Source organism: Triplophysa dalaica, chromosome 15 (genome assembly GCF_015846415.1).
Source record: "Triplophysa dalaica isolate WHDGS20190420 chromosome 15, ASM1584641v1, whole genome shotgun sequence".
Classification (NCBI taxonomy): Eukaryota; Metazoa; Chordata; class Actinopteri; order Cypriniformes; family Nemacheilidae; genus Triplophysa; species Triplophysa dalaica.
Window position 1 is genome coordinate 21394378 of NC_079556.1, and position 72089 is coordinate 21466466.

A 72089-nucleotide genomic window follows, 5' to 3' on the forward strand; every position below is an offset into this window, starting at 1 on the left:
TAATTTTAAAAGAGTAATATCCTCTCAAATGGAACACTGCTAATCGTAAGTGTGATTTTCCAAATGATGTCAAGTTCCAAACGTGAAAATTGTACATTGAACTTTTTTTTATCCAACATAACCTCAGATGTAAAATAGTGCGTAAGTATTCGATTTGGATCCTCTTTTACTTTCAAACTTTTTTCAGTGTCTTTTAAAAAGTTTTATTTCTCTTGTTAGAATCTTACGTTTTCATCGAATTCATTGCAAACGTTTGCACCACATGCAAATGTTTTGGAATGGAAAATAATTCCTTATATAGTAACTTAAGTCCCTTAAAATAGTTGCGCCTTGCACAATGCATTGTCCCATTTCTTGTAATGAAATAAAGAAGAGTTTGTTTGCTTGTTTGTTTGTGCCCAGCAGAAGACACAATGGGGTAAGTGAGGTATGTGGTTATTTTTAGCTTTGTAAAGCTTTGTGTGTGTGTGTTTCATTCTGTGGTGAAATGACCTGATATCACTGCATCAATCTTCAGCTGTTTTCGAGTGATTCTTGACAAATTCTTGAATATTCCGGTATGCAAAGAGATGTGTGTGAAGACTATTGGGCATTTTTTCTTCATATGCGCGTGTGTGCTTTTTCAGATGAATCCTGCAGAATACATCAGATTTCATCTTTTTTTTGCATGCGAGGATGAGTTGCGTGCCACACCGACCTAGCGTGCACAGATCCCGGTCACCGGGCCCCGACCTCCCCTGGGAGGAGGAGGAGATTAAAATGAGACGAAGAAAAGAAAAAAAAATACGGCGAGAAATGGCTTCCAGATGACCCCGATTTGAGTTGGGTTAGCTCATTTGTATTTGGCAGGAGGACTTTGACAGACACACAGACACACACACACACACACGTTAACATACAATGTATGAATTAGCTTTACATTTTCATATGCATAGAGAGTGTAAATAGTATATGTTCAATATCATCAACATGGAATATGGAAATGGATTGAACAATATTAAAGTAAAAAGAAAGACAAAAGAGAAAAAAAACAATTAAATTATACTTCAGTTACATCATATAAATTAATGTGCATACAAACTGAAATCGTTTTGGTTGCTTTTGTATTGAATGAAGGTTAAGTAGAGTCCAGATACATCTTAAACTCTTTAGGGAAGACCAGAACCATTGGTTTGTTACTGGAACCATCTCAATCATTTAAGAGATTGCTTTTTTTAAACATTATTCTGCTTCACATTGTTGGACTAGTAAAAACAACACAATCTGTATGAATTTGTTTAATAGTACAATTGTATGGGCTATGTTGCGGTACAGTGATGGTTACAGGTTTATTTAATCATACATTTTTGTACATTTACACTATTCACCTCAACAATAGATACAACTTCCTGTTAGAGCAAACTGAAAGAAACAGATGTGCCCCACATCCAACAACACGTATACCCAGGTCAAAAAAAGAGAAGAAAATACACAATTTTATTACACTTTAATAAGTGCACTAAACTATTTCATGCATATGTACTTTGTCTTTAGTACTTTTATTCAGTGCTTGATTTTTTTGTAAAAAAGGAACAAAATAAGTGTTTTAGTGCAATTGTCGAGGTTGTGTATTATGTTTACAGATGTCTCATTAATTTCTGCATTGTGTGTATTTTCTTATAGTCTTAACAATTGCACTATTAAAGCATAGAATGCATATATTTTAATTGTAAATATATAAAATTTTCAATTCTAAACGTTAAAAAACCTGTGTGTAAGTTTTTCTAGGATGTTTTTTTCAATTTAAAAAATATTTGATATCAAAATTACCCTTATTCTATCACAACTTTCAGTCATTTTATGATATTCTTTTTGGTCATTCTGGATATTCTGAGTTGTAAAAGCGCTATACAAATGTATATGTTGTTTAAAGTTCTAATTCTTCTTTTAGTTTTATTAAAATTGTTGTTTGCTGTACTGTAAATGTAGATAAAACAATTGTGATATGTCCCAATGTATAATTTAAGTAAACATATGTCATATCAATATGATTGGTAATAACAATTTTTTAGACATCACTGAGATTAAATAGACACCAAATTAAGTGATAGTTCACCCTCTGTTATCATTTCCTCACTCTCATGTTATTTCAAACGTGTATGACTTTTTTCAAAATATCTTCTTTTGTGTTCTGAACAAGAAAGAAAGTGACAAGAGCGATGACAGAATTTGAATTTTTGGAAGAACTATCCCTTCTCTGCGTCTCAGATATGAGAAAGAGAGAAAGAGGTGGAAATGTCTCCATTAGAGTTTCAAAAGAGATCTAACAATCTGATACTGAAATGAAACGCAATTGAGAACTCCATCGAATCTCCTGAGACATAAAAGAGCAATAATTAAGCAAGAGTTTTTTCTCCGTGTGTGTCATGAGAAGCTTCATTAAATTCATATAATGCTCTGAGGATGAATCACACACAGACTCATGGGAATTGTGGTTTCAGAAGGGATGAGACAGTAAATATGTGTGTGAGTGTGTGTGTGGTCTCTGGAGTGGTGTTTTGTGTTTAATGATGAATATCACACTGACAAACCACAGTCATTCACAAGGAAACGTGTTAACCGTCTTTATTCCACACTTCAGTTTTCCAAATTCTTTCATTCTGATCTTTATTAAAGGCTTGAAAGTGTGCAGTAACCTCAGTGAATTCTGACCGCCGGCTTCCTCTGTTCCAAATCTTGTTTACAGGCTATAAATGTGGTGCGTTTAGTAGTCATGATGTGGCCGGGACAGTAACAGCTTGTAAGAATGAAGGATTTTCTTCTTTTAAATCAAGAAACATAAATTGTTCCCTATTTGAAAGATCTAAACATTCATATGGTTTCATCATGCTGCTTTCAGGACCTTCTCCATCACTCGAGTCTCTGAAGCTTTACATATATATGTACGGATAGTTTGTTTTGTTAAGTAGACTTAATTCAAAATCAAGTGTATTTTTATACTCTTTATGACGCAAGTGTGTTGATAATGTACTAGTAGTATGCTTGTACAGTTGTATAATTACAATACAAAAAAAACATGTTAACAGGTTTGACTGTTACAAAGTGTGTTATTTCAATGCCGCGTGGGACTAAACTAAATTGGACTTTTAGTTGACAGTATAGGACTTTTAAGTACACTAAGTGTGAAAGTGTTCAAATTTGAGTACACAACTAGATTACAACAATGTTTTTCATTTTGTATTGTAAACTAGCCTTATGTTAGCCTACAGATGAATATTTTACGAATTCAGTACTTTGAGCACATTTTAAGTTGCTGAAAGTACATTATAAGTATATTCAAACTAAACCGCTTTTTTATTCTGCAAGTATACTTGTAAGTTTCTATAAGTTATTATTAACTATATACAGGTATATAATAATATTAATTGTTACTTTAGAAACTTGAACATGTCAGTTTATAAAACAGTGTGCACAACTATTTACAGAAGTATTTAATAATCTACTCTCTCTCTCTCTCTCTCTCTCTCTCTCTTTTTTTCTCTCTCTCTCTCTCTCTCTCTCTCTCTCTTTTTTTCTCTCTCTCTCTCTCTCTCTCTCTCACTCTCTCTCTCTCTCTCTCTCTCTCTCACTCACTCTATATATATGTATGAAGAGTTTGGTTGCAAAATAAGATATCTCAAAAATAGATTTTTCATGTTTCTATTATGTTTTCTTGTGTTAGTTACTTGTATTTATTGAGTTATTATGGCATAAATAAAACAACTGCAGTTTGATTGATATTAATTGTAATGCACAATGAAAAACTTGAATAAAATAGTTTGCATCTCATTTTGGAACCAAACTTTTCATATATACTTGTAAGTTTCTTGTTAGTTTAGTATACTTGTAAGCTTGATTAAAGGAACTTAACATCATAGTCATTGTTTACTATATTATGTAACATGTGATTTCAACAAACATTGTGCTGATTTCAATTCTCTCATGTGTGTTTCTGTCATGTATTTCCCGAGAGAGTCAGACATTATTATGTTTTAATTGAATGGCTCTCTGGGACACTTGACATAATGAACACTTGTTTCCTCCGGCCTGAAGCTTTCTGTAATGTTGCCCAACATGTGCTTCTTTCTCTTCTCCTGTTTATAACATCACTCACATCATTCTGTCATTAAAATTATTATTTGCTCAATCTGTTTTTCTATGCTATGTTTGCTCTGGAACAACAGCGTTGGTTTAGAAGACTCAGAGAACATTTTAATCTGGTGAATAGATTTAGCACTTACTGTATGTCTTTAACAGATCGGCATTTACATGCTTCACTGAAATTTACCCCAAAATGGAAATTCTGTCATCATTTACTCACCCTCAGATTGACTCCCAAACTATTTATTCTCTCCTGCTATGTCAGTAAAGAAGAGAAGAGATCTGTTTCGTTACTAACATTCTTCAAAATATCTTCCTTTGGGTTTAGCAGAAAAAAGAACGAATAGAACTGTATACAGGTTTTGACCAATCTGAGGGTGAGTAAATGATGACAGAATGTTTATTTTTGGGTGAACTATGAAATGAAGATGATTTGATCCACATTTTAACTTTCCTTGAAGAGCATCACTTGGATTTTATTTGTGCTTTTGTGTCTATTGTTTTGTTGTGTCTTTAGACTGCTTTTGATAGCAAACCAATGTTTTACTGGAATATTCTGTCTCTGTTGCGGGAAAAGTTAGTTTGATGTAGAGCAGTTCCAAACTTTTCATAATAAAGACCAATAGCATTCCAAACTGAGTTCATGTATTTATCACATCCCACAATCCACTTTGATAAAAGAGTGCTCATTTGGTTTTAGTGTAAAAACTATATGTAATATTGATAGAGAGTGTTGTAGTCTGTGTGAGGCCAGACAAAATTGGATCATTTTGTTTTGTTTTGAGGAGTAAGTCGCTGTAATAAGTTTGGGAAACACTGAAGTAGAGGAAAATGTTGCTCTCTTTGGAGTTTTCAGCTTTGAAAACGAAGGAGTGGATTATACCATAAAATACTACAAAACAGTTAAAGTGTTTTCTTTATAAGACCGCACCCTCCCTCACCGGTGTTTCTTTTTTTGTCACTTTTTCCATTTTTCTCTGCTGTCGGAGGAAAACTTTCCACGTTTTTGTTGAATGCTGCGGTTGGAGTGATCAGGGTCGGTGAGTGCTCATCCTAAACTCATCCAGGGCTCGGTCAGCTCCAGAACGCACGTGATGGATAACATTTTTTCTTTGAGGAAAAGTCATGCAGTCTATATTTTATGTTCTCTTACCTAAAGTGCAGCATTCATTGTAATATTATTATTATTATGTTGTACAGGATTATTAAAGTTGTGTTCTATTAGAGATGATGTGATAGAGGGCTGTCCTGCTTCTGTTTTGGTTGCGTGACCATGTTCTGCCCGTCTCTCACCTCCTGGCCGTGGCTGCAGATCCCCCTCCGGGCGGCATTCGCACCCTAGTTAGGCGACACAAGGCTTGTTTTGGCCTGCTGCCTGTGTGAAGCTGGCAACTCGGGGGAACTGAACCCAATGCTGCGAAGAGAGAAGATACGCCTGAGTTTTGATACATCCCCGTAAGCAGAGGTCATACAGAGGTCATCTGAGATCACTGTTTCATATATATGATATTTACATAGGACCCTTACTCAGTCCATATTTAATCTAAATTCACTAAAAGCTTTTATTTTCCCCAGACCTTTTGCTTTTGGAAAATGATTCTTATACGACGTTATATTTTGCAAATGATAAATGAGAGAGTTTAAAAAATTTGTTATATTAACAATTCTTGAAATTCTTGATATTTTACAAAACTTCTAAAAAGCCAGAACTACTTGTTTCAGTTTTATAAACGTGTTTTATCTAAATATTCAAACTCAGGTAACACACACTGTAAAAAAATCAGAAAAAATACATCCTGTACAATGAAGGTATATAAGGATATATATACATAAAAAAATCTAATTTTTCTTGTAAATTTGTTGTCTTTTTCTGTCATTGTATAGTTTTTGATCGTATTTCAAAAATAAGCGGTAAAAAATAATCTGGTTAAAAAAACTAAAGTTTTATGGCAGCTGTGGCAAAAAAATCCTTTTAAATTTAAGTTCCCCAGTTTTTCTTGCATATGTAGATCCCATTACAGTGCATATAACATGTTGTTAGTATACTTCTAGCCAGAACATGATGCATAAAGAGATATGCTCACTCTTGAATACCACTCCAGGTTTAGTGTGCGTAAGGTCAGTGCACATTGATTTTTTTTATTGAACATATTGAACAGAAAATATTTTGGCGTGCGAAGGTGACAAGTGTGGGTATTTGGACCAGCTTTTGATGGAAATCTATTTAGAAGTATAATGATATATTCTTAGCATACTTGGCTTGTAGTTGTGTTTAAGCACTTGAGCAGAATATTAAATCTTTTTTCACATAGTTTTACATACAGTCTATAAATGTACATGTTTAAGTGTATATGATAACAAGTCAGCTTTAAGGTGATAGTAAATAAAATACACTAGTATCCCTAAGATGCATATAAAAAAGTGGGCCTGTTTACTACTAGTACACAAATATTAGTATATAAGTAAACTTGGAATAAACTAAAACTTCATTGTACATTATACTTCATTACGAAAATGAACTTAAAGTAAACTTATTTTTTTCCAAGGGTTGGTTGGCCATCTTATAAAGGAAGTGAATTGGTGATGGTTGCCTAGTATTTAGCTGTTGTGTTGTGGATATACTGTAAGATTCAATGGAAAGTTGTTTAAGGGCTCAGAAGATGAAAACGTTATGATTGATTAATTGTCTGTGTTTTATGACCTAAATCCTTCACGGGTTGGGTTGCACGTCAAATAATTGCAGGAGTTCTTTGCCAAACGCTGAAACAGAAGGTCAGTTTTTGTGTACTGTAATGGATGATATGAAAATAAAAGAGCAGTTAGCTGTGATTGTCTAAAAACACTCATTATTAACAAGATGTCACCAGCCTAATTTCTCTTTTCCATCTTTGTTTGGATTGAGTTTTTAGACTTTCAGCTGTCTTTAAACAGCATGTGTTGGAGTTTTGGCTTTTCAGTCTGAATCTCCTCCAGTGGAAAATGGGCCAGTGAGTGATATTTACTGGTCGTGGTGGTTTCGTGGTATGATGGAAGAATACATATTAATTACAGGAAGGTCGGTGTGGTGACTCAGAAGTACATTAGATTATCTCAACTGGAAAGGATCCGTTTGCTACAACATTTCACCTTTCAGAGAGTCTCAAGTGACTCCTTACCCTTTTAAAACAACCAATAGTGTTTAGATTTTATTTGTCACACACACAGTTATCAGTATACGACTTGTAGGGAAATGAAATTGAATGAAGATGAAGTGCAGAGTGATGTCATAAAAATTGTTGATCTACATATTCAACTATATTTGAATGTTTCATCTTCTGAATTGTGTCAATGTTACAGAATACACTAGTTTATAAATATCTAGAAGTCATACTCGCACAATGCAAGATATTTTATTTCATGTGTGTGTTTATACTGTATATATATATATATATATATATATATATGTGTGCGTGTGTGTGTGTGTATACAGTATGTACAGTATATATATATGTGTGTGTGCATGTGTTTGTGTGTATACAGTATGAACAGTATATATATATATATGTGTGTGTGTGTGTTTATACTGTATGTACAGTATATATATATATATGTGTGTGCGCGTGTGTGTGTGAATACAGTATGAACAGTATATATATATATATATATATGTGTGTGTGTGTGTGTGTTTATACTGTATTAACAGTATATATATATGTGTGTGTGCGCGTGTGTGTGTGAATACAGTATGAACAGTATATATATATATATATATGTGTGTGTGTGTGTGTGTGTGTTTATACTGTATTAACAGTATATATATATGTGTGTGTGCGCGTGTGTGTGTGAATACAGTATGAACAGTATATATATATATATATATATATGTGTGTGTGTGTGTGTGTGTGTGTGTTTATACTGTATTAACAGTATATATATATGTGTGTGTGCGCGTGTGTGTGTGAATACAGTATGAACAGTATATATATATATATATATGTATGTGTGTGTGTGTGTTTATACTGTATGTACAATATATATGTATATATATATGTGTGCGTGTGTGTGTATGCAGTATGAACAGTATATATATATATATGTGTGTGTGTGTGTGTGTGTTTATACTGTATGTACAATATATATATATATATATATATATATATGTGCGTGTGTGTGTATGCAGTATGAACAGTATATATATATATATATGTGTGTGTGTGTGTGTGTGTGTGTTTATACTGTATGTACAGTATATATATATATATGTGTGTGTGTGTGTGTGTGTGTTTATACTGTATGTACAATATATATATATATATATATATATATGTGTGCGTGTGTGTGTATGCAGTATGAACAGTATATATATATATATATATATGTGTGTGTGTGTGTGTGTGTGTGTGTGTTTATACTGTATGTACAATATATATATATATATATATACACATGTCTGTGTACGTATATATACTGCATATATTTGTGTGTGTGTATACTGTATGTATATATGCTGTATATATATGTGTGTGTGTGTGTGTGTATACTGTATGAATATGAATTTTAAATGTTCTAATGATTTTGAGTTTGAAGAGATTAGCTGTCAGTATGATTTGTTAAATAGAATGTGTATAGTGTAATTAAATCCTTCAAACTGGACAGACCCTGGAAACCAGACCCTAAGAGCAATAAATCACTGGATTCATGTCACTTCGATGAAATGTCTGGCGCTTTGTGTGGACTAACCTTTGACCCCACCTGGTTTCCTCTCAGTTCTTGAGCAGTCCACATGTAGCAAAGTCATCTCATTATTAGTCGCTCATACGTTTTGATTTTAATTTCTTATTTTGCTCAGATGTTTCTTTTACATATCAGTAGATTGGATGGAGTTCTAAGAGATGTTTCTCTTAATGATGTTTTATTAACAAAGTTCGGGAGGAAGCTAAGCATATAATAAGCCCGCCAGTATATCATCAGCAATCAAATATAGCTCGAGCATGTGACTTCATCACAATCATCTCTGCTGGTACAACATCAGCAATCACAGCATTTATCCTATCAGCTCAAGCAAGCTCCATCATAAATAGAAAAGCAGTCTTAGCTGATGCTTCTCACAAGTTCAACATTCCTCCTCCACCCCTGCTCCTCTCATTTTCCTCTTAGTCCCGCAGGACCACCGGTGTGTTGTGGGCTCGAGCCGGTTCCGAGCCAGGCGCACTTGCCCTAACCAGGGTAGAGTGCTTCGGGTTCGGATAGACCCGGTGAGCTCGGAGCCCACTCCTAGCACAGCACGCCAAATATGCCTAACCTTCACATCCATGCCTTACCAATTCACCCTACAACCTAGCTGCTTATCTGCAAGGGTGAACTCGTGAAACATTGTTCATGAGAAATAAAGAGACACAAATGAGAGTGCAATTGTTGAAACGCATGAAGAATCTGGAGGTGTGAAATGAATGGATTCTAGAGGTCAATTCATCTGGATTTGAGTAAATGAGATCTTCAATAATATTGACTTTTGATTGAAGACGCATCAACAATGTCTCACACTGAGCTCAGTTTGGTCATCTCTCCTCAAACTCTAATGACAGAGACATTTGTGAGATTTCTGACTCTGTTTCTCAGGAGAAATATATAAGACGAGTGTATTTGAGGATGACATTAGGAGGAATAAACAAAAACATGATTTTCAAATGAAAAGCTCCTTTATTCAAATTTCAATCCAACAAAAATGCTCAAGGGCACAAACCTGAGTTTTATCCTAAGACAGTGATGTCAGAGTGAAATGGTGCACGCAGAGCCGTCGGCGAGCGCAGATAATGCGGTTTGTCTGACCGCGCTTCCAATAGAGCCACATTATTGTTTTGCTCCGATACCCCACGGGCCCAGCCGAACCACATCCGAAACACAAGCGTACGATACAAATGAGAATTGTTCTTAAACTCTCCGATTTTCAGTTCATGTTTCCTCTCAGGAACGAGCGGGTGGTCTTATAATGAGACCTCTGAATGCAAGCACAAACCATTATTAGAGTTGATAAAAAAATCTCACGATTTTCCAGACAGACGCAGGATTATTTATGTAAGATGTGTAGTTCACTGTGTGAAGATGATGGTGTATGAGCACGTATGTACAGACATAACACACAGCAGAAGCACACGGGATAAACCAGAAACAGATCCGTAACCCTGAACCTCCAAGAAACGTTATATTCTCGCACACAGAAAGAAAAACCGTGTGGATTTGACAGATAGCGTGTACATGGACATCAGTCGTGTAAATGTATATGGTTAGTCACGTCTCTTAAGTTTTTCGATATCTTTCAACTCACCTTTATACATAGTTCATAGAGTTTTTTTGAATAGTCATGCGGTGTGATGAACCTTTAAAATCCAAAAATATTTTGTACGGTTTCTGAATTATTATACGATGATAAAAGATTGTGTGCAAAAAGTTTTTTTTTGTTTTCTGTGACCGGAGCAAATGCAAACATCATGTGAGTAAATTGTGGATGTTTTGGTTAGTTTGTGTCTACTGTAGTGAGAAGAACGCAGCAGGAGATCAGAAAGTTCGTGCTCTCCGTCTGAACACTTTTGCAGGTTCCTGGCCTCTCCTACACACACCTGTGGAACACACACAAACACACACAAACACAAACACACATACACACACACACACACACACACACACATCAGGATACTCAAGAGATGATTGAATGAGTGCGAGGATCATCAGATCTTCTTACTCTGTAAAGATGTGTCCGTTTGGTTGTCTTTTGCTTCGACCTTTGACCTTTGACCCTAAACCAGCACTTATATCTTGAGGTCATCGACTGATGTCACAGACAGACAGACACACACAGTGAGCTTTTTATCGTTTCATCTGGTAGTGCTTCTGTGATACTTTTATCTTTAGCAACTTTCACAGTTTTGCTTTGTTGCAACTTTATAGAAAAGACGTTTTAGCGAGACAGACATAAGAAAATTTAAATCAGCTAAAGAAAAAAGTATTGAAATAAAAACAGGAAGATTACAGAATATTTGCTATGAAAATAAACTTTTTGCACATATTTCGTAAGATGTATATTAGCATTAGACACCAAATCATTGTCTATCAGATTGGAACCAAACTGCACTGTTAAACACCTCAAAACTTTGCCTTATTTTCTTGTTACATCAAATTAGATTTTGAAGTCATTTCTAAACTAAAGTTTTAAAGTTTATTTTTTCCACTGTGTTATATTCATAGTTATGAAAGCAAGTGCTTTTTATTTCAATAAGGAAATTCTAAATATTGACGATTTCAAGAAATGTATTAATTTATTTATTTCTGTTGCCTTCACTATGTATGTTATATTTGATGCTAGAGTTTTTAGCACATAGGATCCAGTCGGCCAGAGACGTCTGTCTGATGCGTTCATACATAGACCCACATTTAAAAACATCTCCGAATAAACACAAAATTGTCAGAGGAGCCTTTAAATGAGAACACATCACCTCTATGTTCACTCTCTTTTGTTTAAACGACCCCTCATACGAGCTCCATGTCATTAGGTCTCTATAAAATAAATGATAGCTTTCCAGATGCCTGTGTGGTGCGCTTCATTTCCGCACACACACACACACACAGAGCGTCTCCTCCTCTGCCCCTCCGTGAGATCTACAGTCACGCAAACGCTGCCCCGAGCGCAGACCTCTGCTTTAACTGCAGGAGAGCCAGACATTCGACAGACCCATGAGCTCCACACAATCACTCATTTCAAGGACATATAAGGAAAAAACACAACAACACCAGACCTGAACTAAAAAAAGTTTATCCATGACATCATATTCATTCATTTCAAACTACTGCTGCTGTTTACTGAGATGAGCGTCGCACTATTGATGTTTAAAATGTCTGTGATCTAATTTACGTTCTGTGTTAAACTTCAATGCTTGAGAACGAAAATTCACGTCTCAATTGTTCCTCCTAGACATCAATGAGATGAAATCAAGAGCAAATAGAATTCTCAGATGTTTCTTTTAAGAATGTATGGCACATCATAAATGTGTCTGTCATTAGAGTTTGAGAAGAGATGTCGACAATGTGTCAAACTGAGCTCAGATTTTTGTATCGTCTGCAATCAAAAGTCAATATTAGTGAAGATCTCAATATTGACTCAACATTTCTCATCACATTTATTCAAATCCAGATTATTTCACCTCTACAATCTATACAATAATGCATTTTACATCAATTTTTACAATTACACATTTCTTCTAAGCAATTTTTGGAGAAACATCCGAGACTTAGTCGATACTTAAATGAAACACACCTGAAAACTCCATCAAATCTCTAATGATCAGATGTTTGTCAACGTTCTTTTTCCTGTGGAATACTAGATTGCATTAACAGAATGTGCGAAGATTCTTCTGTTTAATCAATTTTATATATGTATTATAAAAGATATACATACTGTACAGAATACAATTCCACACATAGCCCCAGAACGGGTACATGGACTCTTCTAATGAGCGCTGAAGGAATTTGGATGTGTCTGCCAGCATGCACTGAAACACCATTTGGCCGTCCACCAGACCACAGATTCACGCTGGAGTTAGTGGCGTACAGGAGAACGCTGATCTATCAGTCCTGGAACGTTTCATTTAATCACAAAGTGCTGCGTGGTGTTCATTCTTCAGTCGCGTGTTGTACGTTCATCTGCCAAAGTGTGGAAAGCTCAGATCTCACGCTGAAGGTTTGAGAAAAGTGCGCAAGACACGTCTAATTCTATGTATTCTCATTGGGACGGCACAATCCTGGCACTCGTCTGGACGTAAGAAATTCCAGATTTGGTACACATTAATCTTCAGTTTCAGAAGGTTTTTGCTGAGTTGAGGCTTTTCAAATAAAGTGTAAATATACTGAGTATAATAATAATGGTCATAAATTATGAAATGTTTGTTATGAGAACTTAATTAATAATCATTTTTAAATCCTTTTGGTAATAGATCTGCTTGGAACATGAAAACTCATAAATTTGTCTTTACTTACTTGGCAATCACTTTGATTGCCAACAAAACACAGACTTGTGACTCAGTTTCACTCACCGCCTGCGGTTCATGACCGGCATCTTTTAGTGCTGGGACTGTTCCATCTATTGTGCAGCCACAGGCAATCGGTTTGCGCAAGCGTTAGGTCGCGTTTTAATACGCGTTTTGTACCCTTGAAAGTAGGCTAACTGTAGGATGGGTACACCGCCTGAAAGGTTATCTCAGATAAGGGGAAAACGGTGTTGTTTTTATTACTGCATTTATTTACGAAAAACAGCTGTTCATCTCCCCCAGAACACGCACTATACAAACAATCTGCCCTATAAGTGTGTGGGGCACATGACTGCAACTGTGATAATAACCTTCAGTTTCTTGCACAGATCAGTCGACTCACTTAATAAACGTTAATTTAACGTCACAAGGGGCAGGGATTAGTTTTGTGTTGAATGCATTTGCGTTTTTTAGTTTTATTGATTTAACTTTAATTAATTCTCATAAAGATCTTCATGAACATCTTCAAAAAAAAAACAATGCCTTGATGTACCAGAGGACTGTGGGTGAGTACATTAGTAGCAATTTTTGGGGAAAGGAATATAAAATACAATTAAAAAGACAATATCGCTTTTAATTTAATATCATGAAAAGATACAAATACTGGATGCAACATTTGTGTGCAAGTTTAAATATATGGCCTATAAGTAACAGCCACAAAAACAGTATAAAAGGAACAAAACGCAACAAATAACAGAAATACAAAATTACAGAAGAAATGAGGATATGGTAAAAAAACTGGCCCGCATCATATTTATACTTTTGGAATCAGGCCCTAAGAGAAAAGTAGTTGAAGAACCCTGTACTACATAATATGTCCAACTCGTTTTTTGATAGGTTGACCATGCTGAGCATGAGAAGCCAGCACATTGTAAAGAAGTCAGAATGCATGAAACAGCATTAAATCCCCCCTTTAAAGTTCACGCTTTAAGTGTTTTTAATGCAGAAAATTGATTTTACGTCAACAATTGTTTTGGAGTAATGTGAACTAATGGTTTTAGGTAACGACTACTTACATCAACCTGTCTACTGCATAAGATTCTATGTTAACCAAAGCTGAGTTTCAATTTGTTTAAACACTAACAACTGTGGTTGCACTGGCATATCTTCAAATATATCAGTGCAATTGTTTGTCTCAAGATGCACACCAGTAACGTTTATTTGCACAGTATGTCTTTAAAAACAACCGAAATATCCTTCTGAGACCTAGTCCTGGTTTAAAATAATCCCTGTCCAGAAAACCACCCATAGTTGTAAAACAGTAGTAAACTGGTTTTAAAAGAAGTACACTAATAGCACACTTATTGATTCTGTAAATAAAGCCCAGGGCCAACTACTGTACCAAATTATTCACTGAATAAGTTACACTGAAAATGTATTAAAAAAAAAACTTCTTGTCAACCAACCTGCCATGCTCTTAACAGAGAGATGTGCAGCCTGCGGTTTGGCAGTTGTAATAATTCAGACTATTAATCATCTGCACACAAACAAACATTTGTCATGAATGTTCATGTCTCTGACAGCTCAGACAGCGTCCGGCCTTCGGGTCGAGAGCATCGCTGCCTGTTGCGCATCAGACATGATGACTTTCACACACATTTCCTGATCTGAATCCACACTCGCCACATCAGACTGAGGTTCTGATCCGTGTAAACATTTCCCGGTCCTGCCCTGTCGCCAAAGAGATGATTTGAAGGGAAGCTGCTGGAGCCACACACAGAGTTTCTGGAGCGTCTGCACACATGTGAGTCTGAGACAGATACCACGGTTTGAACTCATCCACAGAATGAAGAATAAACAGGATGATATTTAAACTTCTGTGTTGCTCGACAATAAACCAATACATCACTGTCTTGGCCTGTCAGTAGCCTATGTTATAGGGACGTGTCAATGAGACCAGATGTGTTGAGAAATAATCATGATAAACTCGGGCACTGCATTTAAGCCAAATGTGAATTTGTGACGTGATGTCAATCATCACAAACTGAATACAGAAGGTCGATACTTCAGTGTAGTAAATAATGAGTCAATGGCTGACTGTGATAGCAAGAGTAAGAGTCATGAATCTAAAACATTTACATCCACTGAATCATGTTTCAATCTGTGTCTCATGAACTCCAACTCCAGCTGAGATTCATTCATGAGTTTCATTTACTGCAAAATCTGAAACCTCACAGCGCCCTCTTATGGACAATCCATCTGTCTGCTTTTACATTTTTATATTCCACGTATTTTTCGGTTCATTTTGTGTAAGAAATGTGTTGAACATTATATTGACATTTTTAGAAACTCATTTAGAAACAAAAGGTCTTGCTATTTGAGGAGGCAATTTCAACAAATAATTGTTTTTAATAAACGATTTTAATAAGTGGTTATCATCACATGTATGCAGTTCACAAAATCACTTTATCTGAAAGAAAAAGTTTTAGGATAAATACGCTTACAACAGTATAATGGAAAACTCAAAGCACTGATATCTTTATGTAATATTATTTATTTATTTTATAGTGTATGCAGATTATATTTATTGATGTTTGTAAAGTTATAAATCAATATTACTGCTGTTTCAAAACAGTGACTATAATTATTAAAAACAATGAAATCATATTTGGTAATTATACGGATTATAGGATACATAATACATTAGGGATGTAACGAAATCAACAGCTCACCAAACGACTATACCTCGATATAAAGCACACGGTATGATATTTGTTGCAATATTTAAAATGACAATTGATGCATGCCATAAGAATCCTCTTTTCTTTATCCTCTAATCATAACTGTTGCTTAGAGTTGTGAGCTATAGTATGAAATGGGTCAAATGACCTATAAATCCCTTTATAAAATAAAACAATTGCACAAGCTGGACCTTGACGAAGGTAACATCTAATATTTTCTGAGATCCTCTATGTAACAGGAAGTCCTATCGTTTACAGTCATGTGACCACGATCATTTTGAGACAATTTTGCTATGACACAATATATCATGTTAAATCCCTATAGTCCATACCTTTAAAATTCAAACAGTTAAATAACAATAACAATAACCCAACACCACATAAGAGTCTATCTTAAACCTACAACTTAAAACCCAGAGTTTAAATAATCAGGTTGTTAAAAAATGGAAAAGAATAATTAAACAAACTTGCTTACTTTCAATCCTTTATAAAATGAATTCAGATGATCTTATTAATATGTCTTAATTTTTATCTTCCCCTATACTGTAGCAATGACCCCTAAGATACCACAGATATCTTAAGGGTCATTAGCTTTACTACACGAAACACAGCATCTTGACTCTTAAGTATAGATGTTCTATTATGAAGTGTTGATGGTGGATTGATTAATGGTGGAAGAGGATCTGTCCGGATCATCAGAGAAACTGCCCTCGGCATCATTACGAATGTGATAATAATACAGAAAGAGAAAAAACCCTGAAGAACAACAAACAGACAGATGGGGCAAATCCTTAATTCTTAAAACACACGTGATAAAGGCGCTTTCGTCTTAACAACACCAACAAACGTTACTGCGCATGCGCTCTTTTGTGACCCCAACTGAACTTCCGGTACACATTCACAATAGAGCCCCTGTAGATTATTTCTAATAACGATCAAGTGTGAACAAGCATTAAACTCATCTTTCCAATATTTTGAATTTAGTGTGCGAAACCAAGCTCAACCGCTAGATGTCAGTGTACCATACAGTTTGTTTAAATGTGACCGAACTACAGGACCCATTCAAAAAACATTTTATTTAATACAATTATTATACAATAAAATAATATAATGAATTAATACCAACATAAATTAAATATAAATCATTGTATTACTAGACACTAGCCAAAAGCAAACCGGAAGTTTACTAGGGGTCAGGCGCTTGCAGTTCCTATGAAACGGTCTATATTTACACATGTAGTGCAGGAGTATTTCTCACCCTGAAAAGAGTTCAGCACACAGAAGATATAGTAGGACGGGATGATCATGTCTCCATAACTGAAGAAAGCCACGGCCCACGTCAAGCCCAGGAGAACAAACAGACTCAAGATCATCATCACACGTGTCTTCAATGTTGCTTTCTTGACATCACCCACACGCATGTTTCTTGCTTGAATAAGTTTGGCGACGATCATGACGAAGACTCCTGCTGTGAAACTGAAGACCAAGGAATAGTAGCCGATGTTCACTATGTAGTGAATGTTGTGATTTGTGATCCAGCACCTGAGACGAGAAAGTCAAAGACTGTGAAGATGAAAGTGTCATTATTTACAGTCCTGTGACACGTGACGCTGAACTTACATTCGTGTTGTTTTTTCAGCAGAGGATTCAATGATCAATAACTTGTATTCTCCAAGAGCAGCAATAATCACAACTACTGGACACGAACAAACTGAAAACAGATCGAGAACAGTTCAACTGTCTGTGAGTCTTCACATCCTCGTAATAGAATCAAAAAGGAAGATTTGAACTCACCCCATCCTGACACAATCATCTTCTTCATGTAGTTTTTGATGGTGATATTTTTTCGGATGAGCCAGAAATACATATGAAGAGCTTGAAGGAAGAACCAGGTGAATGTTGACAGCATAGAGTAATGCATGATCAACGCTATGACAGTACATGCTGAGCTGGATTGTGTGTCGGCGATGCTCTCGTTGGACAAAAACGATAAATTCAGTATAAATAAAGCCACAAACATATTGATCAGGATCTTCGTGGACTGGCTCGATTTGTTTTTCCTGTAAAAAGCAAAAGTCACCTTTCAGAACATCTGAAGCACAACTGATGCAGGAAGTTACACACGAAAGATAATAAACATAAACAAGCATCAGTAAGAGTGATTTGTGACTTTACAAACATCACTGATGTGTTGTATGTGTGATTACAGTAGGTGATACTTTACCGTAACAAGAAATGCATGAACAGAGCGATGCCCAGAAAAAACATGGATAAACCACAACCAATATAAGAGATATAAGTCAATGTGTCCACATGTGGTGACGTGATGTTTGCATTGGGAATCGACTGAAAGATGAAAGAACAGAGATGGTTACACATAGATCAGTATATTTAATAAAGTTTTCATATGACAGACTGTCATTCGCTGCTTCGAGTTTTCCTTCAAGCTTGTTTTAGATAAACAGGACTAAAGACTACTGTACAATTTATCAGTTGTTCCTCTTAAACCGTAAAAAGAGTAAATTGAGAGTAAATGAAAATGTTTGCTGTTATTAGCTTTTCAGATATGAATCGCTCTAGAGAAGACTTTAATAATCTCTCATGTGGAGTTTCTTAAGAGATCTGCTCAGATTTGCAAAGTAAAAAATCAAGACAGTGATCTTTATATGTCCTCCAACATCTGAGCTCATGTGAGATCTCTACACTATATCAACAATTGACTCATTTTATTGCTCCCAAATAGAAACATCGGAGACCAAACTGGTAACCTAAATGAAACATTATGAAAGACATTTTACAAAATTTGTTATGCGGAAAACATCTTACCATCAGCACAGCGAAGAACGTCAGATGTGAACATGAACACTTGATGATGGTCTGGTTAATTATTTCTGTCTCACAGCCGGATGTAGTCCACGTCAGGTTTCCTGAGCAAAAACAAAATAAGAGAAAATGAGTAGAAGAATAGGGTTTTCATGTAATAGTAAATAAATAAAGTAAAACTATTTGAAAATTGTATTTACCTCTTCCATCCCATGAATTGCAAGACATATTAACAACCTGTACAAGAACAACAATTGATCTTCATTTATGTAACAATCATCAATACAAAATACTTGGGTAGCACTTTATTTTACGGTGCCCTTGTTACACATGTTATATGCATTTATTATAGTATTAACTATAAATTATGCATAAATACATGTAACTACCCCTAAACGACACCCTAGTCCTAACCCTCACCCTATAGTAAGTACATGTAGTTCATTTTTATTACTTAAATGTATTATTACACTGTAACGCGTGCACTGTAAAATATAGTGTAACCAAAACTTGCTTACCAGGTTTTTTATTCTGATGAATATCTCAATATTGTTAGTAAGATTTGAGATGTTGGCTCCCATAGATATTCCATAAACCTCATTATTCAAAACAGTGAGATTTGTATCACTGTCCTAAATCAGCAATCATAAAAACAATAAAGTAAATGATCAAGAACCACAGAGAAAAACATTTTGACACATATTCTTGTAGCTCACTTGCCAGAGCGCTGCGCAAGCAACGGTAAGATCATGGGTAAGATCATGGGTAAGATCATGGGTTCAGGGCCAGGGAATAGGACTAAAAGACTTATAAATTGCTTTGTTAAAAGTGTCTGCCAAATTCAGAAATGTAAATTATCTAAAGAATCACACTTTTAAAGAACTTGTGTTACAGTTTTACATGAAAAATGATATAGTAAAAAAAGGTTCACTTTATGGCTTGAGGTATAAATAGAAACACATATGACATTTTAGTTACACTTCATTTCACAGTGCCCGTGTTACAGTGTATGTATTAAGTACGGAATAATAATAATGAACTACAGGTACTTAATATAGGGTGAGGACTAGGGTGTGGTTTAGGGGAAGTTACAATGAAATTATGCATCATTTATAGTAAATTCTGTAGGACATACATGTAACATGTGTAACAAAGGCACCGTAAAATAAAGTGTTACCAACATTTTTTATCTGTTGTGGTGTTTGAGAATGTGCCAGGTTTCACTACATTTCTTGGTTAGCGATCAAAGCAGATAAAACAAGTGAATTGTGTAGAAATCAATGTGTTGATTACATTGACGTCCAAGTTTTTGAACTGAAGAACTCCAACAAATGCGCTTCCGTTGTTTTCCAGAAGGGATTTCTTGAATGCCTCCGCTGAGATTTTCACATACCAGGAATAATTTTTTTGCTCGATATTTTGAGGCTCAGTAACCTGTAAAAATACCAATACTGTAAATGAAAGATCACACAACAGATGAAGAGTGTTTTAAAGTTTCTCAAGACCTACAGTTATCTCATTCTGATCTGATGAGGAGAACAAGATGATGTCTTTGGGTACTTTGCTGCTGTCCTGTATGTACACGAGACCATTAACGCCATTCACAACATTGGGTTTAAAGCTTTGATTTTTTTGCTTCATCTCATTCGCAGTGTTCTTAAGGTCGTCCATCATGTTTCTGCAACATGGTTTTTAAATCACATGATGTTCTGCACTAGAGATTTAAACAACTGATGACGGGTCACTTACGAAGCTGCTGTAGTACTAATGGTTGTAGATGGGGTCATGGTTTTAGATGTAGTGTCAGCCATAGTTGATGTCAAAATTTTAGGTGAAAACGATTTGGGAGATGGTGAATCGGTCACAGATGGGGTTCCATTGGCAGACTGAGAATCAGTTATAGACGAAGTCACGGTCCACATATGTGATAAGGTGATGTTTGCATTGGTAATCGACAGAGAGATGAAAGAACAGACAGGTACACATTACACATAATCATGACAGATAAACTGCTGTTCACAACATAGCATCACATTTGTTTTGCACACTCATCTTTGTTGACATCAGCTTCTATGATGTCAGATGTTTCTCTCTGGAGAATAATACTCCAATAAACTTAAAAGTGCGAGTTTCCAATGAGATTTTAGGCCATCAACAAATCCCAGATTGATCTGAGCTCACTGAGTTTACAGCTCTTGACATGTATGTAACCAAAGGACTCATATGTGTTTATTTCTTCTCAAGAGAAACATGTGAGACACGTCTGTTTTCTTAATTGAGCTATGAAAGAAAAAACTTTTATCTCACCTTCAGCACAGCGAAGAATGGCAGATGTGAACATGAGCACTTGATGTTGGTCAAGTTAACTTCTGTGTTACAGCCGAACGTTGTCCACGTCAGGTTTCCTACACATAAACAAAAAAGAGAACACAACAATGAGAGAAATTTGCTATGAATTGTGCCGTACTTTATGAATCTGCATTTACCTCTGCCATCCCAGGAATTGCAAGACACATTACCAACCTGTACAAAAACAAAAATTATTACTTTATCTTTGCCACAATCAGAACAGTGTCTTTCTTAAAAAACTTTCATTACCAGATTTCTCGCTCTGATGAATATCTCAATATTGTCAGTAAGATTTGAGATGTTGGCTCCCATTGATATTCCATAAACCTCATTATTCAAAACAATAAGATTGTAATCACTGTCCTAAATCAGAAATGAAAATGTGATGTTTAATATTGCGGAAAGCAACAGGTTTACAGAGACACATGTTTACAGAGACTGAACACTATCTAAAGTAACAGTACAGCAAATCAGATGTGGGTCCCGGGGGAGTTTTGAATAATCCAAGTTGTTCAAAAACGATGGTTAGTGAAGCAAGAAGCTTGGTTAGTTTGTGAAGGTTTTAGAGACCCCCGACAGAAACAGAATGCAGATACAAGAAGTAAATGTGTTAAAATTAACATGTTTACATTGGCGTCAATGTTTTTGAACTGAAGAACTCCAACAAATGCGCTTCCGTTGTTTTCCAGACGTGATTTATTGAATGCCTTTGCTGAGATTTTCACATACCAGGAATAGTGTATCGGTGTGATATTTTGATCGTCAGTAACCTGTTAATAAACAAGATAAATGAAAGATCACACAACATATGAAGAGTGTTTGAACGTTTCTAAAGACCTACATTTATCTCATCCTGATCTGACGAGGAGAACATGATAACGTCTTTGGGTTCTGTGTTCCTGTCCGGTCTGTACACGAGACCTCTGACGCCTTCCATGACAATCTCTTCAGTAATTTCTTTGTTTTTTTCCATTTCGTCCACTATGGTCTCAAAGCCATTCATCAAATCTCTGAAACATGGTTGAAGTCACATGATGTCCTGCAGTAGTGATTAAAACAACAGGTGATGGGTTCACTTACGACGCTTTTGAAGCACTGATGGTCATGGTCGTTGATGAATCGTTGGTCAGAGATGGATGGCTGCATGTCACACACACAGCTTGTTTCCCTTTCTTTTGCAGAAGATAAGTGGTAGCTTATGAAAATAAAATATATTTTATAAGCGTTTTATTGTGAGGACCAGCTAGTGTCCGCACAATTCAAATGGAGCATTAAACACTATGTTTATTTGAAAAGCAATAAAATATTTTTTTCAGTGATATTAAGGTAGTGTTAAGCTAAAAATATGCAGTTTTTACATAAACAGATGCTGCTGTTGTGTTATCTGCTATTTAATTTATCCAAAGTGGCATTCAGGTGTACATGACATTTTCACAAAGTTTAGGAGCTACACTACATTAAATATAGCACTAAATGTGGTTCCCCCATATGATTGCGAGAGAAGCACCAGTTTTAGTGCTACACGATTTTTTTCAAGTGTACAGAACTGTGTTATAGCAGAGACGTTTAACGTTAAAAATACCTTCAACATCACGCAGGCAGTGGGATGTGTTACCTGTTAAAAAAATCTGTTAGTCTGTTTGGTGATGATAGAGGCACAGATGTGACACACTTCCCAATGTATGTTGGGATTGCAATATATCTATACAGGAGATGAAACTGATTTTGATTTATTTCACCCGAGTTTGTGATATGCTCTTTTCATACTGTGCTTTAGTTGGTAAAGCAAGTAATGATAGAACATGTGTCTCTTAATGTACTTAAGTCCCTTTGGATGAAAGAATCTGCCAAATGCATATGGGTGTTTCTTATCAACCCTTTTTTAACATGAATTACTAACATATTATCTCAATAATCCTACAAGCCTTACAATAAGTAAGACAATGCACAGCCAAACCCCCACAGGGTGATCAGGGCCTGAGGCTGAAATTTTGCAATGACAACCAGCTGCCTGTACATGATCCTGCTTACTGTACAGCTACTTGCCTCATAAGTACATTTTTGGATATGAAATATTTTCTATGCTTATCTGTATGCAGACCTTGCATGAGGAAAATCCATTTACGTTTGGTTTTAAGGCAAGACGGAGATGAACATGCAACATGTTATTGCATTTATGTATAATTTAAACTGCAATGGTCAAGATGACTACTGTACCAGAATGACCCTGAGCGGTTGTTATGGGGGAATAGCATACCTTCTAATATCACGCCTGGTAGTCCGGAGGGCCCTGTGATAATAGAAGATATAAACTGAGACACGATATAATCTTTCCTGTATGTATGAATAAAAGTAAGTGTGACACACACCTGATAAATTATTACAGCCATCTGATATCACCTTTACCAGCTGATCTGGCTTGAACAAACTTGTGATATCCTCAATTTTCTTTTTCGCAGTTACTTTAAATAGGTGCCATTTTCTTGTTATTTTAATTTTTTGGCAATTTCCTAAAAAGCAAAGAGATCATGTTACACTTGGTGAAGCGGTTTACGAAAAATAAAAATTATAGATTGAACTACCCTCAAATCGTTCGTCAACTCTAATCCCCGTTTATCTTCAGAACACAAATCAAGATAGTTCAGAACCACCAAACACAGAACGATCCCCTAATGCTAGTTTTTGGTCCCCTGTTCTAAGAACATTCTTTTCAGGTTTACATTTCTTGCAAGGAGAAAAAAAAGTCCCCAGAGTTTCCAGGCTGGGGTTTTTAAATCACAAGAAAATAACGCTCCCTGGTGGTTATTTTTTGCAACCACACAATAAAATCTCTCTGTTGGTTCTTTTTTGGTCTTTAACGTTAGTTTTTGGTTCCCATAACGTTATGGGAACGAGCAACTAACATTCTATTAACGTAAGGAGAACTTTCCTGGAGAACCACAAACGAACCTTAGAAAATAACGTTCTGGGAACCAAAGTACAGAAAGTAAATAAAGACATAGTAGAAATAGTCCATGTCATTCCAGTTGTTCAGCCTAAAACTAAATAAAGGGACGAGAATACTTTTTGTGCGCAAACAAACAATAATAATCAGCCATATTCAAATATTTCCTCACTTCCGCGTCAGTATAAAACGTGGATATGGAAGGCCGTTTTATCAAAATTGTCTTTAGACGTAACGTGTACAGACGTTATGGTTCCTTCAGACCGCCGCCGTCGAGAGCGTCAAAAATCATTCTCGCTGCCCTGCCAACAACGCTGTAGAAAGATCCGTGGACGTTTTGGCGCTCTGGCGTAGACCAAAGTTTACAGTGCTGAGTTCTCTGGAATCCTCACTAGCGGAATACTGCTCGCAGCTGCTCGGTGCCGGCTCACATTGAAAATGAATGACTTCCGGACACTTTGACGCTCTCGACGGCGGGGGTCTGAACGCACAGTTACCCATAGTTCACAATGCAAGCGTGAGCAGAGAGAGCAGTATCGATAGCCAAAAGGGATCAAAATTATTTTGATCGCCGTGTTAATATTAAAACGCCAATTTCTTAAACTCCGACTTGCTGCAGAGCGTGCAAACCCAGAAGAGGAGGGGGTATGTATATTAGCTAATAAATTCGCATTTTGTGTGACCTTAACTTAACGTTAATTTAGCACCAGGCATATGGCAAACCTATGGTGTCAGAATTACGATGTAGTTTAAACGCGTTTATATCCCAACGTCGTTTTTGACGGCGTTTAAAACTGTAATGGCGCCGTATTAAAAAAATTCCAAACGCCGTTAAAAACGCGCAAAAAGCTGTCTATAGCGCCGTATAAAACGCTGGTTTGGTGCCACAGTGCGTGCGTTATTTACGGCGTTTTGCCTATCGTATAATGAGCCCCTCCCACTGGTTTCCACAGCCAGTAAAAATGAGCTGTTCTCAACAAATCACTGATGAACTGAGACAGACCAGACCAATTTACCAATGATCATGCCTTTGAAAATACAGGATATTATGTGCACAGTGTTACAGTTACTGTACCTCTGCTAACATTGAACATATCAAAGCTTGCTTTCTAAAGGAAGGACTTTTTGTAAATCTAAAGTAACAGCGTGGTGCTCCAAAATATTCAACAAAAAAATTGCATGTAAGATCTACAGTAAGCATTCAGTAGGTGTGTGTTAAATACATGTTTCCCTCACTGTATTTATGGGAAATGTAACTCTATACATAATTTAAATAGATTTTACCATCTGGAGAGGAGTATTTTTTGTCACTCATGATGCAGTGGTTCTTATTCTGCGTATCATTGAGACATTTCAGTTTTAAAGCTGGAAGAAAGAATTAATTGAATGGATTTGTCAGTTTTCACAGGTATAATAAATCCAGAAATTAAATATACTGTAAACATGAGTGCGGACACATTTTATACCTACCTCGACAGTTTTTGGAGTCTGGATTTCCTTGCACGTTTGTACAGGCTGAACAACAAAAAGTCAACAAAATATACTACAAACAAATTTATACATTTGTGTACACTATATGGTCATCATATTCTTATAACCAATCTCAGACCTTAAATTCAATTTCTAGAAGTTAATTTTCTATAAATCACTTGGGAGTCGAATAATGTAATTGTGACCTAAAAGGTATTTTTGCAATCAAACAGATTACACAGAGAACATAAATCAAACACATGTATTGGCACTATATTAACTTTTTAATATAATGAAGGTTGTTAGAAAGCAACATACTTATCTGGCATGTAGCACAGAAGATGATCCAGAGAAACGTGTGTATCTGCCAAGTCTTCATCTTAGGTGACAGCGTCCTGTGAGAAACACTAAACTCTGTTATAAACAAACATTAATGATCATTCTGATGAAGATGAAAATGAAGTGATGATCCACAGATGATTTTACCTATTCTAAAATCAATCCACAAGATCATGTGTTGAGTTTTCACTGATGAAGAGTCATTTACATTTTCAAACATGCAAATCAAGTTCCAGTTACACACACTCCTCTACCGACCCAAATACACATTATATTTATAGAGATGGGATCATCCAACATTTATGAGTGAATAAAAGACAGCATTTACATTCTTTTATCAACTTTTAATAATCTCATACAGCAGAAATCCTTTAAATGTGAAACTTTCAATAACAACACTGCAGTACGATTGTTTATGCGGCAGATGTTTTTAGCCCAGAGTGACTACAGAGTAAAATAAAAACTCATGTTCACAAAAGAGAGAAAACAAACGTTATATTCATTTTCATGGCAAGACGTAAACCTAAACAAATCAAAACATTTCATCTATTTTTTATGTTATTGTTAAAGTTTTTATATATGTTCATTTTCTTTTGATGTTTGATTGATCATGTATAAGAAACATAACATTATTGACAGGTTATGAAACTGTGTTGCGTGCTGTATTTTACATAACCAAATCTAGTCTCACCGCATTCATACCCATCACAACATTCTCTGGTACAATGCAAATGTGTTTTCTTTCATTTCTGCTTATTTGTGTTCATTACTTTCACCATGTCGATTCTAATGAATAACTACATGAAGACCTCTTGTAATGGCCTTTCTTCAGCTTTAGCCATTTCTAGTGGGAAAATATATTTGATGCTATACTACAGACTTCATCAGCAGTAATTTATTGTGACAAAAAATATTTACCCCAAAACAAACTGTGATTCCCTCAAAAAATTATACCCCTTCCCACCGGCCTTTCCACATCACTTCCTGCCTTATATGGCTACATACAGGAAAAGCAAAGACACAAGGGGAGAACTATAATATGCATCAATGAACAATGAACATAGATAGCGTGTTACACAAATAAATATGGCTTCTGCACCTCTGTAAATCTCATATCAGTTTGTTTTTATTTAATTTAAAAAGCCTTAGAAATCAAACAGGAAGTGTGTCCAAAGAGAGCAGGATTTATATTGATCATCAGGATCTGATCATCATTCACAACTTTATCTGAGCGTCTGTGTTTCACAGGAGGACATGAGCTCAACATGAAGAAGTTTGAGTAATAGGGACTCACAAAACCTAACTATTGTGTGTTTTCAGGAAAGATTAGTAAATCAGTAATGCTTAATAACAATCAAGTTCTGAAATATACACAACATATGAAATTGTACGTGGTGATGTGTTCACATTATGAGAGGAAACACAGCATCTTCACTCTTAAGTATAAATGTTCTCTTTTGAAGTGTTGATGGTGGATTGATTGATGGTGGAAGAGGATCTGTCCGGATCATCAGAGAAACCGCCCTCGGCATCATTACGAATGTGATAATAATACAGAAAGAGAAAAAACCCTGAAAAACAACAAACAAACAAACAGTTAGAGACAAATCCATCATCCTCAAACACAGGTGATATATTTATGACACATGTAGTGCAGGAGTATTTCTCACCCTGAAAAGAGTTCAGCACACAGAAGATATAGTAGGACGGGATGATCATGTCTCCATAACTGAAGAAAGCCACGGCCCACGTCAAGCCCAGGAGAACAAACAGACTCAAGATCATCATCACACGTGTCTTCAATGTTGCTTTCTTGACATCACCCACACGCATGTTTCTTGCTTGAATAAGTTTGGTGATGATCATGACGAAGACTCCTGCTGTGAAACTGAAGACCAAGGAATAGTAGCCGATGTTCACTATGTAGTGAATGTTGTGATTTGTGATCCAGCACCTGAGATGAGAAAGTCAAAGACTGTGAAGATGAAAGTGTCATTATTTACAGTCCTGTGACACGTGACGCTGAACTTACATTCGTGTTGTTTTTTCAGCAGAGGATTCAATGATCAATAACTTGTATTCTCCAAGAGCAGCAATAATCACAACTACTGGACACGAACAAACTGAAAACAGATCGAGACCAGTTCAACTGTCTGTGAGTCTTCACATCCTCGTAACAGAATCAAAAAGGAAGATTTGATTGAACTCACCCCATCCTGACACAATCATCTTCTTCATGTAGTTTTTGATGGTGATATTTTTTCGGATGAGCCAGAAATACATATGAAGAGCTTGAAGGAAGAACCAGGTGAATGTTGACAGCATAGAGTAATGCATGATCAACGCTATGACAGTACATGCTGAGCTGGATTGTGTGTCGGCGATGCTCTCGTTGGACAAAAACGATAAATTCAGTATAAATAAAGCCACAAACATATTGATCAGGATCTTCGTGGACTGGCTCGATTTGTTTTTCCTGTAAAAAGCAAAAGTCACCTTTCAGAACATCTGAAGCACAACTGATGCAGGAAGTTACACACGAAAGATAATAAACATAAACAAGCATCAGTAAGAGTGATTTGTGACTTTACAAACGTCACTGATGTGTTGTATGTGTGATTACAGTAGGTGATACTTTACCGTAACAAGAAATGCATGAACAGAGCGATGCCCAGAAAAAACATGGATAAACCACAACCAATATAAGAGATATAAGTCAATGTGTCCACATGTGGTGAGGTGATGTTTGAATTGGGAATCGACTGAAAGATGAAAGAACAGAGATGGTTACACATTACATGTCTCATGACAGACTGACTGCTGTTCACTGTTAATACTCATTTGCTTTATATGTTTGCTGATGTCAGTTTCTCTCTGGAGAATAATACTCCAATAATCTCACCTAATATTGAGGTTTCTAAAGAGACCTCAATATTACCATCAACAAATTCTCAAATGATCTGAGCTCACTCGCTCTTGACTCTTACTGTATGTTAACAGTTGACTCATTTGTGCTTATTTCTACTCAAGAGAAACATGTGAGACAAAAATGATACTTTAATTAACATTAAAAAAACATTAAAAAGTGATCAAAGAGCAAACTTTGAGAAACACAGCTTACCATCAGCACAGCGAAGAACGTCAGATGTGAACATGAGCAATTGATGATGGAGTCATTTCTTTGCGTTTCACAGCCGGGCGTCGTCCACGTCAGGTTTCCTAACAAAATGAGATTTTATAAAAGGCACTATTTGCACTTAGTGTTAATAACAATAGGTTGTGTTTACACAAAGTGAAATTAGCAGCATTTCTTAGCGATACTAAACCAAAATAGCTGCATTTCTTTGTATAACATAGAAACTGTAGTTAGATGCTATCGGTACTAATAAACAGTGGCTGATAACGTTATTATTTGCCCTTTGGGTAATTGTTGTCCATTAAAAATCATGCAATGATAACAATCATTATTTTGAAAAAAATAATGTAAATGATTGCCAGTTATTGAGACATTAAAGCCCTACACTTTGTGAAAATAGTCTCTGCCAACAAGGCTGAAATTTGTATTCAGTGTAAATAGACACTCCGTAAAAAAATGATGTGAAAACTCTGCAATACAATTATTTGAAACTGTATTTACCTCTGCCATCCCAAGAAGTGCAAAACACGTCGCCAACCTGCACAAAAACGTTGATTTTGTTTTTTTTCTTCATTTTTGTTTGATTATCAATAAAAAACATCCTTACCAGATTTCCCGCATGCACGAATATTTCTATATTGTCTGTAAGATTTGAGATGTTGGCTCCCATCGATATTCCATAAACCTCATCATTCAAAACAATGAGATTTTTAGTTTTGTCCTGAATCGAAAAATGACGAAAACAAAGAAGTAAATGATGAAATTCATACATGTTGAAAAAACAAGAGATATGTTAAGAGACCCTTAAGAATCAGATCTGCCAGTTTATTCAGCAGTGAAGCTGCCAAGCGCTTGTTAACTTACACTACACCATAAATTAATGTTTTTGTTATGTAAATGTAATATACATTTTAATCATTTGTTTTAAAAACAAGCTCTTTGGTGGTGTTCTTATTTATTGCCATGATATGTGACTTTCAAAATCCATGACTGACTTTTAGCAGTCAGACTCCTGAGACCCACGAATGTCCCCGAAGACCCAGACACAAGAAAGCAAATACAAAAAGTAAATCGTGTAGAAATCAATGTGTGAGATTACATTGGCGTCCATGTTTTTGAACTGAAGAACTCCAACAAATGCACTTCCGTTGTTTTGCAGACGTGATTTATCGAATGCCTCCGCTGAGATTCTTATTAACCAGGAATACTGTATCTGCTGGATATTTTGATCGTCCTTAACCTGTTAATAAAGTAGATAAATGAAAGATCACACAACAGATGAAGAGTGTTTGAACGTTTCTCAAGACTTACATGTATCTCATTCTGATCTGATGAGCAGAATATGATAATGTATTTGGGTTCTGTGTTCCTGTCCTGTCTGTACACGAGACCTCTGACGCCTTCCATGACTATTTCTAAAGTAGATTCATTTTTTTGTTCCATCTCGTCTGAAATGTTCTTGAGGTTGTCCATCATCTCTCTGAAACATGAGTTTAAAATCACATGATGTTCTTCAGTAGAGATTAAAACACCCAATGACGGGTTCACTTACGGAGCTGATGAACTGATGGTTTTAGATGGGTCCGTTGTAGTAGTTGCATTTATGATAATAGAGGGTGTTATGGGTGGGGTCGTGGTTGTCATGTGGGTTGTGGATGGGTTCATGGATGTGGTCGTGGGTGGGGTGGTGGTTATCATGGGGTTGGGGGATGGGTTTGTGGATGTGGTTCTGGGAGGGGTCGTTGTGGTGGTGGGGGTGATGGATGGGTTCATGGATGTGATTGTGGTTGTGGTAGGGGTCGTGGTGGTGGATGTGGGTAAGGCGGTGGTTATCATGGGGGTGGTGGATGGATTCAAGGATGTGGTTGTGGGTGTAGTCGTGGTGGACGTGGGTGGGGTCGTGGTGGTCATGGGGGTGGTGGATGGGTTCATGGATGTGGTCGTGGGTTGGGTGGTGGTTATCATGGGGTTGGGGGATGGGTTTGTGGATGTGGTTCTGGGAGGGGTCGTGGTGGTGGTGGAGGTGGACGTGGGTGGGGTCGTGGTGGTCATGGGGCTGATGGATGGGTTCATGGATGTGATTGTGGTTGTGGTCGTGGTGGTGGATGTGGGTGGGGCGGTGGTTATCATGGGGGTGGTGGATGGGCTCAAGGATGTGGTTGTGGGAGTAGTCGTGGTGGACGTGGGTGGTGTCGTGGTGGTCATGGGGGTGATGGATTGGTTCATGGTTGTGATTGTGGTTGTGGTAGGGGTCGTGATGGTGGATGTGGGTGGGGTCATGGTGGTCATGGGGGTGATGGATGGGTTCATGGATGTGATTGTGGTTGTGGTAGGGGCGTTGTTGTCGGATGTGGGTGGGGCGGTGGTTATCGTGGGGGTGGTGGATGGGTTCATAGATGTGATTGTGGTTGTGGTAGGGGTCGTGGTGGTGGATGTGGATGTGGGTAAGGCGGTGGTTATCATGGGGGTGGTGGATGGGTTCAAAGTGGTTGTGGGAGTAGTCGTGGTGGACGTGGGTGGGGTCGTGGTGGTCATGGGGGTGATGGATGGGTTCATGGATGTGATTGTGGTTGTGGTAGGGGCGTTGTTGTTGGATGTGTGTGGGGCGGTGGTTATCATGGGGGTGGTGGATGGGCTCAAGGATGTGGTTGTGCGAGTAGTCGTGGTGGACGTGGTTGGGGTCGTGGTGGTCATGGGGGTGATGGATGGGTTCATGGATGTGATTGTGGTTGTGGTAGGGATCGTGGTGGTGGATGTGGGTGGGGCGGTGGTTATCATGGGGGTGGTGGATGGGTTCAAGGATGTGGTTGTGGGAGTAGTCGTGGTGGACGTGGGTGGGGTCGTGGTGGTCATGGGGGTGGTGGATGGGTTCATGGATGTGATTGTGGTTGTGGCAGGGGCGTTGTTGTCGGATGTGGGTGGGGCGGTGGTTATCGTGGGGGTGGTGGATGGGTTCATAGATGTGATTGTGGTTGTGGTAGGGGTCGTGGTGGTGGATGTGGATGTGGGTAAGGCGGTGGTTATCATGGGGGTGGTGGATGGGTTCAAAGTGGTTGTGGGAGTAGTCGTGGTGGACGTGGGTGGGGTCGTGGTGGTCATGGGGGTGATGGAGGGGTTCATGGATGTGATTGTGGTAGGGGCGTTGTTGTTGGAAGTGGGTGGGGCGGTGGTTATCATGGGGGTGGTGGAGGGGTTCAAGGATGTGGTTGTTCGAGTAGTCGTGGTGGACGTGGGTGGGGTCGTGGTGGTCATGGGGGTGGTGGATGGGTTCATGGATGTGATTGTGGTTGCGGTAGGGGTCGTGGTGGTGGATGTGGGTAAGGCGGTGGTAATCATGGGGGTGGTGGATGGGTTCAAGGATGTGGTTGTGGGAGTAGTCGTGGTGGACGTGGGTGGTGTCGTGGTGGTCATGGGGGTGATGGATTGGTTCATGGTTGTGGTAGGGGTCCTGATGGTGGATGTGGGTGGGGCGGTGGTTATCATGGGGGTTTTGGATGGGTTCAAGGATGTGGTTGTGGGAGTAGTCGTGGTGGACGTGGGTGGGACCTTGATGGTCATGGGGGTGATGGATGGGTTCATGGATGTGATTGTGGTTGTGGTAGGGGTCGTGGTCGTGGATGTGGGTGTGGCGTTGGTTATCATGGGAGTGGTGGATGGATTCAAAGTGGTTGTGGGAGTAGTCGGGATGGACGTGGGTGGGGTCGTGGTGGTCATGGGGGTGATGGAGGGGTTCATGGATGTGATTGTGGTAGGGGCGTTGTTGTTGGATGTGTGTGGGGCGGTGGTTATCATGGGGATGGTGAATGGATTCAAGGAGGTGGTTGTGGGAGTAGTCGTGGTGGACGTGGGTGGGGTCGTGGTGGTCATGGGGGTGGTGGATGGGTTCATGGATGTGATTGTGGTTGTGATAGGGGTCGTGGTGGTGGATGTGGGTAAGGCAGTGGTTATCATGGGGTTGGTGGATGGATTCAAGGATGTGGTTGTGGGAGTAGTCGTGGTGGACGTGGGTGGGGTCGTGGTGGTCATGGGGGTGATGGATGGGTACATGGATGTGATTGTGGTAGGGGTCGTGGTGGTGGATGTGGGTGGGGCGGTGGTTATCATGGGGATGGTGAATGGATTCAAGGAGGTGGTTGTGGGAGTAGTCGTGGTGGACGTGGGTGGGACCGTGGTGGTCATGGGGGTGGTGGATGGGTTCATGGATGTGATTGTGGTTGTGGTAGGGGTCGGGGTGGTGGATGTGGGTGGGGCGGTGGTTATCATGGGGATGGAGAATGGATTCAAGGAGGTGGTTGTGGGAGTAGTCGTGGTGGACGTGGGTGGGGTCGTTGTGGTCATGGGGGTGATGGATGGGTTCTTGGATGTGGTTGAGGGAGGGGTCGTGGTGGACGTGGGTGGAGTCGTGGTGGTCATGGAGGTGGTAGATGGGTTCGTCATGGAGGTGGTAGATGAGTTTGTGGTGGTGGTGGACCTGGGTGGGGTCGTGGTGGTCATGGGGGTGGTGGATGGGTTCATGGATGTGGTAAGGGTCTTGGTAGACGTGGGTGGATTCATGGTAGTCATGGGAGTGGTGGATGGGTTCGTGGATGTGGTCATGGTGATCCCGGGGGTGGTGGTCGTGGATGTCGGGGTGATGGATGGGTTCGTGGATGTGGTCGTAGTGATCCCAGGTCCGGTGGTTGTGGGTGGGTTCATGGATGTGGTCTTGGTGATCCCGGGGGTGGTGGTCGTGGGTGAGGTCGTGGATGTGGGGGTGGTGGAATGGTTCGTGGTCGTGGTGATCCCGGGGGTGGTGGTTGTGGGTGGGGTCTTGGATGTGGCCTCCCTGATACAACTTTGTTGAGAATCAACAAAAAATATTTTTATATTTACTAAACTTGAAGATTGACATGTTTTGTTATAAAGATGGCAACCTATTGGAAAAAAATACAGTGATTATTTTTGTGATTCTGCACAGAAATGACACACTTCCCCTTTAAATCTGTATGTTGATGAAGCAGTAACATTCTTCACCAGCTAAGGGCGCTCTAGACATCTATACTTCTCAATTAATTCAAATTCATCCGACTCCAGGAAACAGAAGTTTTGTTTGTTTTGCTTGGTGCATGTGGAGTTGTGTTAATGTATCAAACGACTTATGTACTATGTGTACAGTGAGAAAAATAAGTATTTGAACACCCTGCAATTTTGCATGTTCTTCCCCTTAGAAATCATGGAGGGGTCTGAAATTGTCATCATAGGTGCATGTCCACTGTGAGAGACATAATCTAAAAAAAATCCAGAAATCACAATGTATGATTTTTTAACTATTTATTTGTATGATACAGCTGCAAATAAGTATTTGAACACCTGTCTATCAGCCAGAATTCTGACCCTCAAAGACCTATTACTCTGCCTTTAAAATGTCCACCTCCACTCCATTTATTTTCCTAAATTAGATGCATCTGTTTGAGGTCGTTAGCTGCACCTGTCCTGCAAGACAGGTGCAGACACCTGTAAGACACCTGTCCACCCCATACAATCAGTAAGAATCCAACTACTAACATGGCCAAGACCAAAGAGCTGTCAAAAGACACTAGAGACAAAATTGTACACCTCCACAAGGCTGGAAAGGGCTACGGGGAAATTGTCAAGCAGCTTGGTGAAAAAAGGTCCACTGTTGGAGCAATCATTAAAAAATGGAAGAAGCTAAACATGACTGTCAATCTCCCTCGGACTGGGGCTCCATGCAAGATCTCACCTCGTGGGGTCTCAATGATCCTAAGAAAGGTGAGAAATCAGCCCAGAACTACACGGGAGGAGCTGGTCAAAGACATGAAAAGAGCTGGGACCACCGTTTCCAAGGTTACTGTTGGTAATACACTCATGGTTTGAAATCATGCATGGCACGGAAGGTTCTCCTGCTTGAACCAGCACATGTCCAGGCCGTCTTAAGTTTGCCAATGACCATTTGGATGATCCAGAGGAGTCATGGGAGAAAGTCATGTGGTCAGATGAGACCAAAATATAACTTTTTGGTCATAATTCCATTAAATGTGTTATGAGGAAGAAGAATGAAGAGTACCATCCCAAGAACACCATCCCTACTGTGAAGCATGGGGGTGGTAGCATCATGCTTTGGGGGTGTTTTTCTGCACATGGGACAGGGTGACTGCACTGTATTAAGGAGAGGATGACAGGGGCCATGCATTGCGAGATTTTGGGGAACAACCTCCTTCCCTCAGTTAGAGCATTGAAGATGGGTCGAGGCTGGGTCTTCCAACATGACAATGACCCGCAGCACACAGCCAAGATAACCAAGGAGTGGCTCTGTAAGAAGCATATCAAGGTTCTTGCGTGGCCTACCCAGTCTCCAGACCTAAAGCCAACAGAGAATCTTTGTAGGGAGCTCAAACTCCGGGTTTCTCAGCGACAGGCTAGAAACCTGACTGATCTAGAGACGATCTGTGTGGAGGAGTGGTTCAAAATCCCTCCTGCAGTGTGTGCAAACCTGGTGAAAGACTTATTTGCAGCTGTATCATAAATAAATAGTAAAAAAAAATCATATATTGTGATTTCTGGATTTTTTTTAGATTATGTCTCTCACAGTTGACATGCACCTACGATGACAATTTCAGACCCCTCCATGATTTCTAAGTGGGAGAACATGCAAAATAGCTGGGTGTTTTTCCTCACTGTATATATGTCAACTGTAAGACCATTGCAATAGCAGCACAAAGACTGTGGATTTGAATCTCAGGAAACACACATACTGATAACACATAAATTCCTTATTGCACTTTAAGTCATTTTGGATAAAATCATTTGCCAAATGAAAATATGTTCTTTATTAAATCTTTCAAAAAGATGACTCATTAAACTCTAAATAGTCAGTAAGCCCCACAGAAATAAGATGTAAACTGAGAGAGACACTTTAATCACTAGAATCTCTCCTGTCTCTGTGTCTAAAAGTAACTTTGACACAAACCTGTTAAATTCTTACAGACTGATGACAGATGCTGCTGCAGGAGCATTGTGATGTCTCTCACGGTCTCATTCAACATAACTTCATATTCACTCCCATTGTTTCTTATATTGAAATTAAACGTTTCTCCAGATTCTGTTGTGCAGTTTCCTGAAAATCAGAAACATAATTTTAGATGTTCCCAAAGAAAGACGGAACTGAACAAACTATGTACTTATGGGAAATGTAACTGATTTTATAAATACATGAACAAATGCATAGACTATTCTTCTGAAAAATGCATTTTGGGAGAAATTTATCCCGTCATTGCATCATTGCATGGTTAGCACATCAGTTTTATAGTCGGGAGAAAAAATCTATTTGAAAGTCAATTTCCACATGTATATTCAGAAAACAAAAATGTTAACACAAATGACATGAGTGTGGACTTATTATTTACCTGAACAGCCTGGGTCAACTGGATAAGCTGTCAGAAAACGACCCACAAGAGTTATTTTGGGGAAGGCAGCACAAAACAAAATGATTAGAACATCAAAACATCTGTGAAGTTCATGTGTCAAAATGTACATTAGTATTTATTTGGTTGTACTCTTAAAAATCAACTTGTAGACTTTAAAAAGGTAATTTAAAAGTCACATTGGTCCTTTTGAAGTGTTTTCGCAAACAAACACAATATAAATGCATCTTATTTTAAATATGATTAACTAAAAAATACAACATACTTATCTGGCATGTAGCACAGAAGATGATCCAGAGAAAAGTCTTCATCCTCGGTGACAGCGTCCTGAGAAACACTAAACTCTGTTATAAACAAACATTAAAGATCATTCTGATGAAGATGAAATGAAGTGATGATCCACAGATGATTTTATCTGTTCTTACATCAATCCACAAGATCATGTGTTGAGTTTTCACTGATGAAGAGTTCATTTACATTTTCAAACATGCAAATCAAGTTTTTTTCCATCTGATGCAAATATACAACAAAAATCCTAACTGTTAAAGTCTAACAACAGTATATAGATAAGGGATCACCCAACATATAATAGACATTATTTACATTCATTTGACAATATCTTATTGTCTCATACAGCAGAAATCCTTTTTATGTCAAATTGTTTATTTCTACATTTGGCAGATACTTTTATCCAACAGCGACTTACAGATGTAATAGAAAAAGGAACACAAAAAATAGAAATCATGTTCACAAAAAGAGAGAAAACAAAAACCATATTAATTGAAATTGAAAGATGTGAACCTTAACATTAATTTATTAAAATATTTGTGATGTTTTATTTCGCAGAGCTTTTTCAAGTGTAAGAAATACAATTATTAACTGATTTGAAACTGTGTTGCGTGCTGTAACCAAATCTAATATGTCCATGACGACACCGTCCGGTAGAATGCAAATATTTTGTCTAGCTTTTTCCTACTGGTTCTGCTCTTTATTTATGTTTAGTTGTCATCGTATCATTCAAGTTTCTAAGGAATTGGATAGAATCCTACAATAATTATTTTTACAATGTTGCCAATATACATTTGATGCATAAAGTCATAGTTCCCCCCAAAAATGAAAATTCTGTCATCACTTACATTTTTTCTTTCCCAGGCTGTATTACTTGTATGGGTACCTATGATACCCCTGACCCATTGGTTTTGTGTTCATACAATAGAAGTGAATGGGTAGGCTACCATCGGTTTTCGGTTGCCAACATTTTTCAAAATATCTTATTTTGAGTTCAGCAGAGAAAAATCATAAAGGTTTGAAATAACAAGAGGGTGAGTAAATGAGAGGTTGAGTAAATGATGACATAATGATCACGTTTTTGGGTGAACTGTCACTTTAATAGTGCTATGACTATACAGTAACAGTTCAATTAGTACTGCCATAGCACATCGTCTGATAAAACTACAAAAATATGTATTCTTACTCGTATTATACATTTCTTAATCTACAGTTTTTATTTTAACGTTTCTATTATATGTTTACTGTAAAAAAAACTCTGAAAGGTCCTATAAAAATCAATTAGAATTGAATAAGAATTGTATCTCCACACACTCACAGATTAAGAGAAAACCACCACCCTTCCCAGCTAATGTCATCTAATTATTCTTCTTTTTCATTTTGGAGTTTAACAAATAGATGACATCAATACTAGGAAATCTGATATCATGGATTTGAGAAATAAGAAGCTGTGTGAAGCATCAACAGCATTTGTTCAGTCATTATTTTCATGTGTTTATTAATCACAGTTATAGGTACAGCAACATCAGGTCAAATAAATAAATTGAGCTGAAGTTTTTTACAGTACTGTCACTGTCAATACATAGCATTTTTTTTATTTATGTATAATAATAATGTAATTTGCATTATTTATTTTTATAAAAACATTTGACGTTTCGAAAGCTTTAAAAATCATTTGCTGACAATGCAATGAAAAATAAATGTAAAAATAATGATCTCCATCTATAACTCTGTATCAGTCATCATTTGTATCAATGTTACAGCACATTCCTCAGACAGAAATGCAAAAAGGCAGCAATTCTTCATCAGGCAAAAATAGAGTAAGCACTATCACAAAACATATCTAAATTTAGTTTAAATGCAGATCAGGAAATCAATTTCAACCAATAACTTTCAATTTAAGTGAAATGTATCTACATACAACATCTGAAATTATTGAAAATGTATGTGGCAGGAGTCACCACTGCACTATGAGAGGAAACTCAGCATCTTATCTCATCTTAATATCCTAAAGAATAACATGCCCAATAAAGCATACAATTCATTTCTAAGTATAGATGTTCTCTTCTGTTGTAGTGGTGGAAGAGGATCTGTCCAGATCATCAGAGAAACTGCCATCGGCATCATTATGAATGTGATAATAATACAGAAAGAGAAAAAACCCTGAAAAACAACAAACAAACATTAGAGACAAATCCTTCATCCTAAGACACAGGTGATATATTTATGACACATGTAGTGCAGGAGTATTTCTCACCCTGAAAAGAGTTCAGCACACAGAAGATATAGTAGGACGGGATGATCATGTCTCCATAACTGAAGAAAGCCACGGCCCACGTCAAGCCCAGGAGAACAAACAGACTCAAGATCATCATCAGACGTGTCTTCAATGTTGCTTTCTTGACATCACCCACACGCATGTTTCTTGCTTGAATAAGTTTGGTGATGATCATGACGAAGACTCCTGCTGTGAAACTGAAGACCAAGGAATAGTAGCCGATGTTCACTATGTAGTGAATGTAGTGATTTTTGATCCAGCACCTGAGACGAGAAAGTCAAATACTGTGAAGATGAAAGTGTCATTATTTACAGTCCTGTGACACGTGACGCTGAGCTTACATTCGTGTTGTTTTTTCAGCAGAGGATCTAATGATCACTGACTTGTATTCTCCAAGAGCAGCAATAATCACAACTACTGGACACGAACAAACTGAAAACAGATCGAGACCAGTTCAACTGTCTGTGAGTCTTCACATCCTCGTAACAGAATCAAAAAGGAAGATTTGATTGAACTCACCCCATCCTGACACAATCATCTTCTTCATGTAGTTTTTGATGGTGATATTTTTTCGGATGAGCCAGAAATACATATGAAGAGCTTGAAGGAAGAACCAGGTGAATGTTGACAGCATAGAGTAATGCATGATCAACGCTATGACAGTACATGCTGAGCTGGATTGTGTGTCGGCGATGCTCTCGTTGGACAAAAACGATAAATTCAGTATAAATAAAGCCACAAACATATTGATCAGGATCTTCGTGGACTGGCTCGATTTGTTTTTCCTGTAAAACAAGAATGTATAATACAAACATTTATATTTTCTTCAGGCATAGAATTCGCAGCCAAAATGTTTGTAACGTTTTTCTGAAGGATTTGAAGTCAATTGAACAGAACGTAAGTTTGTGATTGTTATATTTGAAGAATGAAGAGCCCACAACATTGTAAAATGTAAATCTAATCTAAACTAAATTGCATTTAATGTTCATTTTTCTGTCCATGAATATCTGCTCTATAATGTGTCGATGTCATTGGTAATATTGTTTAATTTACAAACATCACTGATGTGTTTGTATGTGTGATTACAGTAGGTGATACTTTACCGTAACAAGAAATGCATGAACAGAGCGATGCCCAGAAAAAACATGGATAAACCACAACCAATATAAGAGATATAAGTCAATGTGTCCACATGTGGTGACGTGATGTTTGCATTGGGAATCGACTGAAAGATGTAAGAACAGAGATGGTTACACATAGATCAGTATATTTAATAAACGCTTTGAATTTGAATTGAAAGAGAAACGTGTGAGACAAAACTGATACTTTAATGTAACATTAAGAGAAAGAAGCAAACTTTAAGTAAAACATTTTACCATCAGCACAGCGAAGAACGTCAGATGTGAACATGAGCACATGATGATGGAGTCATTTCTTTGCGTTTCACAGCCGGATGTCGTCCACGTCAGGTTTCCTGAACAAAAACAAAGAAAAACAATGACAAGAACTATTCGATGCGAATCGCGAACACAAGTGTCTGTAACTGTGTTTACCTCTGCCATCCCAAGAATTGCAAGACACTTCGCCAGTCTGTACAAGAAGAGTTTTGTTTTCATTTGGTCACGATGGTTAGTTCATCATAACAATATGTAAGTCAAGAAAAGATTACCAGGTTTTCTGTCCTGATGATGATCTCAATATTTTTTGAAAGATTTGAGATGTGGGCTCCCATCGATATTCCATACACCTCTTTGTTTAAAACAATGTGACTCTTATTACTGTCCTAAATCAGAAATCATGCAATGGAGTAAATGATTGCATTCAAAAAGGTTAAAAAAACAAAAACAAATTCCTAAAAGCAACATTTACAGGCCTAAGCACCACAGAGGCGGACATGTTTAAACCTGAACACCAGTGTTGGGCAAGATACTCTGAAAAAGTAATTAATTACACGTTACTAGTTACATATTCAATAGTGTCATTTGATTACTGTACAAATGACTCTCTCCAAAAAGTATTTAACTACTAATAACTAATGACTTTCTATATCCTACATCAACCTTGATCAGTTCAGTGATTCAAGGATAGACATGAAACGGCTCTTTTAATTCATTCAAGTAAATAATATAAAACTACAATAAGTAGTATTATTAACTGACCAAAGTATTACAATTGTGAGAATTATACATTAAAGCTTGGATTTTAAAGTTAGATTTAGAATTTTGATGTCAATCCCACTATTGCACACACATATATCACACAAAGTATTCAATTTAATTACTTCAAAAGTAACTGTCATTAAATTACAGAAAAATACAAGAGTAATCCCTTACTTTACTTTTTCAAGGGAAAAGTAATTAAATTGCAGTAACGAATTACTTAATAACTAGGTACACCAACACTGCTGAACACTATCTAAAGAAAGTACAGCGGATCTATTATTTTATAAATCAGAATGAAAGATTCATGCATTAATCAAGCGTATAATCTACAAGGAATTTATAAATAAATTGGCAAGCGCTGTTTTAACAAAATACCATTATTTAGGGATTATCTAATGAAATGGTTTAGGTTCATTTGAAATTCATTATAAATCCATCTGAAACACTAGTTCTAATCTAGTGAATTTAAACAAATTGTGTTAGAGTTTGAGATAAAGAGATAAAGATCACATCATTTCTAGATTATTTCTTTTCCAGGTATACGTAGAAACAGATGGAGATTTTCATCTGTTGTGGTGCTTGAGAAAGACCCTAACTTCTAATGTAATAGAGGCTAAATTTATCAAAAAAAAAATTCAGACAGAGGCAGAAAGCTGATTGCATTAAACTGAAAAATTAAACGTGTTCGATTACATTGACGTCCATGTTTTTGAACTGAAGAACTCCAACAAATGCGCTTCCGTTGTTTTCCAGACGGGATTTGTTGAATGCCTCGTCTGAAATTTTAACATACCAAGAAATCATTTTCGGTCGATGTTTGGAGCCTCAGTAACCTGTAAATAAACGACGAGATCAATGAAAGATCACACATCAGAGGAAGTGTATTTGAATGTTTCTCAATTCCTACATTTATCTCATTCTGATCTGATGAGGAGAACATGATGACGTCTCTGGGTTCTGTGCTCCTGTCCTGTATGTAGAGAACCCCTTTAACGCCATCCATCGTAACGGGTTTAGTGGTTTGATTGTTTTTTTCCATCTCATTTGCAATGTTCTTGAGGTTGTCCATCATCTTTCTGCAATATTATTTTAAAATCATGTGATGTTCAGCAGTAGAGATTTAAACAACTGATGACAGGATCACTTACGAGGCTTCTGGGGAACTTAGGGTATTAGATGAATTGGTGGTTGTGGATGGAGTCGTGTCTATAAAAGAAGTCGTGTATGTGGATAGAGTCGTGTTTGTAAAAGCAGTCGTGTCTTCGGATGGAGACGTGTTTGTAAAAGCAGTCGTGTCTGTGGATAGAGTCGTGTTTGTAAAAGCAGTCGTGTCTTCGGATGGAGACGTGTTTGTAAAAGCAGTCGTGTCTTCGGATGGAGACGTGTTTGTAAAAGCAGTCGTGTCTGTGGATAGAGTCATGGTTGTAGAGGGTGATGGGGTCGTAGATGGTTTGATGCAGGTCACACATGTTGTTTGTCCTCCATTTACATGCAAAATGTATGTGCTTCCTTCTTTCCCTTTATCAAATGGAAAGAGACAAGGTTTTATTCCCTCTCTGTCTTGCAGGGATGCCCCACACAACTGCTAAAATCTACACCCATACACCAACAAATTTGTTCAAATCAGGTTGGTATAGTTTAAATAATCAATAATCTACACTGTGTCTCAGTCATAGTTTTGTAGTCCAAAACCCAAAAACTTTGGTTTAAATGCCGGTAATAAGGTGTGCTTGCCATAGTATTGGCTGTAACGAGGATCCTTATAAATAATACGACATTATACAGCATTTACAGCTTTTGTAAAGAGTTATGGCTTTTCTCAAAAACAATGCAGATTGAGATTCATCTGTAGTTTGCTTGATTATATCGAGATGTATTTCATAACAAAAAATGCGTGCATGCGAACTGTTGTGTTCCATTTTTAAGACTATCCTGATTGACTTTTGGTGACCACAGAGCTAAAATCCAAAAGCTTTTTTTAAGGATGCTAACTTCTGGGTTGGCCCACAAAAGATGACATCAGTGCTGCACTCTATAGTGGAGAACCGTGTTGGTGAAAACAATAATTCATCTTTATGTTCCCGTTACTTGTATAAACATCTACTGTAGTGTCTATATGATCGTTTTTGTGACACAAATGAAGACATAATGTACCCAAAGACTACACATCTAATAGCTGGTGTGTGTTTTAAGTACCAGAAATAAATAAATAAATATTTAGGTAGAAAGTCTCTTTCATAAAAGTATGTTGTAAAACGCTCCTTAGATATCTTCAGACTTACCGAAGCAGGCAGAAGCATTGTAGGCCACCCCTTCACAAGTCTGTTTAGGATTGACAGAAGATTTATTGACATTTAAAATACCTTTAAGCTTACACCGGCAGATGTGAGATGTGTTTGTTGAGTCTGTAGAAAAAACTATGATTAGAGGCACAGAATTGACACACTTCGCCTTTAAATCTGTTTGTTAATGATGCAGTAACACTCTCCACCAGCTGGTGGCGCTCTACACATCAGACTGCTGGAGACAGAGGTTTAATTTGTTTTTCCTGGTGCACATGGTGTCAGTGTTCTAGATTTACATTTGTTCTGTTGGGTCTTGTTATGTATCAAACTGCTTCTCTGTTTCTGAAGTTCAGTTGAAAAGTAATAAACTGTCTCTTCAAACGTTACAATCTTTCTCGTCTGTGTGTATAAAAGTAACTGTGACACACACCTGTTGAATTCAGACAGACGTCTAATGGGAGATATATTGGTTTATCTGGCAGGAACAACACCCTAATGTTTGTCACTCCCTCGTTTAGCATTACTTTATATTCACTCCCATTGTTTGTTATATTGAAATAAAAAGTTTGGCCGGATTCAGTTTGGCAATGTCCTGAAAAGCAGAAAGATAATGTTACATTTACATTTGCTAAGGGAATTGTCTTAAAAGAATTTGTTACCGAAATATAAGAAATGTAACCGTATACTGAATAGAAACGTATTTAGTACATAGACTTTACCTGTAGAAGATGTGTTTTGTTTGACATTCATTAAACAAAAATTCCCCAGTGTGTCATTGCTTTTTTGGCATGTCACTTTTAGCGCATAAAGAAAAAAATAACTAATTAAGGTACATTCAGAAATCAAATAAACTAAAAGGGTATAAATAACATAATAAAAATATGATTTTTGAAATGGTTCAAAAATTTAGTTCTCATTTTGGAACCAAACTCTTCAACTGCAACTCTCCACAAAAATTTACTGTGCATAAATATATGCATATTTATACAGGCAAATATATGACATATAAGTGTTTATTAAAGATCTACCTGGACAGCCTGAATAAGCAGTCATGTTATGACCCACAATCATTATTTTTGAGCAGGCTGCACAACAAAAAGACAAAATGATACATACAGCATAAAATACTTCTGAAACGTATGCGTCAAAATGTCACAAAGTCATAATTGTAATAGATGTCTTAAAAGTATTTTTGCAACCATGTCAGCACTTTTATTTTTGATGTAATGAAAGCAACATACTTATCTGGCATGTTGCACAGAAGATGATCCAGAGAAAAGAGTGTTTTTGCCAAGACATCGTCCTCGGTGACAGTGGCCTGTGAGACACACAAAACTCTGTTATAAACAAAAATTAATGATCATTCTGATGAAGTTTAAATGAAATAATGATCCACAGGGACACACATATGATTTTACCTGTTCATACAACAATCTACAAGATTATATCACTGCTAAAAGAGTCAATACATTTACATCTTTACTCATGCAAATTAATCACATGTGTCGGAAACACACACACCTCTATTGAATTTGATGCAAATATAATTCTGTGTTAAAGCCCAGAAATAACTTAAAGATGCCCAGTACTTTTTATAAATCATCATATGTGAATAACAGACAAGATTTACATTCATTTACAATATGTATAGTACCATACAGCAGAACCTGTTTTTAACTAAATCTGCCAATAGAGAAAAGACATAACATTAGATTCATTCAGTTTATTAAAAAATATATTTATTTAATTATATGTGCAAAACGAGTTTTGATGTTTGGAGCTCTTGTTATAGCTCAGGTTTTCAAACTATATGTTGCACATTGTGTTATTCGTGTTCAGCAACGTATCTCAAATTTTCCATCATGAAAATGCAATTATTGAATAGAACAGAATTCAAATATTACATACATTAGCAACTTTTCTTGGACCCTGACCTACATCTGTGCATTTCATTTCATCATTTGGATGTACAAAAGCTATATAACCATGGCTGACCTTTCATTTAATTCATGTCAAAGATGAGGAAAGGGAAGGAAACAGACAATGTGTACATGCAAATATTACCACACTACCTTCTATTTTTCATAAAAGTGGCTTTGGAAAGATATAGGTTCAGGTGAACCATTGTAATAACATTATATTTCAAAACAGCGTTTTGCACTGCTGTCGGTTGTTTAGCATTTATTCTATAAAACTGATGCCAAATTTAAATGTTCACCTACTCACGTCGCACTCTTAACCTGCGGAAGGAGAGGTCATGGTGCTCCCCTTGCGCTCGATAATTATTACACACGAATTCAGAGACCCGGACCTCAATAGTGGGTGTGGACATGCATATGTTACCATGATTCGAAACTGAATGCAGTCACTTCCGATAACATTTTTTTAGTTAGTTAGATGTATAGCAGTTATTATGGTTTATATCAAAACAAACTAACTTCAGTTTGATTAATATGAATTGGAATGCATAAAAAATATGATTTTTGAACTAATTTAAGAACGTAGTTATCTCATTAATGGAACCAAACTCTTCATCTTCTCTCACACACAGCACACCTCTTATAACCATACCCTGCGTTCCACTTCGCCTATCGACTATCACGTTGAGTTGTGGGTAATATTAGCCGTTATAGTTTTGTCGTTCCAAAGTGATCATCCCCTACTCCCTTTGAAGAGTAAAGCTCTTGATGTGTGAACTCTGGAGGGGTTGCACCCAATTGCGTATAATAACACACTGTTGCATTATCGTCAAATACGTACGCCAAATTGCGATTTGGCATGCATACGCCAATGTTTGCTTGTACCTGGGTGGAGAGCAGCCATTTTAAAACGTACATGAAGAGGAAACACTGAAATAATTAAAATAATAATGTTAGGTTTAGGGTTTGGGTTAGGGTAGAGGTTATAATATGCACGGACGGTAACATTAGGTTTAGGGTTTGGGTTAGGGGACAGGGTTTACGAGACAAATTGCTGTTTAATATGCAAAATCGCAATTTGGCGTCCGTATTACACGATAATGCACAGCACGTGTTATTTATACACAATTGGTGCGAATGGGCTGGGATGGCACAACACAACTAAACTCAGCCAAAAAAGAAACATCCTCTGACTTTCAACTGTTTTTACTTTCAGTAAACTTAATATGTGTAAATATTTGTATGAACACTAAAAGAGTCAACACCATAAGACGTAAACTAAAAATGTTTCACAGACATGTCACTAACAGAAATAGAATAATGTGTCCCTGAATGAAGGTAGGCTCAAAATCAAAAGTACCAGTCAGTATCTGATGTGGCCACCAGCTGCTTGAAGTACTGCAGTGCATCTCCTCCTCATGGAGTGTCAGTTCTTGCTGTGAGATGTTACCCCAGTCTTCCACCAAGGCACTTGCAAGTTCCTGGACATTTCTGGGGGGAATGGCCCTAGCCCTCACCCTGCGATCCAACAGGTCCCAGACGTGCTCAATGGGATTGAGATCCGGGCTCTTCGCTGGCCATGGCAGAACACTGACATTGCTGTCATGCAGAAACTCACACACAGAACGAGCAGTACGGCTGGTGGCATTGTCCTGCTGGAGGATCATGTCCGGATGAGCATGCATAAAGGGTACCACATGAGGGAGGAGGATGTCTTCCCTGTACCGCAAGGCATTGAGATTGCCTGCAATGACAACAAGCTCAGTCAGATGGTGATGTGATATACCGCCCCAGACCATGACGGTCCCGCTCCAGGGTACAGGCCTCGGTGTAACGCTCATTCCTTCGACGATAAACACGAATCCGTCCATCACCCCTGGTGAGACAAAACCGTGACTCATCAGTGAAGAGCACTTTTTGCAACCCATTGTCTGGTCCAGCGAAGGTGGGTTTGTGCCCATAGGTGGTATTGTTGCTGGTGATGTCTGGTAAGGACCTGCCTTACAACAGGCCTACAAGCCCTCAGTCCAGCCTCTCTCAGCCTATTGCGGACAGTCTGAGCACTGATGGAGGGATTGTGTGTTCCTGGTGTGACTCGGGCAGTTGTTATGGCCATCCTGTACCTGTCACGAAGGTGTGATATTCGGATGTACCGATCCTGTGCAGGTGTTGTTACACGTGGTCTTCCACTGCGAGGATGATCAGCTGTCCTTCCTGTCTCCCTGTAGCGCTGTCTTAGGCGTCTCACAGTGCGGACATGCCAATTTATTACCCTAGCCACATCAGCAGTCCTCATGCCTCCCTGCAGCATGCCTAATGCACGTTTACGCAGATGAGCAGGGACCCTGGGCCCAAGTCTCTTTAGTGTCATTGTTTTTAGAACTGTGACCTTAAATGCCTACTTTCTGTAAGCTTGTAAGGTCTTAACATCCATTCCACCTGTGCATGTTAATTAATTGATTATGGTTAATTGAACATGCATGGAAAACATTGTTTAAACCCTTTACATTGAAGATCTGTAAAGTTATTTGGATACAACATTATTATTGAAATACACAGTCCTGAAAAAGGGACGTTTCTTTTTTTGCTGAGTTTATATCTCCTAATGTGTCTAATTCACTTGGCAAAAGGAGCAATTCAAATAATCTAATTTTCTCTTTATTTGGAGAGATGTTTTATGGTGCGTCACCTTTCCAAAGGGCCCTTCGGAGGGCAATATAACCCGTTTGGAAAGCGCCATCTGCATCACTCTGCACTTCGAATTTCTACCGGAAGTAGTTGACCATCCCGGAATCTTTGGAATACTAGTTTCAACATCCTACTTCCAAATACTACAAGAACAGATAGTATGCTGTTTGGAACGCATGGTGACAGAAAGGTGAAACATGGCCACGCGCAGGCGCGGCACAAGCATAACGAAAAATCTGATCGAAGATTCGTTTCGTTTGTGTTGTGAATGATACAGTGAGTCTGTCTGATTTGTTAGTAAATGTAGAACACAACAGCACACATAAGTGATGGATCAGATCCGGTGGAGGACAAGACTCGAGCGGATCTCGAATCACGGGAGGAACACCCATGAAGACAACGTGTTGTGATGTCAGTTAGTGCCACATGTGGTGCGGATGTTGTGATTTTGGTGTGTAACGTTTTTTTTTTTATGTCAAATAAATACATTTAATTAATTAAGTAAACCAATCAGTATAATGGCATATAACCGACACATTATCAACCACAACAAAATGGCATGTATATATAATTACACAAAATGTGCATACTGTTTTAAAAATAATGTACTGCATAGCATGATATAAATAAAGAAAATAAGTTTTAAATTACCCAGAAATAAAGCAGCAACAGAACTGTAAACGGTGGTAATTATTATCATTATTATCATTATTGACATTTAATTATTTTATCAAAAATCATTATTATTGGTTATTGCCCTTGATATTGTTATCATGATTATTATTAATGTCAGTTTATAGAATGTACATTCTAATTCTCAAATCACAAATTAATGCATGAAAATATATATTCTTTAAACGGTAGACAGTACAATCCAAGAAGTGTTTTTTAATGATTTTATTGATGCTCTATGTATTAGTAAATCAAGACATTATCGGTTCTCGAAGGTAGCATGAAAAACAAAACAGTTATTTAAACGTTTATGAAAGCGCGAGCAAAGAACATACAATGAATCATATATATGAATGATTATCGAAGCCTGACTGTATAAAGAATGATTCAAATTTTAAACATTTAGGATGAATCCTATGCAAAATATAAGTTAATTATAGAGCTAATGTATTGATGCAATCAAAAATGGTCATTCATTTTCAGGTGTCATTTTAATAGCGACAGCAGTAATGAATCAATGAAAAACAAATGACGTTTGATGTTTTTCAGTCTCTTTGTTCAAGTCCAAGACAGGTCTCGAGTCAGATGTTGCTGACATGTCGAGAGTCTCATTCTTTTTGTGACTTAATTGCAACTTGACCTGCAGACTTGAGAATCCATCGCAATCATCGTTGTCTGGTTCCGTCGGATTTTCCTATTGAAATAAAAAGGTGGTCATTTGCATGAATTTTTTATTAAATTTTCGTCATTGTTTCATTGATTAATGTAAATGACACTGTACCGAAACGGGACAAACGTGAACAGAAAGACCAATAGAAGAAACACGATTAAAGCGAAGCCAATATAAAAACTCAGTGTGGATGTGACTGAATTGGGCCCTGTCTGAAAAATCATAGAATAGAGATGGTTAAACAGAGATGAGTCGAATGATATTTAAAGGATGAATGAAATTAATTTTCTGAAAAACCTGATCTGAGCCCAGAGATCATCTGAGCCACAAATCTGTTCCTTAATGAAACCCTAAATGAGCTCTGAAAGAACTCATTTCGAGCAATACATTCATCACGTGGTAAACATCTTACCGTCAGCACAGCGAAGAACGTCAGATGTGAACATGAGCACTTGATGATGGTCGTGTTAAATTCTGTCTCACAGCCGAACGTCGTCCACATCAGGTTTCCTGAACAAAAACAAAATGAGTTGATAAGAAATATTTGCACCTAGTGAATTGAGCGATTAAGCTGTATTTACCTTTGCCATTCCAGGAATTGCAATAGACCTCCTTACCATCCTGTATAAAAACATGACGTTTTATTTTCACATTGTCATAGTTTCACCATAACCACGTGTTTCTCAAAAAATAAAAAATAAATAAAATAATCTCATTACCAGATTTCTCGCTCTGATGAATATCTCGATTTTGTCAGTAAGATTCGAGATACTGGCACCCATTGATATTCCATAAACCTCATTATTCAGAACATTGAGATTTTTATCTTTGTCCTAAATCGGTAAAAATGATCAAATTTGAACATGTCCACCTTTGTAAAGTAGCGTGTTGACAAAATGTTTATATGCTCTACTTCTTGTAAGTTGGCCAAATGAATAAAATTGATGTAATGTAAATATAGTATAATAAATGTCAAGAATCCGTAGACCTATAAAAATGTAAATCAATGTGTGCGGTTACATTGGCGACAATGTTTTTGAACTGAAGAACTCCAACAAATGCGCTTCCGTTGTTTTCCAGACGGGATTTTTTGAATGCCTCTGCTGAGATTTTCACATACCAGGAATAGTGTATCTGCTCGATATTTTGTGCATCGGTAACCTGTTAATAAACCAGATAAATGAGAGATTACACAACAGATGAAGAGTGTTTAAACGTTTCTCAATACCTACATGCATCTCATCCTGATGTGATGAGAATATGATGATGTGTTCTGTGTTCCTGTCATGTCTGTACACGAGACCCTTAACTTCTCCCATGACAATCTTTATAGTAGCTTCTCTCTTTTGTTCCATCTTGTTTGCGATGTTCTCGAGGTTCTTCATCATCACTCTGAAACATGATTTTAAAATCATATGATGTTCTGCACTAGTGATTAAAACAACTGAAGACGGGTCGCTTACGAAGCTTCTGAGGAAATGATGATTGGTGATGGTTTGATGCAGGTCACACACCTTGCTTGAGTAGGCCTACCACTGACCTGCAGTATGTATTTGCTTTCTTTTTTTCCTGTAGCTCATGGAAACACGTGAGATTTTATTTCCTTTATGTGTCTTTCTTTTGTCTGTCCTTCACATTAAATATGTGACCCTGGACCTCAAAACCAGTCATGAGTGGCTTGTTTGTAGCAATAGCACACAATACATTGTATTAAATCAAACCTGTTTCTCCTTAGCTACAGCCTGCTACAGCGCTGTAGCTGATTGACAACTTGAAGGCCATATTCTCAATATTAGAAAAAAAATATTTGTATCCAGTGGTCCAGTGTCACATTTATCAGCTGATGAGTCTATATAATATGTCTAGTTTGTCATTGTAGTTTTTTGCAAATTTTTCATGGAATCTGTTTTTGTAAATGATGATAGAACTGGTGACAGGAAAGGAACTTATAACAGTACAAGAGAGACAATTTGGTGGTCTAAAAAAGAGATCTAAAGGTCCCCGTGAACCGGATGTTGCGATCGTGTTTACTCAATATTTTGACGCATTTCCGAGTGAAATGGAATTTCGAATGAGAAAAACTGTGGGCGTGGCTTTCGTCGTTATCTGCGATTTGATTTAATGTATAAAAACAACCTTTGCATTTTGAAATGGTTGAAGAGGCATCGTGTTTACTTTCCTTATTTTAACGGATGCTCGGCCGTTTTACATGCGTCATTTAAGATGTATAGTCACTTCATGCAGATTTTAACTGATAAGCTATTTATTATAATATAGTTATAAATATAGCTAGTTATTATATTATAAATGCTGCAATATTCCATGAAAAATTTGGTATTTTCGTTTTTCATTTCACTGGGACTTTAAGACACATATTTACCGTCGCATGCAGAAGAGTTGTAGGGCGCCACATAACAGGTCTCCTGAGGATCAACAAGATAATATTTGACATTCAAAATACCTCCAAGATCAAGCAGGCAGATAAAAGATCGGCGCGAGTAACCTGTTAAACATAAAAACAAAAATGTTTTTTTGTGATTCTGTTTATGTTAAAGTCACAGAAATGACACACATCCACACGTCAATTCATTCTGATACAGTAAAACGAACGGCAGGAAACTGTGTTTCAGTGTTTCACATGTTCTGTATGTGTATATTTAAGTAACTGTGACACAGACCGAAATTCTGATAAACGTTTGATGGCAGAAGCAGCTGATCTGGCAGGAACAACAGTGTGACGTCCCTCACGGTCTCATTCATCATTACTTCATATTCACTCCCGTTGTTTGTTATGCCGAAATGAAATGTGTCGCCAGATTCTGTTGTGCAGTTTCCTGAACATCAGAAACATAATTCCCTTAGCAAATGTAAAATGTTAAAATTACATTTGAAGACTTGGCTCTCATGCATTGATGGAAAATGTAAGTGTATATAAATACTCAAACAAATACATAGACTGTACCCAGTGAAGATGCTTCTTGGTTCACATTCATCACGCAAAAGTTATCTGTCAGTGTATCGGTGTGTGGTCGGCACGTCAGTTGTACAGCTAGAGGAAAAAATGACTGAGTTTGTCGGTTCATCATTTCAATATCAAATAGAACATGAATGTGGATGTATTATACATTTACCTGGACAGCCTGTGTCTCCTGAATAAACACTCAGGTTACGACCCACAAGCATTATTTTTAAGCAGGCTGCACAACAAAAAGACAAAATTATTTGATTGTAAAATTATCTGAGAATTAAATGTATACTAGTATGTAGGCTTATGGTCTTTTAAGAAATATTGAAAATGTAATTGAGCTCTAAAAAGTATGTACCCAGCTAACAATTGTTGGTTCCCAGAACGTTCCCCTAACGTTAGTTTTTGGTTACCAGAACATTATTCTCTAAGGTTCGTTTTTGATTCTCCAGTAAAGTTTTCTTTACTTCTTTACGTTAATAGACCGTTAGTTAGTTAAGAACGAGGTAAAACTAACGTTAGATGAATGTTATCCTGACGTTATAGAGACCATGAAACTAACGTTCTATAACCAAAAAAATCTTAACCAGAAACAGAACATTAGGCTCAAATATTTTTCAAATATTTTAATATTTGAACATTTAAATATCTTCATGCTAACACAATTCTTGTCTCACCACAGATGTATAGGGCGGCTCAGTCTTTAGATATAACAATCAAAACCCTTAGTTTCAGTCCTGAAATCATGGTCTGTTTATTTAGAATTGTCAAATATATCGAAAATCACGAAAATATAAGTTTACTCTCAAATCTGTACGTTTTTAAATGAAAAAATAAAATAAATAAACCACTAAACTAATGTCTAAGTGTGTGAGGTAAAACGAAATGACCTTTAATTTTTAAATGACGGGAGTGCGCGGCAGAGCAGAGAATGCACGTGCTCGTGCACACACATACAGTAACAGACAACCACACTTAAGAAATACACATGGATATATATGATTGTATTTTTATTTAGCTTAACTAGTTAATTGTTTTCTGCCATTAAAGGGGACATTTATTAATTTAATTCAGTCAGTATAACATGTGGTAATGGGATCTTATAATTTCTGTATTGCACATTTCACTGACGTTTACCAGTTTTGAGTATTTTTACCATTAAAAAAGAACCAAAAAAGAACCATCAGGGAACGTTATTTTATGGTTATTTACTGGTTGCAAAAATAACCAATAAATAACCATCAGGGAAATTTATTTTCTGGTTATTTTCGGTTTATTTAAAAAAAAACAGTCTGCGACGTTCTGGGAACGTTATTTTCTGGTTTCAAAAAATAAAACCTGAAAAGAACGTTCTTAGAACGTTATTTTTTTGTTACCAAAAAAGCAACATACTTATCTGGCATGTGGCACAGAAGATGAGCCAGAGAAAAGTCGTTTTTTCCCAAGACATCGTTCTCCGTGACAGCATACTTTTAGAAACAATAAACTCCGTAGTAAACCACCATTGATGGTAAAGTTTATATTCAATGATCATGCATAGAGACACACGGATGAGTTTACCTGTTAATACATCAATGCAGATCACGTGTTTAGTTTTCGCCGATGAAAGAGTTAATTTACATTTTTAAACATGCAAATTACTTTCATTTCAGTCACACGCACTCCTCTGTTGATGCAAATCTAATTCTTTGCTAAAGTCCAGTAACAAACATTTTAATAGAATAATGGTTTATCACATAATAAACCTTTTGAGGAAATAGCAGTTGACCTTACAACCAACATCCTTTTAATTGATTAAAAAATATTCAAACATCTATATTTGCTCATCGACCTTCATATAAAAGGGTTGATGTTTAAGTTTACAGTATTTCTGTAGTTATTTCGATATTCTGTTGATGTTTTATGTAGCCTGTTCAATTCAATGATGTAATGATTATTAAACAGTTTTTTGTTTTTCATAAACAAATATGGTAACACGTCAAATTAAGGTACACATTATATTAATAAGTCATTTACAAATTCATTATGAAGTCGTTATAACTGCATGAACTAAAAGAGGGATTCTAACGAAATACCTTTCAAATAGTGAGCCATTTTTAACTCAGATGTTATAAATGCTTCATAAATGTATTTATTCGTTATATATTTGACTCTAAAGCAGATTCATTATTATCTTGATGTCATTTTAGGCTGTCAGACTGGACACTGTTGGGTGGTATGTGGTTTTTCTTATATCTGCTCACTGTTTGGCAGGTATTCCGTTGCGGTTATAACTGCTTTATATTGCATTTGTAAATGACTTATTAATCATTAATGAACACATTTATAAATGCTTCATAAAGGATATCTTAATTTAAAGTGTTACCCCAAATATAATATGCAAATTTCACATGTATGTCCACGTGCAACAGTTACAGGGAACTGATGTTATAAAAACGTATGCAAATGACATCAGGACGTTCTGTGGCACAGTGGAATTTTTGTTTACCTCTTGTGCCTCAGACAACCTCTTGCAACCTTAAATGACTCTATATGCATTAGTTGCTGATTTGCTGTGGAACAAAGCAAGTATGTATTCAGTTTAAATTTTCATCTTTCAAGAGTTTATTGATCATTTTGAAGTGAATTCCTGCTAAACTAAGAGTTACCTCAGTAGATCGTTTTTAAAATAAAATAACATGTTTAAGAAAACGTTAAGGAAAAAGAGAAAAGCCTGTAATCTCAAGAGACACACACAAGTACACACAAGGACCTTATGGCAAGAGCTGATGGAAACCAATAGCGCCCTCTTGCAGTTAAAAATGGTCATTGCACATTAAAGAGATGCTGTCAATATTAATCTCTCAGACTTTATTTGCAACATGTCAACTGAGAATGAACGTTGTTAAGAGGACCATTTCTCTTTATAGATTTAAAAGACAATGATGTTCGACAACCCCAAGGAGGACAGAAAATCTGCCTCTGCTTTTTATAGTTATAATAAAAAAATCACAGGCTTTGAACTTCACATTAAAGAATATATTGATTGACATTTTATTGACTGGAGACACTGATCGATAGAGGGCTGTCTGACAGTGATGTCATTGGTGTTTTTAATGGGCAGCTGTCTGTTTTTCATTGATTCACTTGTTTGCCTGCAGTTATTGGTCAATAAACGTAACACGGTTAACATTTTAATGATAGTCATTTGGGAGAAATATAATGGTTAGTAATAACTCTAATTGGCTACATGTTGTTAACATCTAGCTTTTTTTCGAGGAAGGAGACAGGTTTAGTGTGAGAATTTAGATTTTTGCGGATTTAAATGACTTTGTTGTCATGGTAACAGCTTTATACAATGTTGTACTGTATATTCTAAAAACCATTAATAAAATCTTGGTCTTGGTGGGACCAAATGTGGGTTTTATATTGCGTGTGAGTGTTCGAATTCCTCCAGATTGCTCCTTTTATGTGATAGATTTCCAAATGTCAAATTGTTTTCAGAAGTCGCATCACCACGTCTATTATCATCCATCCATCAAAACCCTCTTCTCCTCTGTAAGACACACTTTGATTGATATCCATGATCGTGGTGTTAATTCAGTGTGGAGGACATTTGAAACATGTTATTAAATAACATTCATATGTTTGAAAGATCCCCAAACACACATGAAATCACACATGCAGTGTGTAAAGATAAGTCAGTACACCAGATCGTAATGGTTCTGATGGATGGATGGCCATGCCATCGATTGCTCTACAGCAGATGATAAAAACGGTTCAGTCAGAAATATTTCCCATCTCTGGCATAAACCTGAACATTTCTCTTCTGATGACCGAGCGTGAGCGTGCATAAGAAGCAAAGAAAACGAGTCAACATAATTCATGACCCCGGGAGCTTTTAAATGAGCGAAACAAAGCGAGCGCTCATGTTTCCCACATTAATATTTGATGGGTTTTCTTTTACGAGGTCACAGGGTGGCACCTTACACTGGACATCAGCCTACTGCCAAACAAACAAACAATCAATCAATCAGAAAGTGACAAGCCCGTGCTGCTCTAATGTTTTATCAAATTAGATTGTTGGGAGGGATGCACTGATATGTCATTTTTGGCTGAGAAACAATAATTCTTCAACTTTGGAACCCGATAATCGATACATTTGCCAATACACAGTATCTAAAAATTAAAATATTATTTTTATTTCACAGCCTTCCTTACACTAATTAAAGATTCTTTGACTTTTTCCGGTATAATTTTTATTTAATTAACAAATAAATGATGTTCTTCAAGAGCGACCCAGAAAGGTGTTCTCCATAGCCAAATGTCTAACAGGTCTCAAGACAGAAAGCCTTCAGACAGCAGTCGGCTTTAAACAATTTGCTTTTGTTTCTAATTCACGCATTCAAAAATACTGTACACATACATTAATAATGTTTTTCTAATAGCAGTAACTAAATGATCATGAGAGAGTAATGTAATGGTTTTAATCTTGAGCATCATGAACCTGAATCATGATTTTTTTTTGGCTATGATTTATCGGTCTAAATTTTATTATCGATAACACATTTTAAAAATGGCCGACTATGTGTCTAACTTTTCATTTTGCAGACTTGTGTTTGAAACTTTTATTTAAGAAATACTGAAAAGTTGTTAACCATTTTAAATGCCATTGCCCAGGAGACTAAATGAGATAGTGGTATTGGCAATAACCTGGGTTATTATAGTTTTGATATTAGTTTTATTTAGTTTTATCAGTATTTTATATTAGCTTTTATTTTAAGTTTCAGTGTATATTTCAGTTAAAGTTATAGCAATTTTTGGTATATACTTTTGTTTTTTTTATAATTTATCTGTGTATTTTTTATTAATTATAAAATTAAATAATAATACATTTTTATGTCAGTCGTATTTTAGTTTTTGCTTATTATTATAATGTTAGATGTTTAAACCTATTTCAGTTGATTTTAGAGGCAACATTTAAATTTTTTCTTTAAGGCCAAAACACAACACAAGACTTTTTCAGTCTGGACCTGTTGCAGAAAGTCTGTGCCAGTCTGCAGATTTAATCAGTTAGTGTGTTTCTATCTGAAACATTCAAAATGTCTGCAAGTGTATGATGCCCATACTTTAATAAAAACCTGTATAGATTTTAAGTCTTGAAGTCTTGAAGTGTATTCCAGCCATTAGTTAACGTTTTTCCAATAATTTTTCGGTCATTTTTTGATTTGATAATTTAGTGTCTTCAATATATTATGTGGTGGTACTGACCTGTTCAACATTTTATCTTAAGAACCACTCTATACAAACTGTCTTTTTGTCTCCCCACACTCCTGTTACGATTCACATGCCAAAAAACTGAAGAAAAACTAAATAAAAAGGAAATAACACTCAGATTTGACCTGAGCATCATTGTTTTTCTTTTTCAAATCATTGCATATTGTTATCATGAATTCTTATGGGAACAATAATTGTGTTGTTTAAATGTGTTATTCTGACCATCATAATATGAAGGAAGGGATTTATGTTCATGCACGAATATATAAATGTTTATTTTGTGGGGGGTAGGCTACATATGAGTATAGTCTCAGACTCATTAAAAGTTATTATTTGTAGGTGGTGAGTAAACAATAGATGTCTGTGGTATTCTCCCAATTTAGATTTTTAGGGGGTAAACGTTCACTCTCCGCTCAGACATGCAGTCATTGTTGCAAACGATGACATCATCCAGTCTGAGGTGTGTGTGTTCTCCAGAGCTCCTTCTGTGGATTCACAAGTGATGGGATAAAAGACATCTAAACCAGGTCAGTCAGGTTCCGTGGACGGCAAATGTCTGTTGATACCACTGTACGGACAGGCTTGTTTGATGGAGGGTCAGAGTCTGCTTATCCCTCATGGTGACACCCGGGTGTGAAGTGTCCTGCTGTGGCTGGAGATTACAGCCGTTCTACATCACAAAAGTTCAGGAATGTCACGCAGAAGATCAATAACTATCATTAAAAACCACACAAATGTTTATTAAACACAGAAGAAAAGCTTTTGTTTGAAAGTCTAAATTGTGTATATGGTCTGTTACTTTGACCTCATATCACCTGAAAAAGCGTGTAACCTTCTGTCATCAGGTTAAGTCAAGTTATATAAACTCAAAAAGTTTAAATAATGACAGAAAGACTGAACCAGATTGGCTGAGAATTGTATTTCTATATTCAAAGAATTTGGAAAGATAAAAACGACACAGTTAAATGACTTTAGGTCCTAAACAAACACTGGATTGTGTCATTTCTGCTAGCAGAGGACATCTATGCATATACGACATATTGCACTTCATTTTATTGGATGTTGGACTTAATATTATTTTTATTAAATCATTTTCGTCCCATTTAATTTGGAATAATTTAAGGTAACACTGATCTCATCTAAAACACAATGGATTACTTCATAAATGCAGGTGAAGTTCATCCCCCTTGCAGAATCTGGAAAATGCTGAAAAGTTTGGTAAAAAGAAGAGGAATTTTGAAAGTTAAGGTTTCTTTTGAATTTAGTCCTTCCCTTATTTATTTTATACGGTAAAAAGTTAACATAAAGTTCACATGTAAGAGTAATAGCAAAATTTAAAAATATATATATATATTTATTTGCCTGAGAAACATATATGTATTTCAAAAGCTTCTAAAAGACCTTACTTTAATGAAAAAAAATATTGCTGTCAAACAATTAATCACGATTAATCGCATCCAGAATAAAAGTTTATGTTTATTTAAATATTTCTGTGTACTGTGGAATTAATTTGTATTATAAAAACATACACATAAAGTGATATTAATATCAGGACATGTTTATTAATTCATAAAACTTTATATTTATATTTAATTTATATTAAATTTTAATAATTTAAACAATTTGATTTATCTGTATGCATGTTTTTGAATGTGCTTTAAAACACAAAATGATTATGTACTGTACACAGGCAAATATTATGTAAACACAAACTTTTATCTTGGATGCGATTAATCATGATTAATCATTGGACAGCCTTGGACAAAATGTATATATAAACGATACAATAACTATTTACACCAAAAAAACTTTTCAGATGTTTACACTAAATCGTGTTGCTTTCATGAGCATCACTGAATGTCTCTTGATTGTCCTCAACATCAAACATCTTTAGCCGTGGTAGTTTCCAAAACGTGTTTGATTTGATCAAGTTTTCATTGAATGTGTGTTTGCTGAAATACACAGTGCATAACCTGCTGTGAAGAATAACACGATGAAAGGGAGAATGAAGGTGTTAAAGATGCAGTAATGACCTCACAGTGCTTTAACCCCCACACAGTTTGTGTAAATGAAGGGCTCAGAGGTTTGAATAGAGTTAAGGAGGCGCTCTGAATGTCATTCATGTGGAAATGGAGAGAGGAGTCTCACAGCAGGACGTGTGCAGGAAAGGAAACATTCTGCTGCGCTGATGTCATCACTGATGCAGGTGGTCAGAGATGTTTGCATTAGCGTTTGAATAGAGCAGATTATCAGCGCAGGTTAAAGGTGACGGGACTCCTGCCGTGAGAAGCGGCCGTCTAATGCACAGGTGTCAGGACACACAACAGTGTCTGAAAAAATGGAATTCAATTATAATCTCATTTAAACAGAGACATTTACAAAGGATTAGGATTTTGACCTTTTTGTATAAATCAATGTAAATTATTTAAGATTTTTTTTTTTTTTTTTTATGTTAGTAAAATAATTTGCAATTTGTTATATGCTTCCGTCATTTTATTATTTATTGGTTTTTATGTTATGTATTTTTAGATTTAGTGCATCAAACTTCAGTTTAGGCAACATTTTCATGTTGTTTGTTTTTTCCAATAATTTTTTAGGCAATGATTTCATTCAACAGAAATAATTTCAAAGTTTTCGTTTTAGTAAACTCTAATAACCTTGTTCTGAATTATCATTACTCGCATGTCTAAGCAAATCTGTAGCATTGACCAAGTTCTCTATTGAAGAAAGTTCAGATTTTCCCACAAGAATCTTGAAGAAGACAAGATCCATGAAGCTCCAGTGCTGCTACAGCAAAGGAGCAATATCAAAATATTCACAGATTTATTTACATTTACATTTTTGGCAGATGCTTTTATCCAAAGCGACTTACATTGCTTTATCCTATACATTTTACATAGGTATTTGCAATCCCCTGGGATCGAACCCACAACCGCAATGCTCTTACCACTGAGCTACAGGAAAGCTATTTATGTATTTTTATCCCACATTGCAAGAGACAAATACAATGTGCTTTGTCATTTAATTTAAATGTAAATCTCTTATTTAATAGTGAAGGGTTACATGTTTAAATACCCTATACTTCCATAGTAAAAGATATAAAGTAGATCAGAAGCTTTGCTTGTTGCTTTTTTCAGAACTCTTTTTGTAATTTCCATGTGAGAAATTTTTTTGTCTTTCACAAACATTGGATATTTTGAATTTAGAAAATGAACACTAAATTTGTATCTACACGTATATTCAATAAAAAATTTAAAATAAAATCTTTTTCTTTATTCTCCAATGGAGCGTGTTGTAAGTATAACATGGTGACGTTTGGCTGTTTTTCTAGGGGACAATGAAGAGCGCTTTGGTTCCCGATATAAAGCTTAAAATACACACGCAACAGAGAAATTGATTGAAGATTTTTTGATTTGAAGAACTTTTGAGTAAACAATCCCAGCGCTCGCGGGTGTATATATCGAGTGTTTTGTGATATGAGTTGATGTAGTCTGGCTCTCTTCTTCTGCTCATATCTGCCTGTAGCACACAAATCAATAACAGTGCTTTCATCTGAGTCTTCCTAACACACGATCAGTGAAGCCATGAGGTCGAGCAGATGAAGTTCATCTCTCAGATGTCTCATATGATTTAGTTTTTCAATGATTTCTGATACGTTATGAACTTTGTCAGAAAACCAGACGCGTTATATTAATCTCAACGTGTAAACCTGTCCGAAGCCTTTCTTCATTTATAATTCAAGAACTCTTGCGGTCATGACGGTCATGTAGTAAGTCAGCTATTTCTTCTTTTGAAAAGGATGTTAGCAGACCACAGACGGCGCCTGGAGCTTCTGAGACACACACGGTCCAGCGAAACAAAAGATGAAACCTCATTTAGATCAAAGACACAGGAGCGATGGAGAGCAGGTATTGATTGAGAACAACAGGACAGAGTTCATGAGCACACGTGCCGAGCGAGAGGAGACCGCTGGCTGTTTTCACAGTCTCAGATCCGTGTGTGATGTTCCTTCACAATGCTGCCACGCTGGCATTAAAGTAAACACAGAAACACAAGCCGAGAAATACTGTTCAGACACACCGTTCCAATCCATGAAGTGTAAAACTGAACGTAATAATCTTGATTTGATGAGAAATGTTTGAGTTTATTTTGAGATCTTCAATAATATTGACTTTTGATCGAAGATTTCTGAGCTCAATTTGACACATTGTCGACATCTCTTCTCAAACTCTAATGGACATTTTTGTGAGATCGACCCTCAGTGAGGTTTACATCAAAGACTGTTTATTAACATCACCTCATCCCTCAAGAATGTGGTGACACACGGGTCAACATTAATGTGGTCGACATGGATAAAGCCCATGATCTCACACACACACACACACACACACACGTGTTTTGTTTCCATGTTTCATGTGGGACTTTCCACAGACATAATGACATTCACTCTGTACAAACTGTATGTTCAAGCCACTAAACCAAAACCTTAAAGAACACTTTCTGCATCATGGGGCTGTTTCTCAGACAGGTATTAGACTAGTCCTAGAATAAAATAATTGTAAGAACTGTCCATATGGAAAACATATTTTAAATACATCATTGCCTTTGTGTTGTCTTAATATGCACACAAGTAATGTTTTTGGTGAGACATGATTGTTAAAATCACTTAAACTTTCTAATTAAACTAAAGTGTAAAATAATCCCTTACTGGGAAACCACCCCTTTAACACACATTTGTGGCCCGTGAAATCCATTCAATTCTCAAAATCGAATTTTGGGACAATAAGCACTGAAGTATAATTTCAACTATTAATTTCAATCTTTGACACTGTTACTGTACATCCAAAAGAAATGCGTTAAGCTGGGTTTCACAGACTGGGTCACAAGTGAGTAGTTATCTGAATGGAAACATTAAGCTTTCAAAAATCATCATTTCTTTATAATCTATATTGTATATTTAAAGGGATAGATTCATCCAAAACTCATCGTTTACTCACCTACAAATCTGCATAAATGTCTTTGTTCTGATGAACACAGAAAAAGATATTTGGAAGACTGTGTATAACCAGACATACTCCCAAAAAATTACATTTTATTTGTTCTGTCGAACACAAAAGAAGATATTTTGAAGAATGTAGTACAGCAAACAGTTCTGGGGCACTTTTGAGTACCATTGTACTTTTGGTGAGTCAATGGGGGCTAAATCTGCCCCCCGTTGTCTGGTTTTACACATTCTACCAAATATCTTTCTTTGTGTTCAAAAGAACAAAGATATTTATATAGATTTTGAAGGTGAATAAATGATGACAGAATAGTCCTTTTGGGTGAAGTCTCCCTTTAAATTCACAACATAGATGGTAAAGAAACAGTGTTTTTTAAAAGCTAAATGTTTTCTGTTTGTAAGATATTTGTAAGAATGCGCATAAACAGACCCCATTGATTCCCATGGTAGGAAAATGTACAATGGTAGTCAAAGATCCCCAGAACTTTCTGACATTCTTCAAAATATCTTCTTTTGTGTTCGACAGAACAAATAAAGCGATAAAGTAGTTTTATGGGAGTCTGTCTGGTTGTATGGATTCTTCCAAATATCTTTCCCTGTGTTCATCAGAACAAAGACATTTATCCAGATATAGACTTGGAACAACACGAAGGTGAGTCAACGATGACGGCATTTTCATTTTTGTGTGAACTGTCCCTTTAACAAATGGGAATGATTTAATTCACTTTCAGATTCAGTGTCATTTTAGGTTTTGTCTGCGATTTCAATTCAGAGATTTCTCAAACAAGACTCTGCCGCTCACATTCATTTTGCACCTTTATACTCTTTACAACTGATCTGTTGTAATTGAGCTTAAGGATATTTATGAGGAACATCTGAGACGGAACGAGTTGATATTTACACATAACATGTTTCCTGCAATAGTTTTCTTGCATGAAAAGCATGAATAAACAGGTTATACACTAAGACTCTGAACCAGAACATTATTTCATACTGTAAACATACTGACATTTGGTCACATGCTTTTGTGGAGCAGATGATGTCATACCTCACATCAGGGCGGTGAGATTCTGTAATGTGGTAAAATGCAAATGATCACCTCACCAGAAGGTTTTCCCCTGACATCTTCATGTTGTGGTTGAAGCTGAACTCCTGTACATGTTAAAGCCTAGTGATGCAAGTCTTATGACTATACCTTGAACCGCCGTAACTTATAAAAATGGCTTAAATTGTTTTGACGATTAAGGTAATGTAACGTTTATGTTGTATTGATTTTACATGTATATAACATTAATGCATCACTTGGATACTTTTCAACCATAAGCAAACTTACAGTAATTCTTACGGTGACTCACTGATTGTGTCCTTTTTGAAAGTCTACATGTCGTCACAATGTTCATTTAACAGAAAATAAATCATAAGGAATCTTTTGTGTGATAAAACACAGAGCATTTTAAACAGTGACAACATCTTCAAGTGTTTGACCTTGTCTGAATTTGATTAGATAACAAAATACAGTTACATCAGGGATTTGTTGAAATACACAAGAGATGTTACTTAATGACTAATGTGCCCAGATGCTCTCGATGTGCTTCACCACAAAGTGTTTGATAGAATGTAATGGCTTTTGGAGATCAGCACATAGCAGCCGTGGGTTCATCGGGTTGAAAAACTCTTATCAGAGATGTTGATGATCCGTCTGGCCTGAGCTGATTGACACAACATTTGTTTCCGTGCGTTAAAGAATCTGACATCAGTGACTCTGTTCACAGCCTAGAGGTCACCGCCGACCAATGACCCTTCATAACGTCTGAAGGTTGCACGAGGACACGTGGGCGCCATAAAAACACCGCACAGACGTTTACACACAAACACACACCCAGGGGCGATGTTACTTGCATGCTTCAAATATTTCATGTCAAAAACACGAAGAGATATTTATGGATTGAGACACAAGGTGAATCTCATTCAATATGGCTGATTCAAATGGTGGATCAGTGATTGATTTTCTGTCTGCTGATGAATAATTCAGAGTCATAGCGCACAACACCTCAGCTGTATTCATTACAGGAACTCAAGCGTGCTTTTTATGCTTACAGCGTGATAATATGAGCATTATTCCAAACTGACCGACATGAATAAATGAAGAGGAGAAGATTATCCGCACAGATAGACCTGCTTTATGTTGCTTTGATAGAGGCGCTGTAACACACACACTCGATCTGATCTCTCGATGAGTGTGTGTTTGTGTGTGCACGTGTGCGGCTGGCAGAGCGAGTGACTTTCTCTCTCGGTCTGTCTGCTTCTGATGGTATTTCTGGGCTGAAATGAGAGATGGGCTGTTCTGAGGTCAGTCTCTGATTACCTGTTCCCACCACGGCTCAGATGACACTTAAATGTGTTGTTTACACTTCAACCTCAGCTGACTTTGGGTTGAGACCAGATATTCAGACAGACCAGATGCGATAACACGTTCTGATCGATCGACTCAAGTCTTTTTCACAGTGGGGTTAGCTGTGTCAATGGTTTATCTCAGCGGTCCTCATGTATAACTTTGCACACATTTCATCCTTAAATAGCATCCATACGGTGTGCACATGTTAACAGTCTTCCCTGTTGAAAAAAAAACAGCATACGCCGGTTAGTTTTGAAGCATGGTATCTGGTTTGTGCTGGTTTAAGCTTGTCATTTGCTTGTTTAAGCTGTCTCGAACTGGTTTAGGACCAGCTTAAACCAGCACATGACCAGCTTAAACCAGCACATGACCAGCTGAGGACCAGCACAAACCAGCTACCAGCTACCATACTTAAAAACCTACCTAACCAACATATGCTGGATTTCCAACAGGGTTCAGGAAAGGTGCTATAAAAGGTGCTTCTCAGCGGTGACTAACGCCTGGGCCACACATAATCCGTGTGCAGTACGTCTGCGGTGCGTAGAGCGACACGTATGCAGTACAGATCCATCATGCACCATTGTGTTTCCACACATACTACATCGCGTTTGGGTCGACGTCTTTGGTGAAATTCAGTCAACAATGGTTAAGTAACTTCCCAATGTTTGGAAGATTATTCAAATAATAAAAGGTTTATGAAACAATATCATTGTGATTCTTTCTTTTGTTTAGTGGGAGTTGTTAATAAAAGAAAGGCAATCGCATTTATCTGTTGCTAAGAAGAACAATGTTCAGACTTTGGGTTCGCTTCACTCTCTGAACCACTGCAAAAGTTTACAACTCTTGTTTTGTTTTTATTGCTTAGTTAAACAAATAACATAAGGAAAAAATTTAGTAAACTTAATTTATATACATTTTTGGTGAAAGTAATGCATTTCTGTGTCAATTCCTGTTCATTTTTAGCATGACACGTGTGCTATCACGTCCGTGCTGTACAGCAAAAATAGACTCGCTGCGTAAACGATCGCTGCAATGATGCAATGCAACGCATCTGCAACGGACGTACCGCACTGCATACGCGCGCAGTGTGAATGATCTAATCCGTTAACATGGGCACGTAAAAAAATACGGGCCGCAAACGCACTGCACATGGAGTATGTGTGGCCCAGGCGTTAGGCCCGATTCAAATTTTGCGCCTTTTCCGCGCCCATATTCCTTATTTTAAACAGTCCTGTTGTACTTGAGTCCGGACTCAAGACGTTTTTCTGTGGTCTAGGACTTGTCTAGGACCTGTTGGTATCTGCAGTCGGACTTGTCTCGGACTCGGTCATTGGATTCGCCAAATGTTAGTCTGATGATATTTTCTCCTTCCAAACAGAACCATGGATGAAGCATTTATGTTAGCTTTAGTTGGACTCTTGGCTTTCATTAAGTTAATTCTCTTTCCTTCTGGGGTAGGTTACTTTTTGTGATATGTGTCAAGATGTAAAAAAGATAATAAATAATTCTAAACGAAATGATACTGAATGACTGATTTCAGTGTTCTGGTTCACAAAGCATAGATACTGTGCCAAAATAAACTGTTACTGTGATATTTTGCCTCAACAGCTGTATTTTAGCACACTGTTATAAGAGACAATAAAAAGCAAACATTAAAACATAAGAATCAAGAACCCAACTAAAGAAATTACTGATCATAATAATGATGTTTGTTGAAACTTCTACATACTTTCAACATTAGTTGCGATGGCAAAAGTGATGTTGATTCAATGCAGTTCTCTCTGACAAGTCAACAAGTTAGGAATGGAAACATTTTCCACTGGAAGCCCAGAATGTGATTTTTACACTACAATGAAAAGACTGAAAAGCTGCAATTGCACTTCGGCTTTATGTGACTGTGGTGAAATTTCTAAACCTTAAAATGACCTTATTTGATCCACTTTTTGATCATTACAAATAAAGTATGTGGTCTTGAGTTTTAAAGAGGGTTCTTTTTTCTGTCTCTGTCTGGACTGTCTCATTTGGACTCAGTCTTGATTTGGAATCAAACCTCTTTGGACTTTGACTCGAACCTCTTTAGACTCTGTCTTGACTCGGTTTCGACTAGTCCTGGTCTTGGAATTGTCTTGGACGTGACAAAGGTGGACTTGACTACAGCACTGATTTTAAATGTAGACAAGTGACTGACGCGCAAATGGTTCAACTTTTCAGAGTTCCGCGCGGACACCGCTGGTCATTTGAAGAGAGAAAGCTTCGTGGCTCTCGTTTTCTGTGCGGTTTTAGTTGTAAAATGTGAATTGGGCCTTAGAAGAAAATGTTTTGGTTCTAGAGACGGTTTCAACAGACGCACACACCTGGCCCAAAGTTAACTTCTGGTCTGTGTTTGGTTATAATATAACAATTTATTGATATTTCTTGTATATTCATAACAATTTAAAATTTTGTTGTATATTAATTATATGAAATAAAATTAAAGCTATTCAGCAGTTATTGATTCGTTGCGGAGAAGTTAAGTGTGGGCCACAGAACATTTGTTGAAGCGTCTATAAGAAACTTTTATTTTCTTGCTTTTTTATGAGCTAAAGAATAGAAAGATTTTTCCGATTCTTTAAGGAACCATTCAGAAGACACCCAAAAACGGTTCGTCATCATGAAGCATCTTTTTTCACGTTACTGCTGCACGTTTGACTTTTACCTAAATGACACCATGTAAATATAATGACGTCTCACATGTATGAGCTCAAATCCAGGTTGTTTCTGTCCTTTGTGCGACTCAGAGATTTCATGCAAAAGTAAAATGACTTCATTGTGGCTAAAAATAGTAGCTTTAATACAAATATTTACTCTTCCAAAAAAATTCAAGCTGACATCATTCATTTGTCTCATGACAAACCGGAATGATTTATTTCTGTGAACAACAAAAGGAGACAATGCTCTCGCATGTGTTTACACGATCACAACGCCAGAGAAATAACCACAAACGTCAGCTCGCCTCCATTTGTGTTTCATTGAAATAAAAAGGTCACACGGTTTGGATGTCAGTAAAGGATAACAGACAGTTGAGTGTTGGATGAAATAATTCCTAAATGCTGACAAGTGACACTTTAAACTGCCGATCTTGGCCAGGACACTCCTGTAAAAGACGTTTTGAATCTCAGTGAGTTTCTTATCCTGGTAAAATACAGGACAAAAAAGGGATGGGCAGACCTATCCATAGCATCACTGGGACTTTCCCAAGCCAAGAATATTTGGAGAGCTGGAGTAAATGTCCTTCACACAATGACTCATTAAATTCCATCAGTGTGTGATTATCTGCACATTCCCCTCATTACACACACACACAGAGCAGAGATGCCAGGCAAACACACCTGGGACGGGTTAACTTGTTGACTCACAGGTAGACAGGAGATATTAGAGAGCTTTCTTGTTTAATAGCTCCTGCATATTTCAGGAGGCGAGGCGGGATGAAGTTACAGCTGGCGGAGGGCCGGCCGCGTCTGCAGAAACAAAGAAGGGTGGATAATTATTCCCACGACTGTAAATACAAATTGTAGAATGACTCCTGGATGAGCTCATTTACAAACATACGCATGACTGTTTTCAAAAGATTTTTTTTAAATATACCTGGTTGCATTAAAGTTTTGAGTTAATTCAACTTGAAAATTTTAGTTCACTCAATGAATTTCTCGTTAAGTTGACTAAACACGTTGAGTGTACTAATGTTTTTTACTGTAAGTTGAATTTACTTAAAATTTTAAGGCAACCACTTGGTTCAACTAAACAATTATGTCACGTTAAAATGTTTTAGTTAATTCAACTAAGAAATACAAGTTAACTCAATGGATTTCTCGTTAAGTTGACTAAACACGATGAGTTAACTTATATTTTTACATTGAATTAATAAAAATTTTAAGGTAACATGTCACTTATTTATTTATTTTTGAGTTGAACAAACAAAACAACATTTTTTTTTACAGTTACATGATAAAAAAGGCATGAAAACATGTTTTTGTTACTTTAACTCTTCAAAATAAGCTAAGCAGTTTATACTTTTCCTTATAGACCAGCATGAAACAAACAGTAGGCTACTGGTCCAGAAGCATTTCCGTTTTTCTTTTCATACATATAAATAGATTTTAAAGATTTTCATTTTACAATTAGATTTTAGAGTTGATTCTGCTAAATAGACTTGCTAGCGACACTTTTACGTTAACGTTTAAAGCTATCTCTTATGTGATGCGAGCAATTTTTTAACACTTCCTATGAAATAAAACACTCATCACTTCCTTTAAATTGTATCAAATAAGCAACATAATTCAAAGATTATCTGTATACACACATTGAATGATCTCTAACAGCTGAATCTTCCATTAGTCTTCCAAAAAAATGTAATGTGTCAGTCTGTCTAAACATCTTCGTTCACACCTCACATTTCACACCAATCTGAGAAAAAAGTCTCACAAATTCCAGAGAACAAAAGAAGGACAACATTCCACAAAAACACAGAAGAGACAAAGATCTAAATTCAACATTTTGTGCTACAAATTGAAATAAAAACTAATTTTGAAGGTAAATGTTTAAGGCATAATTTAACATGATTAATATTTCAAGCGAAAAATAATAATAATAATTAAGTTTAAGATGAAATGTCTTCCATGGAAAAGTTTTATTTGTGCTATTAGATCTTCTTCATAAAAGATTGTCATTTCACATTTTTGTTTGTGTGTGCGTTGTTGTTATCTTATGTTTGGAGTCTCCTTCCAACAGTGTTGGCCAATAATGTGTCAGATTAAAAATTGATGGTGGCTGATACATGTTTAGTATCTGGACTAAAGCCCGACACCAGATCCCATGGACTGCAGGAGGAATAATGAGCAGCTGTTGAGAGACACACTCTCAGGGGCACGTGGAGGAGAACCGTCCCTCCATCCTCACTCGTTTTCAACCCTTCACGCACAATTAAACCATAAATAAACTTCACAGGATTTACTTTTCAAACAATTCAGGAGATAGTCAATCAAATATTTTCAGTAGATGCATCACTAGACATAGAGGACGAATAATCCCCCATCAACAAAAAATATTCCTTCATTTGATACAGATGATAGATTGATGGATGGTTAGCGATAACAATGTATTTTAAATATGATCTGTTATAACTTTGTATCTTTTTCAGTACTTTGCAGCTTTATATCTGTGATTTGAACTCGCGTAAAGTAATGTACAATTATATTAGTATAATATTTTTTTCTGGCATATTTTTTATAGTCAATTTAAATTTTTCAGTATTTTAAATCTTTTTTGTTTAATTCAGGTTTATCCCTTAACACTTCCTTCACTGGCAACAAAAGGTGCAAAAGCCAAACTGAGCGGAGTTACGTAATTGAATAAATGTTTATCTTCATTTCAAAGTTGCTTTTTAAAATCGTATATCTAAAGTAACAGTATATAATAAGAATTGTGAATTGTTCAATCAAGGTGACCAAAAAAATCTATTTTTTACATCATATTGAAAATCACATATCAGTAACCGATGACAGTGACTTTAGATGAGGGTCATTGTGCTGTTCTGAAAAAACAGATCTCTGATCTTTGATGAGAAAAAATAATAGCATGCTTTTACAACAACACAAGGGGGAATTTTACTTTAAAGAGATTCAGACCAAAACATATCTTCGTGTCACTTATGTATTCAGAATATGATCGTTTGGTTCAACTGCTTTGCTTCAAAACAAACAATTTCTCAGAAATGTGTCATCAGAAGAACTTTGTGTCGCTCGTCTGGGCGTAATCTCAGCGCGTGAAACGCTCTGTGTGTTTTCCAGACAGTAGCTGCTCTTCTGTCTGGCGCATCAGATACTTGTGCAGATCGAGTGTCATTGCTTTAATAAGAGAGAGAGAGAGAGAGAGAGACTCCCGCTATCTGTCTGTGTGAGGGTGTCAGGGGTCAGACCCACATAACCCCTCCTGCCCGCCTGCCCGCTTCATTATTCATGACAGCTTTACCTGAGATGAGTGACAGACTCGTGTGTGTCCTGGACTGATCTGTCTGTATGAAAGCTCTGCGTGCGTTATACACCTCCCGTATGATCGTCTCTATGGCAACCAGGATATATAACGTGAATTAAAATGTCCTTTCTGGATTCAAAATATTCACAATGGGTAATGATGTGAATGTGATATACAGTCATTGATACAATATATCTCAAATTATTAAAATACCCAACTGTATTGTATGATGTATTTGTGTGTGTTTTTATGTGTACGAGAGAAAGTTCATTTGACCATTATTCTTTTTTTATCTTTTACACATTCCCTCATTTAATATAACATGATACTGAGTATTTATTTAATAAGTTAATAATATGTTTTCTTATTATTGTACTGTTTTTCTTCAATACAAGCTAAATACTGCACATTATTATTTTTTATAATGATTTTGCAAAGATGTCGAAACCATCTTTATTGTTTGTAATTTGTTGTTTTCCTGCATATTTTTTGAGAGGAACAGACAAAATAAGAATTTCATAGATGACAATAAAGAGTTTTAATCTTGAAAGTACTTTTAAATTGAAAATTGGAAGAGGAAGAATGAGATGAGAAAGAGGGAGATTTTTATTTTTAAAAGGACACTTTTAAAATAAGGCCTATATTTTATAGTTATATATTTGTATTAATAGGCTGCATGCATGCATGCATACTACTGCTAATGCAAGTGTAACTGTTTGTTTTACGGTCGCAGAAAGGTTACAAGTATGATGCATCTTGAGAAAGAAGTGTAGGCAGTGCACAAGATTCTTTAGGGCTAAAGAGGAAGTGGAACATGTGATGTGTGTGCGCGAGCACTGTGTGTGTGTGTGTGTGTATGTGTGTGTGTGAGTGTGTATGTGTGAGCGTGTGTGTGTGTGTGTGTGTGTGAGTGTGTATGTGTGAGCGTGTGTGTGTGTGTGTGTGAGCGTGCATTCTCTTTCCTCAGTTGTGGTTTCTGACGCAATGGTAAATGAAGTACTCTCATCAGACTGTGTGATCTACAGGAGAAGGGTGTTTTATGCCCCACCTGCTGCCCTGCACGCTGCACCAATGATGCTGCTGTTGCCATCAGAGCAGAGCACACATGAAACCAGGTTATTTTGCCTCCTGGCCCACTGCTGTTACCATAGAGACAGAGCGA

At 36.9% G+C, this 72089-nt stretch overlaps 4 protein-coding genes across 6 annotated transcripts; all 4 read right to left on the reverse strand.

The window, feature by feature from the left end:
* Positions 1 to 13911: 13911 nt before the first annotated feature.
* LOC130437010 (adhesion G-protein coupled receptor G2-like) lies at positions 13912 to 25865 on the reverse strand. 3 transcript variants are annotated; one of them, XM_056768104.1, is made up of 23 exons: positions 25761 to 25865; positions 25443 to 25487; positions 25257 to 25337; positions 23398 to 23538; positions 23286 to 23318; positions 22611 to 22643; positions 22109 to 22223; positions 21870 to 22038; positions 21658 to 21798; positions 21278 to 21391; positions 21166 to 21202; positions 20987 to 21084; positions 20429 to 20565; positions 20189 to 20357; positions 19973 to 20113; positions 19198 to 19311; positions 18880 to 18916; positions 18683 to 18783; positions 18081 to 18202; positions 17651 to 17916; positions 17477 to 17567; positions 17115 to 17398; positions 13912 to 14909 (listed from the first exon to the last, which is right to left on the reverse strand). In XM_056768104.1, the coding sequence occupies exons 1-23, from the start codon at positions 25819 to 25821 to the stop codon at positions 14803 to 14805; spliced, it is 2637 nt and encodes an 878-aa protein (XP_056624082.1). In that variant the 5' UTR covers positions 25822 to 25865; the 3' UTR covers positions 13912 to 14802. The 3 variants fall into 3 exon arrangements, with proteins under 3 accessions (XP_056624082.1, XP_056624080.1, XP_056624081.1); XM_056768102.1 differs by having other exon boundaries at positions 13912 to 14925; XM_056768103.1 differs by lacking the exon at positions 13912 to 14909 and adding an exon at positions 15695 to 16612.
* Positions 25866 to 26885: 1020 nt separating this feature from the next.
* On the reverse strand, positions 26886 to 36747 carry LOC130436894 (mucin-2-like). Its single transcript, XM_056767910.1, has 14 exons — positions 36604 to 36747; positions 36321 to 36347; positions 35885 to 36031; positions 30470 to 33830; positions 30229 to 30397; positions 30017 to 30157; positions 29525 to 29638; positions 29419 to 29455; positions 28903 to 29000; positions 28422 to 28543; positions 27992 to 28257; positions 27814 to 27904; positions 27452 to 27735; positions 26886 to 27352 (listed from the first exon to the last, which is right to left on the reverse strand). The coding sequence occupies exons 1-14, from the start codon at positions 36647 to 36649 to the stop codon at positions 27219 to 27221; spliced, it is 5037 nt and encodes a 1678-aa protein (XP_056623888.1). The 5' UTR covers positions 36650 to 36747; the 3' UTR covers positions 26886 to 27218.
* A 1610-nt stretch (positions 36748 to 38357) lies between these two features.
* Positions 38358 to 43915, reverse strand: LOC130437151 (adhesion G-protein coupled receptor G2-like). Its single transcript, XM_056768341.1, has 13 exons — positions 43782 to 43915; positions 43349 to 43471; positions 42215 to 42584; positions 41974 to 42142; positions 41760 to 41899; positions 40574 to 40687; positions 40458 to 40494; positions 40281 to 40378; positions 40008 to 40129; positions 39424 to 39689; positions 39246 to 39336; positions 38884 to 39167; positions 38358 to 38789 (listed from the first exon to the last, which is right to left on the reverse strand). Exons 5-13 carry the CDS (start codon positions 41868 to 41870, stop codon positions 38674 to 38676), a joined length of 1239 nt encoding a protein of 412 aa, XP_056624319.1. The 5' UTR covers positions 41871 to 41899; positions 41974 to 42142; positions 42215 to 42584; positions 43349 to 43471; positions 43782 to 43915; the 3' UTR covers positions 38358 to 38673.
* A 4925-nt stretch (positions 43916 to 48840) lies between these two features.
* On the reverse strand, positions 48841 to 53787 carry LOC130437164 (adhesion G-protein coupled receptor G5-like). The gene is made up of 13 exons (XM_056768367.1): positions 53658 to 53787; positions 52432 to 52497; positions 52263 to 52349; positions 51979 to 52134; positions 51681 to 51803; positions 50764 to 50869; positions 50533 to 50692; positions 50321 to 50461; positions 50020 to 50133; positions 49882 to 49921; positions 49713 to 49810; positions 49412 to 49512; positions 48841 to 49324 (listed from the first exon to the last, which is right to left on the reverse strand). Exons 1-13 carry the CDS (start codon positions 53731 to 53733, stop codon positions 49255 to 49257), a joined length of 1338 nt encoding a protein of 445 aa, XP_056624345.1. The 5' UTR covers positions 53734 to 53787; the 3' UTR covers positions 48841 to 49254.
* Positions 53788 to 72089: the final 18302 nt, after the last annotated feature.

Bases quoted from the DNA above. Each gene is read 5' to 3' on its own strand.
- LOC130436894 (XM_056767910.1), bottom strand. From the start codon at position 36,649: ATGAAGACTTTTCTCTGGATCATCTTCTGTGCTACATGCCAGATAA. The intron at 30,158-30,228 runs GTAAGTCTTGAG...CTTTATTAACAG, and splicing joins CAGATCAGAATGAGATACAT to GTTAAGGACGATCAAAATAT. The intron at 27,736-27,813 runs GTAAGTTCAGCG...TTCTCATCTCAG, and splicing joins GCTGAAAAAACAACACGAAT to GTGCTGGATCACAAATCACA.
- LOC130437164 (XM_056768367.1), bottom strand. From the start codon at position 53,733: ATGCTGTCACGGAGAACGATGTCTTGGGAAAAAACGACTTTTCTCTGG. The intron at 52,350-52,431 runs GTAAATGTATAA...TTTTTCCTCTAG, and splicing joins AGGAGACACAGGCTGTCCAG to CTGTACAACTGACGTGCCGA. The intron at 50,134-50,320 runs GTAACCGCACAC...TTACCGATTTAG, and splicing joins TCAAAAACATTGTCGCCAAT to GACAAAGATAAAAATCTCAA.
- LOC130437151 (XM_056768341.1), bottom strand. From the start codon at position 41,870: ATGATTTCTTGGTATGTTAAAATTTCAGACGAGGCATTCAACAAATCC. The intron at 40,688-41,759 runs GTAATCGAACAC...TTTCTGATTTAG, and splicing joins TCAAAAACATGGACGTCAAT to GACAGTAATAAGAGTCACAT. The intron at 39,337-39,423 runs GTGAGTTCAATC...ATCTGTTTTCAG, and splicing joins GATGATTGTGTCAGGATGGG to TTTGTTCGTGTCCAGTAGTT.
- LOC130437010 (XM_056768102.1), bottom strand. From the start codon at position 25,821: ATGAAGACTTGGCAGATACACACGTTTCTCTGGATCATCTTCTGTGCT. The intron at 23,539-25,256 runs GTAAAATCTATT...TTTGCTTTTTAG, and splicing joins AAAATACTCCTCTCCAGATG to GAAATTGCCAAAAAATTAAA. The intron at 21,799-21,869 runs GTAGGTCTTTAG...GTTTATTAACAG, and splicing joins CAGATCAGGATGAGATAAAT to GTTACTGACGATCAAAATAT.